Source organism: Larus michahellis, chromosome 2 (assembly GCF_964199755.1).
Source record: "Larus michahellis chromosome 2, bLarMic1.1, whole genome shotgun sequence".
In the NCBI taxonomy this organism is placed as follows: domain Eukaryota; kingdom Metazoa; phylum Chordata; class Aves; order Charadriiformes; family Laridae; genus Larus; species Larus michahellis.
Window position 1 is genome coordinate 63818699 of NC_133897.1, and position 68790 is coordinate 63887488.

The 68790-nt window shown below is 47.8% G+C and overlaps 5 protein-coding genes across 19 annotated transcripts in view; 1 reads left to right on the forward strand and 4 right to left on the reverse strand.

Annotated features, from left to right (window-relative positions):
- The window catches only part of LOC141738293 (putative 2-ketogluconate reductase), a 5029-nt gene extending 1929 nt beyond the window's left edge, over positions 1 to 3100 (reverse strand). Inside the window, exons 1-3 of the mRNA XM_074573502.1 lie at positions 3066 to 3100; positions 1126 to 1510; positions 1 to 165 (exon numbers count right to left, since the gene is read on the reverse strand). The exon at positions 1 to 165 is cut by the window's left edge and continues 7 nt beyond it. Of these exons, the coding sequence (XP_074429603.1) occupies positions 1 to 165; positions 1126 to 1507 (547 nt within the window). The 5' untranslated portion in view covers positions 1508 to 1510; positions 3066 to 3100. The remainder of the gene's footprint in view (positions 166 to 1125; positions 1511 to 3065) is intronic.
- Positions 3101 to 7164: 4064 nt separating this feature from the next.
- LOC141739108 (putative 2-ketogluconate reductase) lies at positions 7165 to 15460 on the reverse strand. The gene is made up of 6 exons (XM_074575753.1): positions 14343 to 15460; positions 13645 to 14029; positions 11723 to 11894; positions 9509 to 9687; positions 9193 to 9328; positions 7165 to 8362 (listed from the first exon to the last, which is right to left on the reverse strand). Exons 1-6 carry the CDS (start codon positions 14343 to 14345, stop codon positions 8206 to 8208), a joined length of 1032 nt encoding a protein of 343 aa, XP_074431854.1. The 5' UTR covers positions 14346 to 15460; the 3' UTR covers positions 7165 to 8205.
- LOC141739107 (putative 2-ketogluconate reductase) lies at positions 14108 to 23880 on the reverse strand. 12 transcript variants are annotated; one of them, XM_074575745.1, is made up of 8 exons: positions 22972 to 23827; positions 22187 to 22434; positions 21157 to 21336; positions 19578 to 19962; positions 18160 to 18331; positions 17165 to 17343; positions 16319 to 16415; positions 14108 to 14529 (listed from the first exon to the last, which is right to left on the reverse strand). In XM_074575745.1, exons 2-8 carry the CDS (start codon positions 22385 to 22387, stop codon positions 14448 to 14450), a joined length of 1296 nt encoding a protein of 431 aa, XP_074431846.1. In that variant the 5' UTR covers positions 22388 to 22434; positions 22972 to 23827; the 3' UTR covers positions 14108 to 14447. The 12 variants fall into 12 exon arrangements, with proteins under 12 accessions (XP_074431846.1, XP_074431845.1, XP_074431843.1 ...); XM_074575744.1 differs by lacking the exons at positions 14108 to 14529; positions 22972 to 23827 and adding exons at positions 15557 to 15935; positions 23837 to 23878; XM_074575742.1 differs by lacking the exon at positions 14108 to 14529 and adding an exon at positions 15557 to 15935 and having other exon boundaries at positions 23263 to 23827.
- A 65-nt stretch (positions 23881 to 23945) lies between these two features.
- On the forward strand, positions 23946 to 35110 carry TXNL4A (thioredoxin like 4A). 3 transcript variants are annotated; one of them, XM_074575754.1, is made up of 4 exons: positions 23946 to 24080; positions 24348 to 24521; positions 31312 to 31415; positions 32096 to 35110. In XM_074575754.1, the coding sequence occupies exons 2-4, from the start codon at positions 24369 to 24371 to the stop codon at positions 32265 to 32267; spliced, it is 429 nt and encodes a 142-aa protein (XP_074431855.1). In that variant the 5' UTR covers positions 23946 to 24080; positions 24348 to 24368; the 3' UTR covers positions 32268 to 35110. The 3 variants fall into 3 exon arrangements, with proteins under 3 accessions (XP_074431855.1, XP_074431856.1, XP_074431857.1); XM_074575755.1 differs by lacking the exon at positions 23946 to 24080 and adding an exon at positions 29518 to 29596 and having other exon boundaries at positions 24398 to 24521; XM_074575756.1 differs by lacking the exons at positions 23946 to 24080; positions 24348 to 24521 and adding an exon at positions 25661 to 25740.
- Positions 34859 to 37711, reverse strand: HSBP1L1 (heat shock factor binding protein 1 like 1). 2 transcript variants are annotated; one of them, XR_012585584.1, is made up of 4 exons: positions 37620 to 37711; positions 37202 to 37354; positions 36254 to 36342; positions 34859 to 35229 (listed from the first exon to the last, which is right to left on the reverse strand). XR_012585584.1 is itself a non-coding variant. In XM_074575757.1 (4 exons), the coding sequence occupies exons 1-4, from the start codon at positions 37662 to 37664 to the stop codon at positions 35224 to 35226; spliced, it is 213 nt and encodes a 70-aa protein (XP_074431858.1). In that variant the 5' UTR covers positions 37665 to 37711; the 3' UTR covers positions 34859 to 35223. The 2 variants fall into 2 exon arrangements, 1 of the variants encoding a protein (XP_074431858.1); XM_074575757.1 differs by having other exon boundaries at positions 36254 to 36348; positions 37288 to 37354.
- Positions 37712 to 68790: the final 31079 nt, after the last annotated feature.

The window sequence follows — 68790 nt, forward strand, 5'->3', positions numbered from 1 at the left end:
TCCGGTTGTGGTACAAAATCTTCATTTCAAAGGCTTTGGCTCTCTTGGCCACTTTGTAGCCAATGGTGCCCATTCCCACGATCCCCAAGGTCGCCCCAGAAAGCTCATCCCCCAGCCAGTCAGCGGGGAAATACTCCGTGTCAGGGGAGACTGCCATCTGATAGCCTTGGCGGAGGGAAAAGAAGGAAAAGTGCCATGTAAAGCATAACCCGATTCCTGGAATCATTCCTTTTTTTTTTCCGCTTACTTTTTATTATAAGATAAGGCAGAAGCAGAGGAGCTGCAACATAATGTTATTGCGTTTCTGGACAAGTGAATAATGCTGAACTCTCAATGTGGCATCTGACATTGCTTTCTTGCTTAGGATAGAAACATATCCAGCCCCTCTTTGGCAAGGTGAGGGCAAAGCAGCAACCTCCCTTCGATGCACATCAGACCCCTGCCCATCATCTCTCTCTGCCTGCAGTACAGATTATTGTGCCGTTGAAATGCACCTTGGCAACACAGCTTCTTACTCATGGTGGTTCATCAGCAGGGCTAATGAAACTGGCGGTGCCGTGGATGTCACCTACACCGTAAATACTGAATGATGCAACTGATGAATCAGTTGTAGCACCATTAAGACTTTCAGTAAGGCCAAAATACGATTCCCAGCCATCTTGATACACCAAAGTTGGCAAGAAAAAGAAACACAGAGGATGGTGGACAGGTTTTTCTGGACTGCTTGTTCGTAATGACTCAGGTACATGCCAGCTTGGCAAAGACAGGTTTCAAGCCTTCTTGAAAATACCTCCTTTTAATCCCTTTTTATTAGAACTTGAAAAGCAAGACCGCAGTGAACAAGCAGAACCAGTAACTGGCTACAGGCTGAGGGAGAAGAGGCCTGAATTTAGGGCTGTCTGAAAGAGGAACACATCTACCTTGCTGATACGCCTGTTTGGAAATGGTTTGCACTACCTGCAAGTTATTGTCAACATGACAGATTTGTCTTAACTTTTTCCTCATCCCTGTATTTTCTCATATTTCTACTCTTAAGCTTACCTTTGCGTCAGCACACACTTTCTAACCGCATGTTTTGAAAAGTCACCTTTTCTATAAAAAGACTAAAACCATTTCAATTATTACCTTCCACAAGCCTCCTGGAAGATGCCAGCATCAAAGCCATCCCCATGTCTGCAGTGTCAGTGGAAACAATAAATGGAGTGTTGGACAGTTTCACACCATAGCTGGAGAGGAGCTTCAGGTCCAAGTGATCTATTCCCACCCCAGAGTTTGCAACTATCTTCAAGTTAGGCAAGCTCTGGAGCAGCTCTTCATTAATAACTGGTTTGTGATACCACATATAAATAGCTCTGATCTTTTCAGTGAGAAATTTCTTGTTTTCAAGATATTCTTTCATGGTGATGAGATGAAAGTGTTTCTCCAGAAATTCAATGTGGTCTTCGTATACTCCATGCTTCCCTCCTATACAGTCAATTAGCACATAAGGCAGTTCCTGACCCTCCATGCCCTACAAAAGCAATGAGAAACCAAAAGGACATCAAGTGACCCATTACACCTTTTTTGAAAAACAGGAGTTGATTGGCTCCATTCCGTGCTGTTTTCCCCCTTGATGACAGAGTTGGCTAAAGATATTGACTCCCGCATGCAGAACTTTTCTTCTGTTCTTTCTGTTATTCAGAAGGATGTTCAATTTTTATATCATCTTGTTAATAAGACAAGAAAACATTGTTTCTGGCACACCAGCTATGTTAACACTTAAACAAAAGAGCTACCAGATGTTAGTCCTGTTTGATATTCAATATTTAAAGGACAAAGTCTTGATAATTTGAGAATGTGGCCATGTGAGTGGAAGGGTTATTTTTTAGCCCCGAAGTTCCATCTTTGATTGCCACCTATGCAACCATATTAAGTAATTAGAATGAATGAGATTATCCCAGGAAAAGTCTTGTTGAGTATAACAGATCTATAATTTGTCAACTATGGACTTTGGAGTTATTAATTTGCTTTCTGAACATAGGTTTACGCTTTTTTCCCTTTGGTCTCCTTCAGGGTCCTGACAGCTCTTCACTCCACCAACTCTGGAAAGAATCACAGAATCACAGAATGGCAGGGGTTGGAAGGGACCTCTGGAGATCAGCTAGTCCAACCCCCCTGCCAAAGCACGTTCAACTAGAGCAGCTTGCACAGGTCCAGGAGGGTTTTGAGGGTCTCCAGACAAGGAGGCTCCACCACCTCCCTGGGCAGCCTCTTCCAGTGCTCTGACACCCTCAAAGTAAAGAACTTCCTCCTCATGTTTACATGGAACTTCCTGTGCTCAAGCCTCTGCCCGTGACCCCTTGTCCTCTCACTGGGCACCACTCAAAAGAGCCTGGCCCCATCCTCCTGACCACCCGACCTTCAAGTATTTAGAAGCATTGATTGAAGTAGTTATAAGCATTGAATCAAGTCTCTTATCTCGGGTTAAAGACCATCACGCTGCCTCTCAGCTCCTTAGGAAGCGCAGCCCTAGTGCCAGCGCTACAGAAGAGACAAGCGTGTGCTGTGCCCGACGCCAGCTGGCGGTGCTTTTCGCCGGCCGCTCACCGGCAGGACCCCCAGCCCCGGGGCTGCCGCAACACGGCGCCGCTGCTCCCCCACCGCCAGTTTGACAGGACCACAGCTACCCCCTCTCCTCTCCCAAGCCCCCGGGCCTCCGGAGCGCTGTGCAATGGATGCTTTCCCAGGCTTAGGGCGGGCTAAGCCCTGTCTGAAGGCGTGTGCAGGTGTCCCGGCGAGCCTGCAGGTGGGACTGGAGATAGGAAGGAGCCGGACCGGCAGCCGCAGGGCTCTCTCCGGCCCTGAAGGAAGGCAGAGAACGGGCCAGATCGCCTCCCATCCCGCTGACAGCCAGGGCGGACCGTCGGGCGGGGCGCGGAGACCCCCGGGAGCCCCCCGCGCCCCGCACGCCCGGTCCCACCTCCCATTGAGCCGCGGCCACCGAGGCGCGGAGGACCCCCCGGGGGGGCCGGCACTCCCGGTGCCCCGGGCCGGGGGGATCCCGCGGCGCCGCACGCAGCACTCACCGCGCCGGCCCCGCTCGCCGCCGCCGCCGCCTCCGGTCCGTGGGAGGGCGAGGGCGGAGCGGGACCGCCCCGCGCTGGCACCGCGCCGGCTGCCCAGGCCGGGCCGCCCCCGGGGTCTGCCGCCGCCCGCAAAGGTGCTCCGGCGGGCCGGCGGCTGCGGGGAGGCGGCGGGAGTTGCCCCCCAGACCCCTCGGGGGAGCCGGGAGAGAGCAACAGGTGCTCACAAGTAGTTGTGTGCTTGTAAAAATGCGTCGTGTCTCCGCGCTGTTACTCGGGATTTTGCATTAACGTCAAGCACGCTGTTTTTTCCACGCTGTCTTTGAGTACTGGCTGTGGCCTGGGCTCTCTTTGGTCATTACACTATTTAGAATCATAGCATCATAGAATGTGCTGGGTTGGAAGGGACCTTTAAAGGTCATCTAGTCCAATCCCCCCTGCAGTAAGCAGGGACGTCTTCAACTAGATCAGGTTGCTCAGAGCCTCATCAAGCCTGGCCTTGAATGTCTCCAGCAATGGGGCCTCCACCACCTCTCTGGGCAACCTGGGCCAGTGCCTCACCACCCTCATTTTAAAGAACTTCTTCCCAATGTCTAACCTAAACCTACCCTGCTCTAGTTTAAAACAATTGCCCCTCGTCCTATTGCTTCATGCCTTTGCAAACAGCCCCTCCCCAGCTTTCTTGTGGGCCCTCTTCAGGTACTGGAAGGCTGCTATAAGGTCTCCCTGTAGTCTTCTCTCCTCCAGGCTGAACAACCCCCAACTCTCTCAGCCTGTCCTCATAGGAGAGGTGCTCCAGCCCTCTGATCATCTTTTTGTCCCTCCTCTGGACTTGCTTCAACAGGTCCACGTAATTCTTGTGCTGAGGGTTACAGAGCATATTCCAGTTTGCACGTGGTCAGTTGTCTCTGGCCAGCAGCCACCAGTGACGTATCTCATTGCACACATGAAGGTCTTTTTCAACCTCAAAGATTCTAAGAATGCCTTCAAAACCTCTCTTCAAGGGCTAAGCAACTGGGGCAGGGGCAGGTGCTCAGTCACTGCAGCTGGGTATCTCCACTGCAGGCGGTCCTGCACCTACCCCAGCTGAGAAATGTGTGAAAAATTTGCTGATAAGATTACTCGAGCTGTAAATCCCCGGTGATGGAGGCTGCCAAGTACCGCTTCAGTACTCTGTTCACAAAACCTGTGCAGGCGCGATCCCCCTTGCCATGCAGGTGGTCAGCAGGCATTTGAGAAGATGCCTGGCTCCTGTGGTGGGAACAGCTCGGGAGCTGGGAAACGCTGGTGCCGTGGGCACCGGGGACCTCTCTCCTTCACTTCACAAAATACCCAGTAATTGCGCAGTGCGGTGTCTCTCCTGACTGCTGTAGTGCTTTGCAAAAGAGTGACTAATGAAAAGATAAAGTATAATAAAATGTTGTAATAATTATACAAACCCATAAATTGTTCTTGTTATCCTGGTGATGATTTTTAGTATCATTTGCCTACATGGATTTCAAGTTCAGACAGTTAAACTTTAAAGCAAAAATTCATTAACTAGCAAGATGGAGTTACAGCATATTAACTGGATTCTTAGTTAAGCCTACTTGAATTTTCTTCTTTAAAAGAAAGCAACAAACCCTAAAATACTTGCACATTCCCTGTTCCACATCAACTGCTTCCAAATTTGCTGATAAGACATAATAGTTGATCTTTTAACTGACTGCTTACCTTACAATACCTGAGATAAAGGACCATTGTAAAGCTCCTCCCAAAGACACAAGTCATTCTTGCTGAGCATGAAAGAAGTCTAACACATTTTAGTAGTGAAGGTAAAAAAAAAAAACAACTTTGGAAGGACGACATGGTAGTTTTTCCCTTTTTATATCAAATCAATAAATTTGAATGAAAAAAATGAAGGAGCAATTAGTCGGAGGAGCCAAAAAAAATAATAGTCAAAGGACTGTTACTCTTTTTAAGCAAAAATCCAGGGCATACATATCAAATGTCAAGAAAATGAGTGTGTTGCGTGGTTAGATGTGGAGAGAATCAGATGGCTTCAAAGTTTTTTTTGTGTAACTTGAACATCTAATTTCAAGTTATGGTTCAGGAGGAGATATATCTGTACAGAAACATATTTGACAGAAAAAGTCATTCATATTTGAGTGATTGAAGAGCTGTTCGAGTTACCAGGACACAGAACGTCACAGAGGAGAGTGTGGACAGCAATCAAACAATGATTACCGTAAGCTAAGTCTAATTAAGGTAAAACAAGATGAGTGTTGCACCAGTGCGCTATGATGTTCTAAGTAGATGTAATTTGTAGATACCTCATAGACCTTCGTGTAGCGTGTTAAGCTGAATTACTTAGTGTTGCAGTGTACTGTTCATCTTCTATTACGGAAGGGGATCTACTGTGCCAGCATTGTGACAAAGTTCTCTGAAATAAATGTCTCTGGGTATGGGGAGAGAAGAATTGCGCAGTCCGTGAACTTCATTCCCATTATTAAATAATTGCCATTGGTGCCCATGTAATACTGCAGGGCAAGCTGATGTCTGCGGTGTTAATAAGGTGCTTGCATAATAATTGTTTCTTAGGATTAGACTTTTGAAGTATTGCGTTAGCCTAGAAGACTTTTGTTTAATGTAATGTAATACATTTCCCAGGTGGGATGCTTAAGTACAAAACTGGATACGAACATATATTTCCCGTGTCTACATTATTAGAAAGCAGTATTATATGTGACCAGGATTCATAGGACAAAAAAAGCGGAGGCAGGAAATGTATATTCACGAGTTTGTTGTTTCAGGCAAGGGCAACCCAAGCGATGCACTTGTTTTCACTGACTCTAAACCACCACAAAGTGTTACCACTAAACCACCTGCTTGCCCTAGGTACGGCCAGCTTTCCCAGCAGACTACTGAAGCAGCACGTTGTGCCAGATCATGTACTGTTTGCCCATCAAAAGGTTTCAAACAAATCTGAATCAATGGGGTGAACTCTAATGGATCGCCTCTTTGCTCATGTGGCTGCTGCATTTTTTGATCCATTTTTAGCAATCCTAAGATTGGATGTAGTGTGTTTTCCAGGCACAATCTAAGCAGAAATGTGAAACAGTGTCTAGTAAGCACAAGAAGGTTTCCTTAACTGTATGCCAGTTAATTTGATACTATTCAATAAACATGTATAGATTAAGGAAAGGCATGAAACAAAGGGTCACTTTTTGCAATGTAATTTGAAAAGAGAGGCAGTTGCTTCCTGGAGACATTTTGGGAAGCTGTCCTTCAAGTGATGATTTCCAGTCTGGGGAATGCCAAGTCGTTAGGCAATGTATGTGAGCCAACGCCATCACTCCAAGGACTGCCAGGTATCCTGTTGTCTGGGCCTGTGTCTTCCTGTCTAAAGCACCCCACCGGCAGGGAACGCTTCTGTAAATAATCAGCCCAGATTCTTGAAATATCTGCAAAAGCAGAGGTAAAACTCCAAGCGAATGCCAAGCATGTTCTATTGTTTTACATAGAAGTGAAATGAAGTACTGTATCTGATTTTATGTTCACTGCTTCACATCTGGAGAAAGTTTGCATGTGCAAGACCTTGTGTGTTTTCTCCAGTTTTAGGATATTGATCTAATAAAAGGTGTTTTTTTTTCTTCTCCCTGCTATTTTAGCTTCTTGTCACTTTGTTTTCAGTTATGTAATTTATCGCTTAGCCTTTTATTTTGAAAGAATAAACTTCTTTTTGTCAAGGTCATACAGGTGACAATGGAAGGCACGCTGAGCGCCCACACCTCTGAGAACAGGGAGGTACCTGGGACAGCCTTGAAATCGTTCCTGGCTAACTTGCTGCTCCTGAAAAGCTGCAACATCTTGTTTCCCTCAGCTGCAAGAATTGGTAACATCATCCTATGATCAACTGGTGGAAGGGAAGTGTCTTTTGGCAAGCATCTGCTGCAAGAAAAAGGGAGTGGAAATGGCTCTGTAAAGATGCTTGAGACTACAGGCAAAATCCTAGCTGCACTTAATGGCAGCTAACTTTGCTATAAATTTTACTGATAAATAATCATACTATCCATAAAGTCATAGTACATAACAAAATGCATAGCACTGCCACTTTGAGTTGCGTATTGGTTTATTTGTCTTTTGGACTTGTATTAAGGCAATAGAGTAAATAAAGACAACTGAGAGGACAGCAAACTGTTTCCTGCAAAGCTTTAGTGAGGTGGATTAGCATTCTTCTATTTAAAGAGACCCTTTCCTGTGGAATTTGCATGATTAATTGTAATACAGGTGCTATTTCTAGTGGAGGAAAGCCATGGCATTCTGATTTTTCCTATAATGATAATTGCAGTAACAAAAGCAATTTGTCAAAGTATTTTTTCCTCTTTACGTCAGTGAAGCTCCCTGTTTCAAGTGTAATTATTCTTGCAAATGTCCAGAAGCAGTGATACAAAGGAAAACATTGATTTGGATTTTAATGCTGCATGTGTTTTTGCAGACTTCTGTTCCCACTAATTTACAGAATGGGGCTGGAGGCTTAGAGGGCTCCAAGTGCTCTTCCAAATATTCACACAAAGTTGAAAATCTGGAGGCAGACTGCACATAGTAGCATGTTCGTCTTGAAGACTAATTTTCCTTAGTGTTAGTGCTTTAAATTGTCTTCTAAAATCCAGTCTGCTTTGAATAAATGATTCTTGGTACATTTCTGAAAACTGACTTTTGTCTCAGCATTTTGCGTCTCAGGAGCTCAGGAGACTTCCATGTGGAAAATCAATAATATTTCTAGCCAGGTAGCTTACTTTGTTGTTTTTGACAGCTAATAGAATGGGAACAAAGTGAATTATGCAACCTAAAATAACATATTCTTTAGCACTAGGGAGCCTGGCAAGAAGCGCATAGGCAATCAGAAGTTGGGTTTCCCAGAGCCACTTTAAAGCCTGCGTGCATCTATACGGTTGAAAGTTAAAAGTCATGTATTCCTCCAATTTGCAAGGAAATTAAAATGTACAAGCTGTTTTTTAACGACATGCGAGACCAAGCCAGAGCTTTCTGTGCCCACTTGGAATAGGTTTCTCTTAATAGAGAAGACATAAGAATAAAAACCTTTAGAGCTGATGGGGGGAAAGAGAAGAATAAAGAGAGAGCTGTTACATCGTTTTGCACATCAGCTAGGGAGTACTTCACTGGGTATGGGGAGATCATTAAGAGCTGCTAGTATGTTTTCAACAGCTTCCTCTGTTATCATGTAGGTGGCCTTGTGTGTTTTAATGCCGAGGTGAGGCGTTATAATGACGTTCTTTAATTTTAACAATGCATGATCCCTGGAAGAAAGGTAAAAAGAGATGCTTAAGTTACCTACTGCTGTTCGTACAAATAAAGAGGAGTCTCACTTTGGCTTTTGCACCGTATTTAAATATGAAGTTATTTTAATATAACTTCACAAGTCCCGCTTACATCCATAGAACCTGATTATGCGTGTTCAAGTGATTTTGGACATTAAATGGACATGTTAGGAGTTTATACTGTGCTCTTTTGTCCAGAAACAGGCTTTTGCTATTAGGCAGGAATTTGAACTATGTCAGAAGAGGATTAAGCCCTCCTGACACATTAACTTTACACAATGGCCTGAGCGACCGTTTCGATTCACATAATGGACAGTGATGTCCTGGCACACAAGACATAACAAGACCAAACTCCCCACAGCCCAAAATGCAGCCAGCGCAGTTAACTCCGTGAGGCACCATTGTGGTAGAGGTGCCTTTTTGCAGCTCGGTAGCAGCGCTTCAGCCTTGGATGGGGGAAACAAGCCCGCGGGGAGGGAAATCTCGGGGCAATGCGGTGCAGCAGGTCTAAGACGACTCAAGCGGCAAATGACCCATTCACGGCAAGTTGCACCTTCAGATAAAGCCATTTGTAAGTGAAGCGCTGCTGCAGCTTCATATGGTGATTCTAGGGAGGGGGTTTAATGCTCCCCTCGGCACACCAGCCCCCTCCTGCTGCTTCCTGGCTTCCCTTTGACCTGTTATCAGACCCAACGTCGGGGCTGCCTCCCATTCGTATGCGCGGCACTTCACAGAGACCTCCGCCCCAGGGGATGCCAGACCCCTGCCCTGCTGCTGCGGGGCTGTCTCCTGCCTCCGGCAGGGCTCACCCCTCGCATCCTTGCTGAGAAATAGGCAGAGATGGCAACCTGGGCAGCGGTTCCGGGTAGGTGACATCCAAAGCTGCGGCCCTGATCACACCGCTCTGCAGCGCCGTCACCAGCGCCTCTTGGTCAATTACACCACCTGGCGTGGAATAAAAGTGTCTCTGAGTGTCATTTGCAGGTAACGATCTGAGAGCAAAAACAGACTAGAAGGGGAGAAAGAGGCATTTTCGCCATGCCTGATCTGTCCTGCGCTGCCTGTAACACAACAGGAGCTGGCTCACACTTTCTCCTCAGGCCCCTTTGGGGTTCTGGATGGTACCTCGGCTGATGTTAATGAGAGTAGCTGTGGGTTTCATCAGCTCCAGCTCTCTCTTCCCAATCAGCTTGTGTGTCTGAGGTGTCAGGCTCACCACTACCATCACAAAATCTGCCTGCTGGAGCAAACCGTCCATCTTTTTGCAGTAAGCAGCGCCGACAGCTTGCTCCTCTTGCTCTTTCCTGGTGGGGAAAAAAAAGGATCACAGTGTATTTCAGGGCATCAGGCATGCAAATATGTTCTTCAGTGGTGTCCCTGGTATACAAACTAAAGGATTATTACATTCTTATAGCAAACAGGTGGCAAAAAAGAAAAGGTGAATTTAGTTTCAGATGGCTGTTTAGGCCCTTCTGGAAGGCTTCAAGCTCTACAGCAGGTGATAAGATTGCATGCCTGCCTCTCAGCCACTGCAGTGCAGGGTCCAGGGGCTTCTTTCAAAGCCTGCAAGGGAACTAAGACTAAGCACTGGAACAGATGGCAGCATTCTCCAGGATCCCCTGTGGGGTAGGTGCACCTCACAGGACACGGTAATCACTCAAACCAGAGTAGTGGGATCCACCGGAACTCATCTGTGTGAACTCTGAGCATGCTGGCGGTCCCCATACTGTTGGCATCCTCCAGTGAGCCCGTCGTTTTCTGATGAGTGGAATCAGAAAGGCAGCTCTTGGGCAGGCTCCTTGGCTGCTCCAGGACTTCAACAAAATAAAGTATTCCACAAAAAACGTTACCAAAGCAGAGGAAGAGTTTTAGTTTGAACTTTTCACAATAGAAAAGGATACTTGCCATTTCTCCTGTTCTTTGTAAATTTAGCTGCCTGAACTTTGGGAACTAAAGAAGCAATGACAGGAGATTGTGTGTACAATCTTCTGCTCCCGATTGCAAGAGAATGGCTTTGAATTATCTCCTCCCTAATCTAGAAATAAAGAAATAAGTCCACTAAGAAAATAACTTCAGTGTAACTTTGGACCATGTGTCTCCTAACACATGCACTTCATTGTTTTCTTTCAGTGTCCAGGTCAACAAACAGTGATTAAGTGGGTAAAGATTGGAACTACAGCCAGTTCTGGCAGACTGCATGTCGCTTCAGCACATAAGCTTGAAGTGTAAATGTACTTTAAAATAAGCAGGTTTTTAATTTCTGTTGCACTGTGCATTGATTTTTCATCACGGCACTCTTACATTAAAGATGGAAAAATGTTAAACACAGGGAGTTAGTGATGATCTGCAGCAAAAAAAACAGATTTGTGCCTTATTTTCACTTTTTTGTGGTTTATGAAGAAATTCCAAAAGGTTTTAAGGAGGGTGTTCACTAGCACTTTTTTTAATGTGAAAAGCTGAGCTGTTTTTATCATTTCTGAAGTAATAGGAATGCCGAGCAAGGCTAGAGATTTCCGGCCTCATCTGCCCTTGTGATTTGGTTAGGGATAGCTAGAGCCTCCTGCTGCAGCCTGCATATGGAGAACATCACTGAAAGCCACGGGAGGTAGCACTGCAGCTTCTCCCTTCCCCCAGGGAGAAGTAAAGTTGTCTCAGGGTAGATCACGGTTTATAGAAGTAAACATTTGTTCTGCTTGTTGGCTGCACCTTGCCTGATTGCAGCAGCCTTGAGCAGTACATGGGGATCTCCCACACCTTTACATTGAAGGGCCCCTATGTGCTGAACCTCTAACTCGGATCAGATTCCCAGATATGAAAGTTAGGAGGGGAGAGAAATAAAAGGTGAAATCCAGTTAAATGCTTGGCAAAACTCCTACTGGTTTGAAGAGAAACAAGGCTTTCTCCAGAACAGCTCTCAAGTTAATCAGTTTTCATATTGCACCAAGTATACGTTTCCTAGTACCCCAGCCATTCAGAGTTTCAACAAGATCACTCCTGAAATATGGGGAAAAAATAAACAAAAGGTAGAGTTATGCATCACTATAGTAAGGTATCGTAAGAATAAAAAAGGTATAAGCTTGATTTTCCCTTTCCTGTTCACATCTCCAGGAAATGCTGGAATTTCTAATATAAAACCTAAACTAAGTTTCCAAGTGTTTAATCGCCAAGTAATTCCTTACATGACTGATTTGAGGCAACAGTTCTGTTTATATCTTTTGCTTTAATCTCGGCCCTATTCCCTCATTTCTTGCTATATTCCTGACATAATTCCTTGAAAAGGAAATAATGACTATCTAAAAGGGAGTTTCTGCTGTAATTAAGATCAAGACATATCTTTACCTCCGTGTCCTGTTGTGGTACAAAATGTTCATTTCAAATGCTTTTGCCCTCAGAGCAATCTTATACCCAATTCTGCCCATGCCAATAATCCCCAGAGTAGCTCCAGTAACTTCAACACCCAAAAAATCAGCTTCACAGTACTCCATACGCGAAGAAATTGCAATGTGATAGCCTGCAAGAAAAACACTCCAACATGAGAAATGAATGGGTTCTAACACAGAGGAACGCGGCAAAAGAGTCTGGGCTTGTTGTGCTACTATAGTACACCTTTAAAGGTTACAAACACACAATTTTAAATAGCAATGGTTTTTGTAACATCCTAGGTGACTCCCTAATAGATCTTCTTTCCCCTCCCCATGTACGTGACGTTCCCATTTATTCTCACCCTACTACAAAAAAGCTTTTTAATGTAATCTCCCCTAAAAATCCCTTTAGATCCATAAAAATATCGCCCTGTTCTGCATCAGCAATCAAAATAATTATTGCCAGTAACACTGCAGACTTTGGAAATGTCACGTGGAGAATAACACGAGATGTTGCTTTTGCTACTTAGAATAAGAACAAGTTTCCTGTTCACCTCTGCCACTCTCCATGGAAAGCAAAATATGACTTCTTTAAAAATCATTACTCGGTAATTTCCATAATTATCTGTTAAACCTGCAAAATTTTGCATAGTTCTATAACACCAAAAATAAACTTATATGCACAGAGACAGCACTTATTAGTCTGCTAGCAAGGTGACAGGCTTCTGATATTTCAGCCTTCTGATAGTGCTAGCTCTTCTAAAACATGAGCAGAATATTGTGAAAGTATCAAAACATGCCTCAGGATAAACTCAGTCACGCCAGGGCAGAGCTACCGGAAAGGTCACCACGGATAGTTTATGCAGATGGGAACAAAAAATTAATCTCCCTTTTAATCTGTCTCCTCTTTGTGAGGTAGAAACAGATTTAGGGGGAGACAAGTCTCCTTTGAGTTTCTATGAATCCTGCGGTACAGCTAGCAAATCAAAGGTTGGTAAATGTGATGGGATAAATCTGGAGGATCTCTTCCTGAAGCAGGAGGCATTCTAACCAAGCCAAGGGCGGGTTTACTCGGGGAAATGGCAAGAAAAGATTGTGGAAGAAACTAGAAAGGATACTACTAGCAGAAAGTGGAGCAGGCTGCCTTGTTGCTCTCTAATGCTCCTTAAATTCCCAGTTCTGCACCAATCCAGTTCAGTCCCTGAGAATAGGCCCGTGCCTCTGTCAGACCCAGCTTACAGCATATACCCTTATTCTGCTCCATTGTTGCCTCCCACATTCTTCTTCTGCCAGCCTGTGATTGCTGCGATCGTCTGATCTTTGGCATCCCCCATTTTTGGTCAATAGCGCTGTAACACTATCACACCAAGAAGCATGTCTTATGTCAGCCAAATGTCAAAATCACTGAAACTTCACTGCTGAAGAAGGTAATGAAATTTAAAGATTTCATATGTAGAAAGCACACTTCAGTTCATCTGAAACGGTTAAATTAAGTCTACAGCCGTATCATTTCAGTGGCCAGTCCAGCCCAAACCATGACACAGCTTCTAAGACCAAGCCCTGTCCATAAAGCAAAAATTTGAATCAAATGTGGTAAGATTCTGCTCAAGTATTTTCAACCCAGGCTGGTGACCTGTGAAAAAGGAACTCTTATGATTTTATTTATAACTGGTTGAAATATATGTTATGTATGTTTGTGTATAATGTAATAACTTAGGTATATTTATAATACATAAAATACATGAAAATACTGATTATTCTATTTGCCAACCCAACATATTTAGATTTTCACATTTTATGTGAAACTATGTGCACTACAGATAACTCCAGGAAAAGTTAAGTTAATGGTAGGTAAATCTTGTATGATTTTTAGAAGCCACAAAAGAAGTGAGATGTTACCTTCCACTAGACTTCTAGCAGATGCCAGCAGCAAAGCCATCCCGGTATCTGCTGTGCTGCTGGAAACAGCACGTGGTGCATTAGCCATCTTCACACCAAAGCTAGCTACAAGTTTCAGATCCAGGTGATCCATCCCTACTCCTGAATTCGCAATCACTTTCAAGTTTGGCAGGCTCTGGAGGAGCTCTTGGTCAATGACTGGTTTGTGCCACCACAAATAGACTGCTTGGACCTTTTTGCTCATATGCTTTTTGTTTTCAAGAAATTCCTTCATGGTTATGAGGCAGAAATGTTTCTTCAGGAACACCACATGGCCATGCAGTATACCATGTATGCCACTGATTTCATTTACTAAAAGCCCCGGGAGCTCTCCTCCTCCCATGATCTGCACAAAGAAGAAAGACACAAAGTGTCACAAGACAGACATATAATTATTTACAGACATTTTAAAGAAAAATCACTTTCACGTCCTGTTTCGTGACATCTATGACAAGAGATCTCATAAACCACGTATTTAGATAGGAAGGTAAACAAACCAAGACAAGAAAGCTGCTCTTTTAAGTATACTACCAATTACACACACACACACTGCCACCAAGCTCATAACACACACAATTATTTCTCATTCATCACTTAGTTTCAGAGCACCAATAGTCTGGTGCGATAAATCCCCTTCCCTACCCCAAATCACAAATTACCATGTCTAAGTAGCTTAGAAAAATGTTGGACCAAATCTCGTTTGTGAAAATAAATTGCACAGGTTCACCATGAACTTTGAGTTACCAGATTAATTTTTAAATGCTTCAGTCCAGAGATTTTTGCAGCCTCCTGTCCTGAAGAGACACCAGTGACTTCTTAATTGCAGTACCTTCTCCTGAGGCTACCCTAAGTTAACAAAATAATAGATGCTTAGGCAAGTGTTTTGCAAGAAGGATTTATGCACTTAAATTAAAACTTTTCTTTTTTTTTTTTTTCAGGAATCACAGAACCACAATCTGTTTGTGGTTCCCAGAGGGTCTGTGAATGGACAGCTTTTTTTTTTTTTTTAAAAATAGATTATTTAGAGCTATCATTGATCATTGATTTTCCATAGGAATTTTGGGGAGAGTTGCAGGGAGAGCTGTGGAAGGGCTGGAGATCTTGGAATCCCCTATAGCAATACTTGCTGTTGTCTCGATAGTAGTATTTCACTATTTGCATCTGAATGTCTAACTCTTGGCCTGTCTATACTTCCTGGGCTAAAACTTCATTTTACCATCCCTTCAAGAAGCTTGACCATACTGCAAATTAATGGAAAGGCCTTCTGATTTTATGGAGGTGACAAACATTTTACTGAATTTTTTGACTTTGTAGCTTGCTCATAGCAAAGAGAATGTGAGAAAAAGCTTGGCTCTGGGCTGGAATTTAGGACTGATCACTAATTTTGCTTTAGTCTGTGCCCTCACCCATGCGATTTCAGTGGTAGACCTACTATTGTTTCATGGCCAGTCAAGATAAAAGCATCATTTTTGTCTGCCCGAAGGAACAAAATCTCTTGGGATTTATTTTGGTTTTCACAGGATACGCTCAGGAAAACCAAAGATATTTTTTCAATGATTGGCTTTGCTTTCACTTAACTTCTAGATGAAGTAGAGCTCTTCTTACATTAGAAAACTTTAGGCCTACGATCATTTCAAAGGAGTCTGCTTTCTTCAATGTTTTGATATAAAAATAAAATATTTCAATATTGGCTGAAAAATGTTTCAGGATACCGTCAAATTTCTGCAGGGAATTAATGCTCAATTCAGCTTTAATATATTCAAGAGTGTTAGACAAACTGCCTGGTGTACTGGCTTATCATTGTCTAGCAGCAAGTACTGGGGAGAGAACACAAGTATTCTTTGAAATAATAGACTGAAGATACCAAAGTGCATAACTACTAAATTCAAAATTTTTAAACAAATCCCTTTTATTAATTCCACTTTATTTTTCAGAATTGTAAATAACAGTACAGATCAAGCCTAATGAGAGGACAGCTTTGCAGTATCACGACGGCAAGAGCAGTGCAAGAACAGGTTGCTTTCCTTTAATGTGGTACTGTAAGAAATAGTGCCTTCCCATAGACATGAGATTTAGTGATATCATTTGGCACACGTCATTTGGGAAACACTTCACTTGGAATGGGTTGGCCGTTGAGAACAGCCAGCATATTTGCTATTGCTTCTTCTGCCATCATACGGATAGCTTGGACTGTTGCGGTTCCAATGTGAGGGGTTATGATGATGTTATTTAATTTTAATAAAGGATGATCTCTGTAAGAAACAGAAAGAACAGAATGTATTACACAGGGAATTTACTCTGCGGTTATCCCATGCTAGCTGTTAAGAACTGAACCTCTGGTAACCGCAATGGCATGTTGAGATAGAACCAGCAGAAAGTTGTGTGACGCTTGTTAACCCATCTCTTCTTCCTCTCGATTGGTCTCACTGCCCGCCTAACTGACGGGTAAGGCAAAGAACTGACAGACGTGGGCAAGGAGAACAGTTTGTCATTTATTTATGACTGTGCGAAACAGGCTGTGGTTTTGCTCTTAAACAGTGAGAGAGACTCCTTATGGAGATCAAGATTATGAGCACACTTTTGCACACCATTTAAAACATTTCAGACTAACAGAATGGTAAACAGGTCTCTCTACCTTGGCAGAGGCTCAGGGTATGTCACATCCAGAGCAGCAGCTCTAATAACCTTATTCTGGAGAGCTTCTACCAATGCATCTTGATCAATAACTGCACCTGCATTGAAATTAAATCTTGCTATCATGACAAGTTAATGAACACGTTTTTACCTGGGAATGGGGAACGGTCTCAGGGGTCTAGTCAGAAAAATTACAGGATCTTCATCTTATTAGAAAGTAGAATGTCTTTTTAGTAACCATTAACCAAACAAAACAGAGATTTTATTTATTAATCTTTAACTAGGGGAGGATTATGGTCCACTGCATAAGGTCTTTCCTGGGATATGACTGCTTTCAGTCTTTTCCTCATTTTGACACTGACTTCCTGTATTATTATACACAAATCATTTAACCTCTTCAAGCTTTCCACTTTTACCTCTGCATTGCTTACTGAAACTATAATCTCTCTCTTATATGCCTGTTCAGTGCCAACAGATCTGTAATCTCATGTGAGATTTCTTCTCTACAAAGCTGTTCCAAATGAAACTTGTTTGGAATGAAATGTTTTTCCTTGTACCCCATTCATCATTGGTGATAATAAACCTTTCAGTTATTTCCACTAAAAAAGCTGTCTTTAGGATAAGGCCAAAGAGAACAGAACATCTGCTGAGCACCCCTAAATTCCACGGGACCTTTGAACACATAGCATCTGATCTATGATAAATCATTCGTTTGTAGACTGCTGGCTACTTTTTGACTCAAACAACACAGGGATATCACAGGCTGAGGTTGGAGGGGAGAATGTAAACATAATCAGACAAAACACAACCTTAACGCAACACAAACAGCGCTTTTAGGCCATCCTACCTCGGCTGATGTTTATAAGAGTAGCTGTAGGTTTCATCAGCCCCAGCTCCTTTTTCCCAATCAGTTTTTGAGTCTCAGGAGTCAAGTTCACAACCAGCATAACGAAGTCGGATTGCTGCAGCAAGTCTTCCATCTTCTCGCAGTAGTGGGCACAAACTGCCTCTTCCTCCTCCTTCCTTCTAATGAAAAAATCGGCATAACTCTTTTTAACTGGCTTTAACAATCAATCAACCCTAGGAGAGATCTGGAACAGCATGGAGATCAAGAGGTTTGAGGCCAAGGTAAAGGAAAACACATTGACAGGTAGAGATGGTGGAAGGGAGGAGGGAAGGATGTGGGCTAGAGGGAGCAAGAGGCTAGAGGAGTGATGGGACACTGAAGGAGTGATGTATGTGTGAAAGCAAAGCACGTAGGTGATATTAAGTATAGGAGGCTGGGGACAGAGTCAGACCCCACTCTTGTCTCCTGGGTCTATGCCAACCTCTGTTATAGAGTCTCTCCTTGCCTGACATGTGAGTTAGGACTTGAGGTGGAAAAAAGAATGAAGGGGAAGTGAAGTCTGAAAGAAAGGGAACTATAAAACTGAGAGAAGATAAGACCCTTGCAATTGGTGCTGATGTGATGAGTGATCTGGCTGGGCTGAGGAGAGGGGTGACTGGCTGGGTGGGCCAGGGATGCTGCCAGAAGCCTGAAGAAGAGTCTGGCAGGACAGGGGACACAGTGAGGGCACAAGCCCTTGTTTGCTTGGACAACACCTTTATAAAGGTTACACAGCTCTTGTTCCAAACTGCTGACCAGGGCAGAGCGAGCGCAGGAGGCGAGGGGGAGCTGTTTCCCCAGGGGAGCAGTAGGGAGCCAAAGCAAGGAAGCGGCGGCATGCTGGTGCTCCTCATGCTGCTGCCAGAAGTGCCTAGGATGACCAGGGAGACAGAGCAGAGCTGTGTTTTTTGTCACTGCCTCTGACTAATTACATGCAGAAACCAGACGTTTTTTACCTCCGGTTCCTGTTATGGTACAGGATCCTCATGTTGAAGGCTCTGGCTCTCTGAGCCACTTTGTACCCAATGCTGCCCATCCCGATGATCCCAAGCGTTGCTCTGGTTACTTCCACTCCCAGCCAGTCCACAGCAAAATACTTAGTGTCTGGAGAAACCGTAATCTGGCAGCCTGAATGTAAATACATGCTAAATGGGTACAAACCGACTATAACGTAGGTTTGGGGGAAAGCAAGCTTCTCACCATCACAGCAGCAAGGCTCTGGAGGATCCCTCACAAAACATCCTTGCTAATTTTGATCAGTTTATAGAAGGGCCTGGATGGTGCCATTCCCTGTAACAGACAGGGCTGGAGCCAGTAACAAAGGGTGGCTCCCAGGTGGGTACTGTGCTGGGAGGAATGGCTCCTTAGGGAATTAACCCTTCTGTGGCCGCAGTATTTTCTTGGAAGTTCAAAAATAGCTTCTTTGACACTTACCATCCTGCGAGCATTGACTTCACTTTTTTTTACCTAGGGTAAATCTCACCATTTCTCTCCTGGATCACAAGACAAAGCAGCTCCACTGCCTGAGTGGGGGTGAAGGCTGCAAATTCCAGCTCAGCCAGGGATCTCTATGAGTTTTTATGCAAACAACTCAAGGTCCATCAATAATGGGAAAACATCACCGGGACAGAGGTGCTATTTCCTGCTCAGGGGCGGAGCAGTGGTGACAGAAAGACTGAGTCCCTGAAGACAAAGGCAACTTCTTGTGGTAGTCTCTACTGACACCTTCCTTCCCCTGAAAGGCATTGCATGGCAAGGGCATGTGGGGAAAGGACCTACCTTTAAGGACACAAACTAATGTTGTTGGTACAGTTTGGAATAACTTTGTCAAAAGAATTATCAGCTATTTCAATAAAAATGCTGATGCTTTTCTGGAAATACAACCCATTGGTTGTATTGTTTACAACTCACTGGCAGAAGCAGGAAAAAAATGACGAGTTATATTAATTACTGCTCTAGAGATGGGGATATGGCCATTAATGCTTTGTACCTTCCCATAGTTCCTAACACTTGCTCCAAGGGGAAATGGAGAAGTGGTGACATCTGATTTGGATGCATTTTGTATTCAGTTTTTACAGGTACAAACAACCTACCCAGTGAACGCCAGAGGAAAACTAAGCGCCAGAAATTATTCCAAATAGGATATCAAAAGTGACTTTAAAGTGCACAGTTTAGACAAAGGCCTTACTCTTGTCACTACTGCCCTAAAGAGAAGAGGGACATGAAAAGCAGAGGCCTCTGAAAATGGAGTCCTCAGAAACTTTTTTCCCTGTAAAAGCATCCCAAATATTGATTCAGACAGATCATCTGTATCATAGTAAAAGTGAGATATGCCAAAGAAGTAGCGAAGATCCAGGAAAATTTAAAACATTACCTTCCACTAGTCTTCTGGCAGAGGCCAGCATCAAAGCCACTCCTATGTCTGCTGTTGGGTCTGCCACAGCATGTGGCGTGTTGGTCACTTTTACGCCAAAGTTAGAAATCATTTTCAAGTCTAAGTGATCGACTCCAACCCCGGAGTTTCCAATTACCTTTAAATTAGGCAGGCTTTCTAGAAGCTCCTGGTCAATAGTTGGCCTGCATTCAAACACGAAAACAGATTGGATTTTTTTGCTCATTTCTTTTTTGTTTTCAAGAAATTCTTTCATGGTGATAAGGCGAAAGTGTTTTTTCAAAAGTGCTGCAAGGTCTTCTAGCACACCATGAGTTCCTCCTACATCCAGAATCAAAACACCTGGCAACTCCTCTTCTGCCATGATCTGCAACAGAGCAAGAGAAGAAAATACTCCTTTGTTTTGGAGAACACCCTTAAACGAGTGATGCTGTAGTGATCATTTAAATTCACATCTGTAAAACAGGAAACGGATGAAACTCAACACTGCTTTTAATGATACAGAATAAATCCAGTCATTTGGTACTAGTGTGGCACATTAGACAACTTCCCAATATTTTCACTAAGTGCTGATTTAGACTATAACACCAAGTAATATCCATCCCCTTAGATCTAAATCCAGTCCTACAAAGTGTTCTTCTCAAATAGTTTCATTGTAGTCCTGAATCAATATTGATTTCATACAAATCTGGTAGCTTCTCAACCTTACTCACAGATTTATTTCTATAAACAATGGTATGAAACAGAGGCTACTAGTCAAGAAACTAGTCAAAGTTTCTTGCCTAGATTACGGTCAGTGAAGCCACAGGTGGTGTAGGGAGGCACTGAGGCTCAGAGGGGTCTGACAAACATCTCTCAGAAATGGTTTAGGTCTAACATATTTGCACAATGAAGGGCCATCCTTGGACTGCTGCTGCACTGCTTGTCTTCAGTGTTTTAAACATCCAGATCTGTACCTGAACTTACCTCCTGCAAAATTTAGCACGCCCATGCCTGTATGCTGAACCAGTGGGGAAGAGCACTAGAGGTGACACTGTAAGTCTTACTGGCTGCACAATCCTTCATACTAGAACTTCTCCCCTGCCCAGACAGTTCTGAGCCCAGTCCTCTCTGCAACACCCGTGCAAATGTATTGTATCCTGCAATAAGACAGGGGCACCACAGATAGCCACATGCATAATTAGAGGGGAGAACTGCAGCCCTTATTGACAAAAATGGTAGCTGAAGATTCACCATGTGCCTTAACATCATTCATGTCTAACTTCTTACAATTCTGTTTGCTGTGCTCCACTTGCTTTAGGTCTCTATCCCACACTGTGTCCTAGACTTGGGTCCAGGAAACCTGACATTGTGCAAACTGAATCAGAACAGTTTTCCAAAGCAGTATGCTGGTTTATTCTGGGCACACAGTGCTGGGCAGGAATCTCCTGCTGCTTCAGTCCTCTCACACAAGCCTTCAGCAAGTAACCAGAATTCAAACCTGTGACAAAAAGGCGTCATTGCAGATTGGAAGTTTCCATCAAACCGTATTTACCCTTGTCCTGAGCAAACTCAGACTTACCCCAACTGCATCTATTAAATGCTTCCAATCTTGACACCAGTAATACTGCTTTATCCTGGCCTTGACCTGCATTTCTGTTTCAGCTCCAGTCTGCTGCTGTACATGGCCTAGAAGGGGCCTCCACGTTAGGACAGGTCTGCACTTCACCAGGAGCAGTTCCTCTGATAACACTAACCAGTTCTGCACAGCAGCAAATAAAGCAATGAGATGAATATTGCAACCATATTACAAAGGAATACCACGTTCTCAAATATATCTAATCTATTTCTTGCCAACTGAAGTATTTTGAACCCTGCCAGCCCCACATGGCTGTGAAAATTGTGCAGATCTCCCTAGCTGCCATCTGTATATTTCTTAGAGTATTACACATCATGACCCTAGAAGAATAAGCTAGATTCACCCTCTAGAATGAATGACGCATAGAATAAAAGGCAAGATTTCATGTCACATTGTGACAGCCTTGCCCAGCTTCTTGGTGAGCAGAACCTGATGCTCCTGCAGCAACTTACTCAGACTGGACAGCAACTAAACCTTATGCTATTAAGTGATGGAAAACTGGGTGCCAGATATGACCAACTAACCGGCAGATGCCAGTAAGGCAGCACTGTACTACATCAGTTGTTTTCATCACCACTTCCCCTCCACTACAGTACACCACTCACGAAGGCCAGAGTTCAGACCCGCGTTCATTTTAGAAGCACTTCCTAAATTCCACACGCAGAAAGGTGATTCATGGGGAAGCCACAGTTCAGCACAGAAAGAGCTGATTCAGCTTTAAACAAACCAGCTGGTGCACTAGAAACAGGCTAGTTGCATGTAATTAGTCTTCTCATTGGTGTGGACACACTGAGTCCACCACAATTTCAGCCATGTTTGTTGTGCACGTGAACCATTAATAGACTGCAGCTTTGGTTCAAGAACTGGGGTTCTGTTAGTAGCAGGTACAATCTTAAAAAATTATATCGATAGTAGAAAACTAAAACTACTTAAAGGAACCTTGCAGAGGGAAGGGGGCTCTCCAGATACCAACCTTGGTCTGAGGAGCACTTAGTGTTCGTCCTCCAGCACTACCTGGGCATGTCTTGTACCTCTGTCTGTAATCCACACTTCTCCTGTGACAGCGATGTCCATGAGAAGCAATAGCTGGATGAATAAATTTATAAGCCAAATTTGGCTGGCCAGACATCAAGGGAATCAGTTTTAGTAGACCAAATCCTTTGCTCCTGAACATAATTATTCAGATACCAGATGTCTTGTCCAGTGTGCTCAATGTAACACCTGTTAAGGATATGACAGTTTTGGTTTTGGACTAGTATCATGTGCAGTATTGCTAACTCTCTGGGGTTTTTTTGTTTGTTTTTTTTTTTTTCTAAAGCTGTCTGTCCTCACATGTTCTAATTATGTAAGATTATCTGATTCCATGTATGCATCGAATCAAATATAACACTGATAATAATGTAGGTGTACTGATAAGTTCTGGCGCTCAGAATGCAGAGAAAACTTTGAAAATATTAATTAGATTGAGACAAGTGGGCAAATAAAAAGAACCACGTGTAAGTATTAACTTCAGTGTCACTGTTTTTCTAACCTGGCCTAATTTCTTTGGTGGACGCTTGACTTACTACTTACTTGCAGATCTTTCGACCGGGGCTGCCGTATCATTTTGGACTTTGCCAAAATCACACCAAAGTAAGTTACACAGTTTTTCCTAGCTCTGTTTTAAAAGTTAACAGCACGCGTTATCCAGAGTAAACCCTTCACACTAATTTCTCTGTAGAAGAAAAGGAATTACCTGAACAACCACCACAGGCTTACCCAGGGCTGGTGCCTTCCCGACGATGCCTCTCCTCCAGCTGCGACCCTACCAAGGCCGCAGGAGCCGCCAGCTCCAGCTCCCGCCCCGCCACTGCGGGGGGGCCGCCCGGCTGCGCCGCAGCCCGATTAACCCCTGCCCGGCACGCCGCTGGAGCGGGGCGGGGGGATTCGGAGCTTCCCGGGGGGGTATCCCCGTTCCCTGCCACGGGTACACATTCACCCCACCGTGTCCCTTCAGAAAGGAACACTGAACGTGGGTACGCAGTTGTGATCCAGCTGGGTCAGACATACCTCTATTATCACAGAGCGCTCAGGCCACTGCTAGCACTAACCCATTGCTGCGGGTTCCTATAGTGGCAAAATCCTCCGTAACCAGGAGATGCACGGAGCTGCTCTCTCTCTTGCGCCATCTCCTCAACCGAATCTAATGGAGGCACATGGGAGTTTTTTCACGTCCACAGAGCGGGCAGAGATTCGGGCCATGGTGACCTCCATTTCATCCTCCCCGTGCCACCCAGCAGCGCCCACGGGCCGGCCAGCCACACCACGCCACCCGCCCCAGCACAGCTCCATGCCCCACTGGCAAGGGGAGATGCCCGCGGCCCCAGGCCATCAGGCAGGCGGCACAACCTGCCCACCCCCACAGGGCCACCCGCCACTTTGGCTGCCCTCTTGGGGCAACCTCTCGGCCATCGCCCAGGAGCCAGGCCCCAGCCCAGGCCCCCTCGCTTGGGGTTGTCTCCGCAGCGGGTGGGGTGGTGGCACTGAGACCCCTGAGAGGACAACCCCTCTGCCTGGCCCCAGCCCCGACGCAGGGGGCCTCTCGCAGGCCCCGCCATGTCACACCCGATCCCGCCTCCGCTACCTCGGCACCCCTCCCTCGCTTAGTACGGTCCAAGCTGTTCTCCCGCCCCTCCCCGCCCGCCTTCACGCTTGGTACGGTCCAGAGGCCTCCGCCCCGCCCACTGAGGGAAGCCCCGCCCCTCCGCTGGTCGGAAGCGCGTTCCCCAGGGGCGTGCCCCCGTCGGGTCAACGTATTGCCTCACTTCCGCTTCCGATTGCGCCTTGGCTTCGTTGCCCCGTTTCTCCGAGGGAAGGAGGCCTAGGGGGTATGGGGGGGGAACGGGCCGGGCCGGGGGGGGGGTGGGGGCGGGGGCTCGGGCTCGGCCCTAGCTCCCGGTGGCCGTCAGCGCCCCGCAAGGGTCTGGCGGGGTGGGGGCAGCGCTGCGCCATGGCAGGCCGCGGCCTCTAAAGGCTGGCCTGGGCCTGCGCGGGGAGGGGTGTGTGGGGTTGGGGGTGCCGCTGAGGGGGGCTGGCGGCGCCGTGCGGAGGCAGGCCGGGCTGTCAGCTCCCGGGTGGTGTGTGTCGTCCCGCAGGCCCGCCACCCGCCCTTCAGGATGTCGTACATGTTGCCGCACTTGCACAACGGCTGGCAGGTGGACCAGGCCATCCTTTCGGAAGAGGACCGAGTCGTGGTCATCCGCTTTGGGCACGACTGGGACCCCACCTGCATGAAAATGGATGAAGTCTTATACAGCATTGCTGAGAAGGTGAGCTGGAGCTGTGACGCGAGACGGTTGCTTTCTGCACTCGGTGTTTCAAGTGGCATCTGTGAAGCCTGAGGCAGGTTACAGCTCAGTTCTGGAGGGGTGTTCCAGCTTTAGGAGGCAGCAAGAAAGCTGTTTGGTTTGCTTTCGTTAATGTTTCTTAAAGTCACCTACTACACTGATCTTTGTAGCATTTAATGGGGTGAAGAGAGTGTTGCAAGTTCTGAAATCAGAGTTGCTGCCTGCTAATAATCCATCATGTAATGAACCTCAGCATTCAAGCAGAAACAAGTGCTTGGTAGTAGGACTGCTGTGGCTTTGGGTAATGTAGCACTGTCACTTTACAATAAGAATGTTCAGTAGCTTCAGGTTTCCATTTGAATAACTTGAAAAGTTACTTTCATTTTGACTCTTAACAATGGCGAGATCCTAAAATGTACAGGATGTTGTTGGTTAATGTGTCAGTTATATTACTTGTGGAGGCAGAAGGCATTCCATTGAGTTGCATGGGCTGAATTAAATTTTAGGAGCCAAACTCTGAAACTGTTTTCAGATGGAAACTGAATGGCTGCCAACACCTGGTCACTCACTTAAGAAAGATAAATATTGAAGAAAAAATTATACTGTTAATGTAACCAACCAGCTATAATTTACCTTTTAATGTATTTGGTAAAGGTTTTGTGTAGTGATAGATGTAGAAAACTGACAGCTCTTCTTTAACTGAACCACATAGAAAATGAAGCAAAAAACCCTGAACCAGAAATAGTAACATGGGTAGGAAAAGCTATCTTCATGCACAACTGTATATGTGCTGTATGACTTGATACAGAGTTCTTTTTGTGGTGTATTTCTTTCTCTTTTAATGTTATTTTTAAATAAATGAACTCAAGTCTCAAAAGTCCCTACAATGAAAGATCTATATCTATAGCCAAATGTTAAGACATAGTAGAATACAGTAAGGAGTTGTGACATGCTTTAATGTAGTCATTTTGTGTTTAACATGGTGGGAGTGTCTTATGCTCAGATACTGTTAGTATCGACTTTTGGTAGGATGCTTGGCAATTTGGCAGACATACTGTCAGTTAGGGGTGACTGGGGGAAGAAAGAACAATATAACTTCTTATTTAAAAATCTCCCTCTGCAGAAATGGCAAATTAAAGGGGGAGATCCTTCCTCATCCTCTTGCTTACAAGCCATGTTTGGATCTCTGCTGTTTTAAAGAGTGAGTAAAAGTTCCAATTGTACAGGTGTTTATACTACAGAACAATACAGAATGTTAACGTGCTGTAGTTGCATGTTACATTTGAACAAAATGTAGCCATATTTTACATTTGTTACCATGGTGCAATATTCTTTCAGCCTGCAGCATATTTTTGGGTAGCAGTAATGTTTATCTGTACTTTATAACGGGAAAACAGGACTCTCTCAGTTTGAATCCTTTTGGGGGAAAAGAAACTAGGACACTGTATGAAAATACAGAGCGGATTATTTTCACTGAAATGTACTCCACTTACAATTGACCGTTCTTTTACCCCCAGTGTTATATGAAAAAGAAGCAAGGTTTCACTGAGTTTCAAAACAAATGGTAATTGTAAGATGTTAGATTTTTGCTTTGTCAGGGTTTCAACCAAACATCTAAGAACTGAGTTTCATAAAATTTCTCTGGAACACCTTTTTTAAAAATACACTTTTTTTTTAAAAGGAAGCTCGCAGTTATAAAAACCCATCCCCTGAAATACAGGGCTTTGGCTGCTGAATTACTTTAATACCCCTTTTTTAAGAAATACTTTAAAGCCATGATTTATTTAGGACTGAATACTGTAAATAAGATAATCTTTTGTGAAGCTGGGTCACATTAGCCAATACGTTGTATTGGGTCAATGTAGGTTTAGGTAGGATTGTCCAAATGTTTTGCATTTATTTAGTTGTGCGTCTGCATTTCCGTAAAGGTTACACGAAAAGTGAGGAAGGAAAAGAAAGGGGAGGCAGGGAAAGAGGGAGCTATAAAAAAACATACTGGTAATATAGTTACTGGTGTTTGTAGTTAAAGTTGAGCAAAGGTAATCCATTTATTCGTGTGTCATTTTCAAAACTGTTAGTTTTAACCATTGTTTTTAGCAGCGTAATGTCTTTCTCTTTCCCCCTAGAAATTTATCAGCTAAACTTACAGCATAATTAGCAAGAAAAAAAATTCAAATAAATATTGACAGTACTACAGACTTTCAAGTTTGTACTTATGTGTTTGCAGCGTCTTTGAGTTCAGTAATGGAAGTCTGCTAGCTGCCTTCACCCTAAATGAATTGTTGCAAAAGGTAGTCTTAGTGCCTCTGGTTTTTTTCCCTGTGATTTCATTGTCCATAAAGACATCTAAAAATAAAAAACATTGTCTAGAAACTGGTGACGAAGATGAGAAGATGGAATCTTAAATCTTATCTCAGATTTCCTTAGGTATTTGCTGTATGCACTTTGAGCTATAAGTTAACATGGGGCTGTGAGATTTGCTTCTTAAAGGGAACTGGAATCTTAACAAAAAAAAAAAAAATAGTATTACTTAGCCCTAACAGAAATCTAAAGAAATGTCACGATTGTTGCCATTCTTCCTAGTCATTGATCATCTTGCTGTGGCAATCTCATGTTGTAGGAATGCATTAATTTTTTTTTTTGAATGACATTGTTAATGAAGTTAAGTCAGGAGGGAGAACTTTGGATGAGATTTAAGTAAATCTGGCATATGATTTTTCCTATATCTGTGTTTCCTGTTTACCAGCAACATGTGTGGTCCTGATCAAGATAGGATACAGAATCTGTATCTGATGTTAAGGGTCCTGTAGATTCCTCTGCATTATAGTCGAGCTGTTCTGTTTAAAGATTTAATAGTAGTCCACCCAATCAGATAAAGCCTATTTTAATACTTCACAGAACTGTAGCTGTGGCTAGGCAATAAGGTACTTCTGTTTTTTGTATATGCGAGTTGAGTAATGTAGACTAATCTGTGAAGCTACAGTAAGGAAAAAAACCAAACAACAAAAGCCCAACTGATGAAAGTAAGCCTGATAAAATTTTGAATCCATGCTGCTGTTTGGCTTTTAGTCTCCTCCTGTCCTCCGTCCTGTTCCCGTGGACAGCAGCTACAATGTCCTGGTAAGACAGAGAAAGTTTTGAATTGAAAGACGGATAAAGAAAGTTAGAGGGTCAGAAATAAATACATTCAAAAGTTAATGTCTGTCTTCTTTTTCTGCAGAAAATGTTTTTATCTTCAGGTGTTGAACAAGTGTGGAGTTGTCCAAAAGGAGGTCTATCGCTAGAGGGTTGTTCTGTTTTGCGTTGTTTTTTTTTCCAGAAATCAGCTGACTTACTGCAACAAATTTACTAAATATTACTGTATGTCATGAGGTTAAGTACTTTCAGAATAAACTTGTGTTATTATGTCTTCAATTTCTAAAATACCACAAGTTTTTTTGCATATTGTCTGGAGAGTAAAATTTTGGTTTACATTAACAGCCTCAGTGTAGTCTCAATTGTTACAGCTGCAGCTGCTTTTATTTAGCATGGTTTGCTTGCTGAGAGTTGTATGTAATCCTTGTTTTGAGGTCTGCATACTGTATCCCCAGTTATAACACAGAAGTCAGAAAGCAAACTTGTTGGCAACGACTGCCTTCTATATAGGACTGTGGTTTTTGAACTGACAACTCTGTCTGGGGGATGCATTCATGTCCCAGTCGATGGGGAGTGGTTAAGCTGTGGTTTGTCTCCAAAGACTTGCTCACTCAAGTATAGATTGACTCCTGAATCCAGAAATACTTCAACTGCTTTTGCTTAAAATGGATCCTAAGCTAAAGCCTTGTGAATTAGAGCCGGCTGTGTCTTGGGTCTGATACCGTGTCTGTGACAGTAGGTGCCTCTTCACACTGTAAAACTGGTCAATGCTGTGCAGAGATATTTGAGTAGTTCTACAGGGTTTGTCTTGTGTTGAAATAAAATGCCTCTTGGTGACAAGCCTGCCCAGTCTGCCATGGCCACTAAATGGTAGATATTATGGCCACTGCAGTGCTTCTGCATCACTCTTTCCATATTTAGCCTCTTAACTGTTTTTACCTAGTTCATTCTTAGGCCTAAATCCCAACCTCCTGCTGCTACATATATTGCAGTGTTACATGGCAAGGCCCATGTCACAGGCAACCTTGGCAGCCAGTGTCCAAACTTAACAAAACACATCCTTATTCAATGCACTTGCAAGCTAAGCGGTTTTGAAGTGGTAATCTTGTCAGATTTGTAATTAAGAAAGCAAGGGGGAAAGAATAGAGCCCCTTTTAAAGCGTAGAATTCAAATTTGGGAGTCTGTATCTAGCTTCAAGGTCTGCTTCAGACCTCATACTAGCGTTTGAGCAGGTGACTGTTGTCAGTTTCACTTCTATAAAAGTAGGTAGCTGCGCTTCCCATGTAGGAGAGAAGGAAGATTCAGTTAATGTCTGAGATGCATTGATTATGGTGATAACTTGCATATATGCTGTGCAAAGGTGATTTGAATGCTCCAGTCCTTTTGAGTAAGATATATGTAATAACTTATTTAAGACTTAAATAGCACCTGAGTTTCAGAAGATAAGCTAATGCATTCGTTATCTCTGGTTCTCTTTTCTAAAATCTTAGGCTGTTGATGTTCGTTGCTTGTGACAAGCATTTCTGGTTCTGCAACAGCTCAACTGAATTAAATGTATATAGTGTAAAAGTAACTTTAAAAGCTTTGTTGTTCCAGTATTATGTGGAATACGCAGTTCACGGAAGTAGAATTTTGGTTTAGCAGTGCTTTTGTAGTGGTTGTCTGGTGGAACATATAATCTCCTTGGACTAATCTTGCAGTGAACAAAGCAGGTCCTAAGAATGTTGTATTAATGCTTGGTTTAACTTAAAATCATTTTCTAATCTCCAAATTAAATAATTTTTCAAAGATTATGTTTAGTTTATCAGAATTGCTGAATGTGTTGTTGCAATTTCCCCACAGTGAAGCTATGCTGCTGCTGCTAAAAATGTCAGCAGGATGGCAGAAGAAATGATAGGAGAAAATTAAAATGGCTGTTCAGGTTTGTTTTTTGTTTTTTTTTTAAATAACAAACAACTGTCTCTTGCCTCCTAAGGCTAACCAGGGAGTAACTTCAGTCACTTCTCAGCTAAATTGTTGACTATGCACATCCCGTTAAGTAACTTAGAAATCTTTCATCTAAAATTGAAATGGACATGAATGATCACTTCAGAGGGTGTTAGAATTTGATATTATGACTAACTCAGGTTTTCAAGGCTTTACCTCTTGCCAGTTTTGGAACATGGCTTAAATGAGATATTTTTATTAGATCATTGACAGAGTCTAGGATTGTAACTGGCTTCATAAAAGCCCAGTAAAAACTATTTCAATGCTGTTTCACTCCAGAAGAGGTTGTACTTTCTTCGCTACTAATACTTATTTACATCTTTGAAGTGCGATTGTTTTTTCATAATTTAGAAACTGTCTTGAAGCAGGAGTCTGTCAAAATTTATTTACTGTGTGTTTCTGGTTTTTGTAAACAAATGTCTCCATACTTCTCAATTAAAGTACCTGCTAGGATGTCAAGTACGGGGTGCACAGTATATAATATTTTTCTGATACAGTCTAATCCTGTTTTGTGGACTAAAATAAAACATCTTTACATCAAGCAGAAATTATACTACTCATAGCATTTTTAGGTGTTTGATAGCAAAAATAACATGTGGGAAATACTGTGATAAACAGTAAATTTGTCATAAAACTTAGACCACACGTGTTACCTCAGGCAGGTAATTTTGCGTAGTCAAATGGGAAGGACCGAAATTATATTTGTATGTAAGTAAGGATGGGGCAGGCAAGGTTGTGTGTTCATGGTATAATGCATGAGTATGTGATAATATACCTTACAGTTAAAGGTTTGTATAATTTAGATGCCTACTGACTTATATTTTAATGTGTGTGTGTTAATTTCTACTGTACATGTATGAGCTAAGTTTAGAAACTAAACCTTCCCCTAATTCCACTTAAGGATAAATATGCTACATCTAGGAAATAAAAATGTGACATGGTTTTCTTTCAGGAATGAAGACATTATGACATTAAAGGGGAGGGATTCTTGTGCATTTAACTCGGTAACTGCAAAATGAAAGCCTATTTTACCATAATTGCCCAGAGAATAGCTTCTTATCAAGGTCTTTTTTTTCATTATCAATTAAATTTTAAGCTCCTGTTTTACCTTTACACCTCTCCAAAAGCGTTCAGTTTTTATTATTAAATTATCAGTTTTGTTTTCATTTAACTAGCCTCGTTAAACAAATTAGATGGTTTAGCAGGGAAAAAAATGCTTGGAGGCAAGCACCAGGGCATTTTAGATCATTAATTGTCTGAAGTCTGTAAGCAGCTGACGACGGAGGCAAAACGTGAGCTTGGCTTGCACAAAGCAGTTACTCCACTTGTATAGGACTGTGCATGTCACTGCGAGCTCTCAGTTGTACGTAAAGGGCATTCGTTTCTCTGGATGTTGGTTTAGCGTAGTATCTTTCCAGTTGATACTGGATGTCAAATTAGCATCTTGGCTATACTTAAAAATACTTCTCATGGTAATTGGTCGTTGTGGTTAAAAATAATGGCAAGGCTGTTTACTGTGATTCTATGTCTTAATATTTTGGAAAATAAATTTTGCAATAATGAAAGCTTATGTCTTTTGATCTGTAATACAAACAATTAAAGTTTTGGTAATGTGTATTGCTTTTATATTTCCTGTTTTCTTCTGTTTAGGTAAAAAACTTTGCTGTCATTTATCTTGTGGATATCACAGAAGTACCAGACTTCAACAAGATGTACGAGTTGTACGATCCCTGTACTGTCATGTTTTTCTTCAGGTACATGATGGTTCTGGAATGTAACTCAGTTAAATTTATTGTGCGTCAAATACAGTGTCTCAGCAGATCATTTCTAGGTGCATATCAGCATACTGATGCTTTTATTTTCATTGCTCTACAAAAGAATGAGGTGATTAAATAGGAAAATTACTTGTTTTCCAGTTAGCGTAGTAACAGTGTTTTGATAATGGAATACAAATTAGCAATAGTGAAAACTGTTTTTATTATCCGTTGTTCTTAGTTTTAAATCTGAAACTCCCTGTAGAGGTCAAGCTTGTCAAACTTGCTTTAAAGATATACCCAAAGTATTAAGGGTTTTTTTGGAGCCAAGGTGTCTACATTGATGAGATAAAACGTGCTACTGGCAAGCATGGAACTCTCTCTGGTGTTAGTAGTGGGAAAGAATATAAACAATGGGGAATATGCTGAAGGATAATTGCACTGAGTAGCAGTCTTGGGGCCATGTCTGCAGTCTTTGTTCTAGCTTTAGAAATAGGCAGTAAAATGTCAACTTGAGTGACAGGAGTGGATACTCTTTCTTGGAGGCTTATTTTGCAAGCCTTTTTACATTGTAAGGGCTTCTTTTGAATCCTACAAAGCATTCTTGTGGGAGTATAAAGTTTCTTTCTGAATTATAATACCATATTAACTTGTCTGTTTCTTTTTCTCTCCCTTTAAAGGAACAAACACATCATGATTGACTTAGGTACAGGTAATAACAACAAGATCAACTGGGCAATGGAAGATAAGCAAGAGATGATTGACATTACAGAAACTGTTTATAGAGGAGCCCGCAAAGGTCGAGGTTTGGTGGTATCGCCAAAAGATTATTCCACTAAATACAGATACTGACATTTCTTTGGGGCTGCCTTTTTTTTAACCCTACATCCACTTAAATTTATTCTTGTGTATGTGTGTACATATATATATATTAAAAGAAAAAAACCAACCCAAATCCTTCAACTTTGAGCATATTTTGAATTATTTCAAAGGTTAGAATTCCATTTGGAAAAGTAAAAGACATGAAGCCTGGAACTCTCTGACTGCAGTAATACTGTAGATGAATTTTGGAAGGTATTTTTATTTTTTAAAGACTTTACTCTGTGTTGTCCTTTTGGTATGATGTATTTTTGTACACAAAAAGCCTGTTTGCAGAAAAACATTTCAACTGGTTTTGTTTGCTTTTGTTACAGAAATACGTGGGAAAACTATACTATAGCTTTTTTTTTTTTTTAGAGAATAAAATGAGTTTCACTTATTTACCTTAATTTTCTTTAGCTAATTAAATTTGAGAATGAAAACAAGTGTAAGTGGATGCAAAGTCATAATGTTGCAGATGAAGGCTTACCACTTCTGTCAGATTTTCCGTGTGTAGTATCTCGGTCTTCTGTATCCACTAAAACCAGGAAGAAAGCACTAAGGTGCATTGAGTAGTGTTCAGCAGAACTCAGAGGAGGTATCTTCCATGATTTCCCTTCCCCCCAGCTTAACCGACTTGTGGTGATGGACTTCTCTTTCGTGTTGATTATGCATACAGTAGTGAGTTTGAAGTACTTAGTAGATTCTGCAGTGCCAAAGAGTAATTGCAGTTCTGGAGCTGGCGGCATAGTCAACAGTTGAAGAAAGGATGAGCTGTGCTTTCTCTCATTTCACCTCCCATTTGTCTAATGATATACTAAAATGCATATATACTCATGAGACTTGGATTGGATTCCACCGTGGCACGGCTTTTGAAGTTTCCATTCGAATTTCTGACAACTCTTGTTCTGCAGTAATGGAGACAGTGTTGTGGGGGCTTTTTGTGAGTTATTTGTTTTGGTGTGTTTGTTTTTGTTTTTTTTTTTAAACTGATACATGCATATTTACAGGATTACGAAAAAACGAGCCAGACTATGCAGAAAGGGGATACCTGTACTTCTGATCCAGTTTGTCACAAGACTAAGGGGAATACACTTTTTTACTATTTGTATATTTTAGAAGATTTAGAATGAGTCAAGAAAGTAAAATTAAATTAATCTGGTTCGCAGTGGTTATTAATTATGGAATCATTTATATTGGAAGGGACTACCGGAGGTCTAGTCCGACCTCCCAAAGTAGGTCCGACTTGATCAGGTTGCCCAGGACTGTCCAGTGTTAAGTATCTCTAAGGAATGTGATTCCTTAGCCTTTCTCGAAAGCCTGTTCTGCTGCTTGAGTTGAAAAAAGTGTTCCTTCCATCTGACTGGAATTTCCTGTGTTCCAGCTAGTGTCTGTTAACTCTCTCGTGTAAAACACCTCCAAGAAGAGTCTAACTGTTCCTCATGCTCAACCATGAGGTACTTGCAGCCAGAAAGCAAGCCGTAGCCTTTTCTTAAGGCTTAACTAACAGAATTCTCTCAAACCCTCATCTATTTTGTTCTCCACCATATCTTGTTGGCTGTCTAACTGCCTCATAACAATATATTTCTTGAGCCGGGGAGCCCCCAGATTGACACAGTTTTCTGGGTGTGGTCTCCTAGGAGTTGAATAGAGGAGAATGACCTACTTGTGCTGACACTGACCAGCATGTGGCTGCAGCCTGTGTTGGCAGGGCGCCCTACCGACTCGCTTTCAACTTGTCCACCAGACCCCAGACCTTTCCTGCAAAGCTACACGCCAGCCAGCCCCTCGCAACTGCACTGCAGCATGAGCTTACTCAAAGGCACTTGCCTTTGAACATCATGAGGTTCCTGTTGGCTCATTTCTCCACCCTGCCCTCTCGCATAGCAACCTCTCCCCCCAGTTTGGCACTGCTTGCGAATCTACGCGCATTACAGCATTGATGAGAATAATTTGTTGATACTAATGAAGAATCTGTAAGACATCATAAGGATTCACACCTGCCAAGGTTTTAAAAGGCATATTTATCCTTCATTAGCTGAGGTACTCTATTTAGAATCATAGAATCCTAGAATGGTTCGGGGTGGAAGGGACCTTAAAGATCATCTAGTTCCAACCCCCCTGCCACGGGCAGGGACATCTTCCACTAGACCAAGTTGCTCAAAGCTATGCTGTGTCATGTTCAGGACATGTTTGGTAACTAGAATTCCGATCTATCTCAAAGTCTTCAGGCTCTTCCATCAAAACGGCTAATGTTAAAGAACTGAAATTGGCACAATGTGCATACCTGGATGATGTTATTTGCCCAGGTGAGCACAGCTGTGCGTGGGCTTGCGGCAAGAGTAACAACTGAACAGCTGTGATCTTTGCAAACGCTGCTGTTTCTCTTAGCGCAGAACAGTCTGTGTTCATTGTACATCTGATGTTTTGGAAAGGCACCTTTGTAATAACATCAAGTAAGATAAGGTGCATTTTGTAATCTCAAACGTTTAAAGGAGCAGCAAAATGGCATACACAAATTGAAAAGTTTTGTCATAGAAGGCTGTTGTTATTCTGAGAATGTTTAAGTTAAGGCAACAAAGAAATATGATGAAAATTTTAATATTTAAATGAAACATATTTTCATACATTGAAAAAGTTTGTGGCTGGATAAGTTCACTATGTAGGCTATAGTTTTCCATCCAAAATAGTGATTTTTGTCTCCCCTGTGAAACTGTTTCCCAGTTACAGGAAGTACAGTGTCCCATTTAGATGAATAAACCCAGCTTTCTACTTCTTTTTTCCCCCTGGGGCAATAGTTTAAAAAAAAATAAATTTGAGATTCTATTGTGACGTGATGTAAGCGTGTTTGTTTTCGCTGATGCTTTTTGTGACTAGTGACAGTGATTGTAATCTCCCAGATTCAGTGCGGTGCTGTTCTCCCTTTATCTTTCTTGATCGCATCCTCATTTCAGTGCTGCGAACAAACAGTGAATAAGCAGGTTAGTGGTTTAATTATTCATGGATGTGATTCAGCATAAAAATAGGAAGATCTCTGTACAGCTAAATACATCTTCATGGATTGTCTTTCTATATTTTTGAAAATTATTACATTACATAGCTTATCATGCAAAAGGCATCAGAAGAAATAAATGCCTGAAGTACTTAAAGGTATTTACAGACCTTCCTGTCTTTCACTGGGTAAGTGGTCCCTAAATGACAATAATCATCGATGTGTCTCAGTTTGAATCCGGAAAGCGTGTAGCAACAGCAAGAAGACACCACCCACACCCACAGAACACGGAAGCGATGTTCTCTTGTAAATACTTAGAACACCGACTAAGGCATGTGTGGGGGCAGAGGGGGCAGCATTTGCAACAGACAGCGATATGAAATCTAGCATGCAATCCTGAACCGTAGCGTGATTTTATATAGCGGAGTGTTTGACAACAATACTGAAGTTAACCTTGCCCCTTCCACCCCACCATCTTACTGCTGCAAGAACAAACAACTGCTGCTGCGTTGGGGGTGAACGCATTCAAGAGGTGTGCTCTGAGCCACGGTGGGAAGCTGAAGCGGGTTTACAAGCAGGTGTACGTAAATTTATACCAGCGGAAATCCTCAGTCAGCTAGGTTAGCATACTTGAGGGACAGGAATGGTGGGCAGGAGGGCTTTAAGCCACGCACATTTTATTAACTGTGCCGCCTCAGTTTACATATTCAGGATTAGTTTGCACTGCCCTTTCTATATGGCACTCAGCTGAAACAGGTCTGTCAAGCTACGGGTTTGTTTTTTTTTAAAAAAAGTGGTACCATTCTTGGGCTCTTGGCAAAAAATCCAAGGTAATTTTAAGTACTTTTAAAAAAAATCTCAGTGTACTTTAAAATCCAAGTAAATGCACGTACGATAAATATGTAAACAGGATTTTCATGCTGGGTGCTGCCCATAGTTCAAAACTAAGTGGAAATACATAAAATAGAGTAAAACTTAGTGTCTTTACTTTCAACTCTTCGTCGGTGTTTTCTATCCCAGCCTCTGTCATCAGGTCAGCAACATGCTTCTCGAGGTCATCAATGCGCTCGCCCATTTCTTCCAGTAAAAAGTTAAAGAGAGCTTTATACATAAGAATTCTATAATTTTATATTTTTTTCTTCTGTGAGAAAAAACGAGGTGGTTTCTTCCAGATGTGTCGGCCTCTTATTCACATTCAACACTAACGCAAGGTGAAGCATGCACAAAGCATTACAAGATGATCCTACTTTCTTTTGCAACAGAGAAGCAAGTTTTTCTTGCTTGAATTTCTTTCAAAATCTAAATATTTTCAAATACCTTCCTGGAGTATTTTCTGTGTAAGAGATTGTTTTATTTTCAAGGAACTATTTTAAGTGATACCATACAGTCAACCTACACAATCAGAATAAGAGTTCTTCTCTTACACTAAAGCAGCCGTTTCCTGAAAGGTCGAGTTTCAGAAAAAATTGAAAATGTAATGAATCCAGTTTCAGAAAGCAGAGGTAGTTTCTGTAAGTACATCTAACGCAAAAGCTCAGAGCCCCTTTAAGTCTTAATTTCTATTTCTGAGGGCTCACCTTCCCACACTCCGGGGCTAACAGTTGTTTTTAAAGCAACTTGCAGCAATATGCTGATTTAGGTGGCATTTTTGAAGATGGTTGCTTTTTTACTGCACCTTCAGAATCTTTATGTGTAATTTGTTGCTTCTTTTACTTGAAAGCAAGAATTGCCGCACAGAGACTAGCTCACAGGGGGTTGATACGACTTTTACTACAGCCCTTTTTAAGTTTGCCTTCTCAGTAAAGGCAAAAATAAATGGGCTTGTGTTTAGCGACGTCAATCATTCTATCTTAATTTGATGTTTAGGGGGGAAAAAAAGCACATTCCAATGTTAAAAAGCAAAGCCCCTCTTTACATGGGGGGGGGAGGAACACACCGAGCTCGGTCCGGCAGAGGAACCGCAGCCCTGGGAACACGAAGCCTCTCCCGCGGAGCCAGCCACCCGCCTTCAAAAGAGGATATTTCTCAGCGTTATCTTTTCAGCCAGAGCTTGAAAATTCTCCTGTAGCTGATGCAGCAGATTTTCCGCCTGGAGGGGAGGGGGGGGAAATAGAGAGAGAAAAAGCCGAAAGCAGGAGCCCCGGTCGGCGGCGGCCCCGGAAGGCAGCTCCAGCCTAGCGAGCCGCGGCGGCCGGGCCCTACGCCCGGCTCCGACCCGCTCCTCTCCGCCCGGCCTTACGCGGGGGCGACCCGCCGGTGCCAGGCAGGTGCCCCACAGGCGGCGGAGCCCTGCAGGCAAGGGGGTCCCCGCTCCCCGCCGCCGCTCTCCCCGCCGGAGCAAGCCCTGCGCTCACCAACTGCGAGAGGTCCCCGGAGCCCGGCGAGTCGGCGGCCGCCATCGCCTCCCCTTCCCGGCTGCGGCCGCCCGGCCGCCCGCCTCCCCCGCCGCGGCGGGGCGGGCAGGTGAGCGCCGCGCTCCGCCCGCTCGGCCGGGGCCGGGCTCCTCTGCTCGGCGCCGCGCTCGGGAGGGAGCGGGTGAATCGTTAAACACCAGGCAGTCGGCGGTATTCCTGGCTTTTTCCAAAGAAATCGCAACTCTGCAGGGCAACGGCTACCGAAGGATGCTGAAGTTTAATCCTCATAGGTCTTGCGATTTCACAGGACAGGAGTGACACGTTAAATGAAGAAAAATGCTTGTTTACCAACAAGGGCCAACTTTTGTTTTTTTTTTTTTTTAAAGGTTGGCTTCCTTTTCCCATGTAATTAGCTTTGTAACGTGGAGTGATAAAAATACCGTGCTTGTTGAAGTTCCTTGCATCAGAATGTATAAAGAGATGAGACTGAAGGCATCAGCAAGAATTGGGTGGTATCTCTTACAGTCATGGTAGTATGTAGGTCATCCCTGCAGTTTTCAGCTTTGCAGCATAAAAAGCTCCGGGTGTTGGAGAGGTGTCTTGTTGTGTATGCAGATGTCCTGGGTGCTGTAACTGTTGCCTGATGTAAATTAAGAGGTTTTCAATTTACTGTGCCTAGGGTTAGGAGAACATCAGTGTTGGGCAATAGCTTTCCTCAGTCTATTACTTTACAGAAATGACAAGCACCTGTAATAAGTAACTAAAGGTGATTTGCTGATCAAACAAGTTAAGCAAGAGGAACGAACCCATTGTGGCAGTCTTGAGAACTCCCTGTTTAACCAGAAGAGACATGTCCACAGTGTTATCTTGCTACACCAACATGGGAACTCCTGTTTGACAAAAAGCTTAACCACAATGTTATCAGAATGTATTGTTTTAAGCTGATTCTGTGACCAACATTTTATCTAAACTACCTCAAGCAAGAAGCTACAGAGGGGTGTACTGAAGATGTCGAAACCGACCTCCGTGAAGATAAAAAGAGCTGCTCAGCTTGCTTGAATTTGCGAGCCTTTGGTGGAGCTGCGACTCCCCGGCCGCCCAGCGCTGCTTTTGCCTTCCTACCTCAATAAATATTTATTGAATCTATTTCAGACTTGATTTATTTTAAATTCAACTATAACATATTTGGTGCCGTGACTCGGATCCAGACAGCTGACTTGGAATTCAACTCTGGGAGGGCGCCCCATCTTCGGATGGTCCCGGAGGAGATTCCGACTTAGCTCACCTGGATTTTCCGAACTGAGATAGGAAAGCAAAAAGAAAAGAGAAAGGAGATACTGCAGTTCCCCGTAATTTTTGTGCACGAAGATCCGGACGAAGACTCGGGAGTGAGTAAGTATATTGCGGTTCTGTTCGGTCGGGGATTGGGTACCCGGGTGCGAGTGACTGAGACGTCCACTGGGCTTAGTAGCCCACCGGACGAAGTGAGTGTGGACCTCCTAATAGTGCGGTTCCCATTGTCCGCGAGGGCGTGGGCCACGAATGGAGGGAAGTGAGTGAATTTTGAGTGAAAGAAGGCACTTTCGGAAGATGGGACAGAAGAAAAATAGGACTTCTGGTTCCATGCAGGAGATACGGGGTGGGGGTGGGCTCCCCGATATACCCCAAGATAGCCCGTTAGGCCTAATGATTAGATATTGGGATAGTTCCCCTTCTCGAAAAGGGAAGTCCAAGGAGAAATTGGTCTATTATTGTATGGAGGTATGGGGAAGAAAACAGATAAGAAAAGATTTATATTGGCCAATTCATGGATCCTTAGAGGATTGGATATGCCAACAATTAAACATATATGTTAACAACAAACGACCATTTAATAAGGAGGAGAGTGAATACGCCTTTTTATGGATCCTGGGCACGGCTCAGGCCGCTAATTTGTTTCCATTAAAAGAAAAGAAAAAAGATAAAAAGAAAAGGTGGGATGTAGATGAACCTCCAGCGTCTCCCCCACCCTATGTCCCCCCTCCGCAAGGTCCTGAGCAAGATCTCCCTCCAACAGCCCCCACAGAACCTGGGGAAGAGGCTCCTCCTTCTAATCAAAGAATAACTAGAAGTCAAACTAGAGAAAGGAGGGAGGAAAACTTGTTGTATCCCTTAAGGGAGACTGCTATGGGGGGACCACAACCCGGAGTTGGATTTGTATCTGTACCCCTCAGCTCCGGGGATGTGAGGGAATTTAAGAAAGAAATGGGACACTTGTTAGAGGACCCATTAGGGGTAGCAGAACGTTTTGATCAATTCCTCGGGCCTAACATTTATACTTGGGACGAGATGGAGTCTATTTTAAAGATCTTGTTCACAAACAAAGAACGAGGAATGATCAGAATGGCAGGCATGAGGCATTGGGATCAGAGGCATCAGCATGGTCCCGCCGGAGATGTAAAATGGCCCTTACAGTGGCCCAATTGGGACAATCAAGACCCCGCACATAGAAATAACATGATTGATCTCCGGGATATGATAATTCAGGGGATTAGAGATTCTGTACCCAGAGGGCAAAATATTAATAAGGCCTTTAATGAACAACAAAAGAAAGATGAAACCCCCACCGAATGGCTGGAAAGATTGAGAAAAAGTTTACAGCTATATTCTGGGTTAGACCCCGATAGCCAAGTGGGTCAAGCCCTGCTGAAAACTCAATTTGTAGCTAAATCTTGGACAGATATAAGGAAAAAGTTAGAGAAAATAGAAGACTGGCAGGAAAGGGGGTTAGATGAATTATTACGAGAAGCTCAGAAGGTGTATGTGAGAAGGGAAGAAGAAAATCATAAGAAACAAGCCAGGATCCTGATGGCAGCTGTAAGGGAAGGACAAAATCAGGGCAGGACAAAATCAGGGCAGGAGAGGAGAAAGTCCCCGGAAGGGCCCAGTAGAACCGAGAAGAAGAAGATTTAGTTCGCAGGACATAGAATGTTTTTATTGTCGCAAGAAGGGACATCTACAGAGAAATTGTCGGAAAAGAATGCAGGATGAGGAGATTTTTAAGGAAGATTAGGGGGGTCAGGGGCTCTATTTGCTGGGGACCCCTAAGGTTACCGAGCCCTTGATAAAATTGAAATTGGGTCCTCAGCACGAAGTGTTCGAGTTCCTTGTGGACTCGGGTGCCGAAAGATCAACAGTCCAAAAGTTACCATCTGGATGTGTTGAATCAAAAGATAAACTCCAAGTAATTGGTGCAAAGGGGGAACCTTTTAAGGTGCCCCTGATAAGGAATGTAACAATAGAAGCCCCAAATAAATATGGAGTGGGAACATTTTTATTGGTCCCAGAAGCTGAGTATAACCTTGGGACGAGACCTGATGGTGGAATTAGGAATCAATTTGGAAGTAGAGCAAGAGAAATTAAAAATAAGATTATGCTTATTAACTGCAGAAGATGAAGCCAAGATTAATCCAGAAACTTGGTATAGCCCAGGGTCGGTGGGAAAATTAAATATCAAACCAATAACAGTCTCCATAAAAGACCCAGACCAGCCAATTAGGATAAAACAGTACCCCATCTCTAGAGAGGGGAGAGAAGGGTTGCAGCCCGTAATTGAGAGACTTTTGGCCCAAGGGCTTTTGGAACCCTGTATGTCTCCCCACAATACTCCCATATTGCCCGTAAAGAAGCCGGATGGGTCCTATCGTTTAGTACAAGATCTGAGAGCCGTAAATGAACGAACCATTACCCGGTTCCCTGTGGTGGCTAACCCGCACACTATACTTAATCAGTTAAGTCCAGATTATAAATGGTATAGTGTTATAGATTTAAAAGATGCTTTTTGGGCTTGTCCCTTAGAAGGAAAATGTAGGGACTATTTTCCTTTCGAGTGGGAGAACCCCAAGACCCATAGAAAACAACAATTACGGTGGACTGTTTTGCCCCAGGGATTTACAGAGTCTCCGAACTTGTTTGGACAAGCTCTGGAACAGTTACTGGAATCTTATGAATTAAGTCAGGGACTAATTCTAATACAATACGTGGATGATTTATTGATCGCTGGAAGAACTCAAGAAGGAGTCAGAAATGAGAGCATCAAATTATTGAACATTTTAGGCCTCAAGGGATTAAAGGTTTCTAAGTCCAAATTACAGTTTACTGAAGAAGAGGTAAAATATTTGGGGCATTGGCTCATAAAGGGACACAAGAAATTAGATCCCGAAAGAGTAAAAGGAATTTTGTCTCTAACAGCGCCCACTAATAAAAGACAGATAAGACAGTTATTGGGATTATTAGGGTATTGTCGACAGTGGATAGAAAATTACAGCAGTAAAGTAAAATTCTTGTACGAAAAATTAACTAAAAACGGGTTGGTAAAATGGTCCCCTGAAGATGAGAATCGTTGGGAAAATATAAAAAGAGATCTGGTAGAAGCACCTGTCCTCAGTTTACCCGATATCCGTAAACCCTTTCAACTCTTTATCAATGTAGATAACGGGACAGCTTATGGGGTTCTGACCCAAGGATGGGCAGGGCAGAGAAAGCCTGTAGGATATTATTCTAAAATACTGGATCCTGTAAGCCGCGGGTGGCCCACCTGCTTGCAAGCGATAGTGGCCACTGCATTAGTAGTAGAAGTTGGAAAAGTCACCTTAGGAGGTGAACTAAAAGTATACACCCCCCATAACATTCGAGGAGTATTGCAACAACAGGCTGATAAGTGGCTTACAGATAGTCGACTGCTAAAATATGAGGGAATTTTAATTAACTCCCCTTGACTAGAAATGGAAACCACTTCTATTCAGAATCCTGCCCAATTTTTATACGGAGAACCTAAAGAAGATTTGACACATGACTGCCTCCAATTAATAAATTTGCAGACTAAAATAAGGGAGGACTTAGAAGACGATGAATTAGACGAAGGAGAAAAATTATTTGTGGACGGCTCCTCACGAGTGGTTGAAGGACAACGGAAATCAGGTTATGCTATTGTGGATGGGTATACTTTTAAGATAAAAGAATCAGGACCATTAAGTAAAGCCTGGTCCGCACAAGCGTGTGAGTTATATGCTATGCTAAGGGCATTAAAGCTCTTAGAAAATAAAGTTGGAACTATTTATACAGATTCAAAGTATACCTTTGGGGTGGTACATACTTTTGGAAAAATTTGGGAAGAGAGAGGCTTACTTAACACCCAGGGAAAAGGATTAGTCCATGAAAAGCTAATCTTAGAAGTTTTAAAGGCATTAAGAGGTCCACTAAAGATAGCCATAGTCCATGTAAAAGGACATCAGAAGGGACTAACCCATACTGTAAGAGGAAACAATCTAGCCGACGCAGAGGCAAAACGGGCTGCATTATTAATGGTTCAGACCTTGAGAGAGGAACCTGAAAGGCTAAAATTAGATAAAACTTTCACTCTCCAAGAATTGGATAAGCTAAAACAAATTGGAGCAAAAAGAGATGGTGATAAATGGCTGCTACCAGACGGCAGGGAAATTCTTCGAAAAGGATTAGCTCGGGGAATACTGAATAAATTACACCATAAAACTCATTGGGGAATTCAAGCTTTAGTGGATCAGTTTGAGACAAACTATGCCTGTGTCGGAATATACGGTCTAGCTAAAAGGATTTTAGAGGGATGTTTAACCTGTCACAAAGTGAATAAACAACAACTTAGGGAAAAGGTTCAAGGAGGTCGTGAATTGGCTAAAGGACCCTTTGAGAAAATACAGGTGGATTTTACCGAATTGCCAAAGGTGGGGAGATATCAGTATTTATTGGTCTTGGTTGATCACCTTACGCACTTTGTAGAAGCCTTTCCAGTGGTAAGAGCTACTGCAAAGACAGTTATTAAGATTCTCTTGGAAGAAATTATTCCAAGATATGGGACTGTTGTGGTAATTGACTCAGACCGAGGTCCACATTTCACATCCAAAGTAATTAAAGAGACAACTGAATTGTTCGGTACAAAATGGGAATACCATACTCCCTGGCACCCACAGAGTTCTGGGAAAGTAGAAAGAATGAATGGGGAGATAAAGAAACACCTAACCAAACTTATGGTGGAAACAAAAATGAATTGGGTTAAATGTTTACCATTGGCTTTGCTTTACATTAGAACTCAGCCAAGAACAGATACTGGTATATCCCCCTTTGAAATGTTGTATGGAATGCCTTATGACTTTGGGTTATTAGTGGAACACCCAAAAGTCGAGGATAAACTTTTAACAGAATATATTTCAGAACTTACAAAAAGAAGACAGGAACTAAGAAAGAAGGGCTTGGTAGTACAAAGACCTCCCTTGGACATTTCCATACACCGAATCCAGCCCGGAGACCAGGTACTAATCAAAACCTGGAAAGAAACCTCCCTAACACCCCGTTGGGAAGGACCCTTTGTTGTTTTACTTACCACAGATACGGCTGTACGGACAGCAGAAAAAGGATGGACTCACGCTAGTAGAATTAAGGGACCTATCTTCCCAGAGAAGTGGACTGTGACATCGGAACCAGGAGATCTTCGAATAAAGATAAGGAAAAGCGAGACCGGTAAATGAACCACTCCAGAAGGGAAGTAAGAGATAGTTTATATCGATGGTTCCAAATACCACCAGGAAATACTCTACGAAAGGTATATTTTGCACCTTGGAGTGAAGAAAGGATACCGGACCAAACAGGGGGGGTGGATTATACAAACTAACAGGAACTCCCCAGGTTTTTCCATTTTGTTGCGAAACAGAGACGGAGATACCCGAATCACCCAGAATAGGAGATCTCTGGGGAATACCCTGCTTAGAACACCCTACTTCCGGACATTTATGTTGGGTTGTTTGCCGATGTCTAAATTGTAATAGAGATTGGTCCTGTGTTTCATTTAAGAGACAACCCTACTGTATGAAATGTCGCAATGATTTGATATGTGCCAGGGGACCAAAGGATCCAGTGGAAATTCGTAAATTATTTTGTGGGTGGGAACTGTCAGTACCTGAACTTTGGGAAGTACATGAAACAGACTGGTATAGAGTTTTAAGACAGTGTGCTATAAGATTCGCCTGGAAACGGGCACAACAACCACATAGGTGGAAATATATTTGAGAGATAACTAACTCTTTAGACCTTGGAAATTATTGACAGGATAACAGCATAATTCCCCTGAAGACTATCTGCTGCTGCCGAGAAGATCTTGATATCCCGTTGCTCTCTGCAAAGGAGTAGACGAGGAAGGCAGAGAGGTACTAAACAGTGGGGAAATGAAAGCTGGCATCCTATTAATGGTATTGATTACCATAACTTTAGAAAATGAACCTTGGTTTAATCAGTCACCATGGCTGACTACCGTAATTTCTACTTTGGCGGGACCCCTCATGATGTTGCTATTGGCTCTGACTTTTGGACCCTGTGTCATTAATAAATTTGTAACCTTTGTTGAAAGCACGTTAGAAAAAGTGCAGCTAATGGTGATGAAGCAATCAGAACTGGAAATGAAAATTATACCGAACGAAAATCCTGAATTAGATGCAGCTTGTGAGGTATTGTCTAGGTTTGATCAGCAAATCACTTATAAATAAAAAAAGGGGGGGATTGTAATAAGTAACTAAAGGTGATTTGCTGATCGAACAAGTTAAGCAAGAGGAACGAACCCATTGTGGCAGTCTTGAGAACTCCCTGTTTAACCAGAAGAGACATGTCCACAATGTTATCTTGCTACACCAACATGGGAACTCCTGTTTGACAAAAAGCTTAACCACAATGTTATCAGAATGTATTGTTTTAAGCTGATTCTGTGACCAACATTTTATCTAAACTACCTCAAGCAAGAAGCTACAGAGGGGCGTACTGAAGATGTCGAAACCGACCTCCGTGAAGATAAAAAGAGCTGCTCAGCTTGCTTGAATTTGCGAGCCTTTGGTGGAGCTGCGACTCCCCGGCCGCCCAGCGCTGCTTTTGCCTTCCTACCTCAATAAATATTTATTGAATCTATTTCGGACTTGATTTATTTTAAATTCAACTATAACACACCTAACAGTGTCTTCCTCCCCAACGAGTTTCTCTCCTGAGTTAGTAGTGACGTCAAATGCTGAAAAGATTATCGCTTGTAAGCCTACCATTTAAAAACTTTCTTAATAAACTTAATTGTTTTCCTTCTCGACCTTCCCCACCTCCTTTTGGAAGGCATGTCAATCTCTGCCGCTTTGCCTCCAACCACCACCCTAGAGACCATGGGAGGCTCCCCAGCATGCGCACATGCGCAAGAAGGTAAAAGGAGTCAGCTTGCCTTCCATGAAGGCCTCAGGAATCCAGTTGACCCTGCCTTTACCTATCTAACCCCACTGCGGGATGGAAAGCTTTGCAGGCTCCCTCCAGGAAACCCAAACCCCAAGAACAAGGAAGAGAGAAGAGGCCTGGCACGAGGAGAGGCAACGCCGCCAAGAAGAGAACAGAAGGAAGAGCGCAAAAGACGGGGACGGAAAAAGAGGAGGGAGAAGCCCAGGTGAGACCCAGGCTCTGCTGCCCATCTTGCCCAGCTGGGCAAACTGCTCTGCTCAGCCTTTGCAAAGAACTCCACAGCAGCTCCCCAGGGGCTCCCCACGGAGCTCTGCTGTGTGCCACAGGGGCCCTGCGCATCTCGGCACACGCACAGTCTCCAAGGGCATTTCCCAGGGGGATACGGTGCCAGAGCCATCCCCTCGACAATGCCCGCAAGAGCTCTCTCTTCTGGGCTACAAACAACTCCTTGTCGACTCTCTTTCCCAAAGAAAGGGCAACCAAGTCCTGCCCCTTTCTGCCTTTGTGGCTTCATCAGTGCTTTCTGACTGTCGTTGCACTTGCCGCTTTCCTGGCAGGAGCTGAAGCCCTGCCGTTCCTGGGCTCCCACACCTCATGTCTGTCCACAATAAAAGCCTGTTTTCTTCCATCTGACTGTGTCTGTCGTCGGCTGTTCTGGAGTGAGAGCTCTGTTATTTTGATGATGCTTGTGAGAAAAAGAGAATAAAATCCTCTTCCCCCTTGTAACCCTTGTGCTGCGTGTCCTTGCAAGTGGTTTTGGGAGGGAGGTGGAAGGAAAAGGGGTACGGAAGGGGAAGAGAAGGGGAGAGATACGGAAGGGAAGGGTATTGGCAGGCTTATTTTAGCCATCCTGGTGTTACCAAAGTGGATTTCCTTGTGCACAAGTACACACTAGCTAAAGCCCCTTTTCACTGCCAGCAAGAAAGGTGCCCCGTGACTGGGAGCATGAGAAGGAACCCCTGTTACAGCTCTTGATAACTTTGAAGCAATCCTAAGACTCTTCACGTATTTGTTTTACAATTGACAGAACCCTCTTGGCTTTGGCCATGTTATCACCTGGTACCATTCACTTCTGAGTATTTGCACACGCCAAGCCCACCGCAAGCGCTGTTAATGTGTAAAAAATTGTCTGTTTCCATGATTTTTTGTCACTTTCTTCTGTAACTCTTTTCAAAAGTTTTTTTTCTACAAGGAAAGGGAAAAGGAACAAGAAATAGAAGGGGAAGGGAAGGGGCTCGATGAAGAAGAGGTGACCAAGAAACAACTCAAAACCAAGGAAAACCAATCAAAAACAACCAAAGCCACTTAAAAAGCCAATAACAAACCCAAGAAAAAGCAAGAGCCCTTGCCATCGCACAACTTCCTCCAAAGCATCCCCGCCAAGCTCCTCGTCAGCCACCGCTACCAGGACGGGATGCCAGCATCTACCCATGCAGAACCCTCTCCAGCAGTTCCCTGTCCTTCTGCAACCGGCGAGCCCAGAACTGGACACACCACCCCAGATGCGGCCTCACCAGGGCAGAGTAGAGGGGGAGCATGACCTCCCGCCATCTGCTTGCCACGCTCTTCTGCATGCACCCCAGCATGCCATCCGCCTTCTTGGACACAAGGGCACATTGCTGCCTCACGCTCATCCTGTTGTCCACCAGGACTCCCACGTCTCTTTCCACACAGCTGCTCTCCACCAGCTCGGCCCCTAACCTCTACTCGTACGGGGGCTTAGCCCTCCCCAGGGCCAGCACCCTACACTTGCCCTTCTTCAATTTCAGAACGTTTCTCTCCGCCCAGCTCTCCAGCCTGTCCAGGGCTCGCTGGATGGCGCCACAGCCTTCTGCTCTGTCACACACCCCTCCCACTTTTGGATCATCACCAAACTTGCTGAGGCTGCACTCTAGCCCTTCCTCCAGGTCATTGAGGAAGAGATTGAACAGGACTGCGCCCACTACTGACCCCTGGGGAACACCACTTCTCACTGACCTCCAACTAGACTCTGGGCCCCTAATCGCGACCCTCCGAGCTCTAGCTTTCAACCAGTTTTCAAGCCACCCCACTGTCCGTTCATCTAACCCACACTTCCTAAGTTTCCTTAGGAGGATGCCGTGGGAGAACGTGGCAAAAGGACCCCCTATTACAACTCTTGATTCCATCAAAGCGATCCTAAGACTCTTCACAGATTTGTTTTACAGTTGACAGAAACCTCTTGCCTTTGGCCACGTTATCACCTGCTACCATTCACTTCTGAGTATTTGCACATGCCAAGCCTGTAAGTGGGCCATCCACACCGCCACGCGGCAGGCTCAGCAGCAAGATCAGAAGGCTCTCAAGCCGCTGAGGAGCCCTGCTTTCCCTTTCCCCTAGACCCTGCCCCTCACCAAGGGGGGACATCTCCTCTGCCCTCACACCTTGGCAAGAGGAAAGGAGAGGGAGAGGGGCTGGCCTCTTCTGCCCGGCAGCCCCACAGCACCAGCAGGAGACCTTGCTGCTCCCTACAACTGCCCGAGAGGAGCTTGGAGCCAGCTGGCTCTCGCTTCTCTTCTCCCAAGTCACCAGGGATAGGACAACAGAGAAAACGGCCTCCAGTTGCACCAGGGGAGCTTTAGGTGGGCTAGTAGCAAAGATTTCCTCACCAAAAGGCTTGACAAGCACTGGAACAGCCTGCCCAGGGAAAGCCTTGCATCACCATCCCGGCAGGCATTTCAAAGACCTGGAGATGTGCTGCTCAGGGACACGCTTTAGTTGTGGCCTCGGCAGTGCCAGGCTAACCGCTGGCCTCCATCAGCTTCCATTGCTTTTTCAACCTCAACCGTTCTATGCTTTCTGTTTCACAGCTGTGGGGAAGAGGCGAGGAGAGGGGCTGCCATCTTCAGGCCAGCAGCCCCATAGTACCAGCAGCAGTCCCTTGGAGATGGCTGGAGATGGATAGAGAGTGCCTCACACCGTCGCAGACCACCGGAGATGAGCCGACACTGGTGCTGTCCGGTGGTCTGCGGTGGTCTCGCACTGGAGACCACTGGAGTCCGCTGGAAACCGCCAGAGTCCATCGGACACCACCAGAGACCACCAGACATCGCTGGAGACCGCCAGAGACCTCCAGACACTCTTGGAGACCACTGGAGACCCTCACAGACCACTGCAGACCACCACAGCCTCTTGGACTCCCCTGCAGCGCCACCCAGGTTATTGGGGCCTGGACTTGGCATTGTTTCACCCTGAGGATGAGAAAGCCAGTGGCGGGTGGCTGTCCTCAGCTAGCCCTCGCCTCAGCTAACCAATGGGTGGCTGAAGAAGAAGCCAGACCCACCCTGGCTGTGCCCACACAATAGCAACAGGGCACCAAAGATGCCCCAGCCCTGGAAACATTCAAGATGCACACACAGCTCTTCCTTTGCGCAAGCACAAGAGTTCCGCACTGACACAGAGAAGTTTGGGCAAGGCTGGCCAAGAAACCACTCAAAAAACAACGAAAACCAAACAAAACCAATCAAAGCCAGTTAAAAAGCCAATAACAAACCCAAGAAAAAGCAGGAGCCCTTGCCATCGCACAACTTCCTCCAAAGCATCCCCGCCAAGCTCCTCGTCAGCCACCTCTACCAGGACGGGATGCCAGCATCTACCCATGCAGAAGAGGTGGCACCACTTCCTGAGGGCTGGGAAAGAAGGGCCCATGCAACCCTGGACTATCAACAAAGGAAGGGTTTATTGGTGGGAGATGTTGCAGGCGACCCTGCAGGATGGCCATAGAGTTTTTCTTCTCCCACCTAAGTTTGGTGCAGAGGCTTGGCTGCCCGTAGGGAGCTGGCCCGGCGGCTCCCGCGAGGCCGTTGGTGCCATCTCATGGAAGGAGCCAGGGTGTGCTGCTGTCGTGCCACATCATCCCTGTGCAGCTCCATCCACTTCCATGGGTTCCTCCATGTCTCCAGGTTAGTCCACCTCCATGGGTTCTTCTAGATCTTGAGGTCGAGCCACTGCCACGGGCACCACGCTGCTCCCTGCTGTATTGGCAGACGTTAGCCACACGCCACGCCTTGGTGGATTGACACGCGTGGCCTGGGCATTGTTCTTCAATGCTGCCAGGTGATGCCCATGCCTGGCTCTCACACCATTCCCCGGCAAGCAGACGCGCTCGGGCTGCACCCCGTTACCTGCTGGGCCTAAAGCCAGGCACTGCATGCCGTGGATGGCAGAAGCCAGGAGGATGGGGCTCATGCCATCAGGCCTGATCTTGTTGTTCCTCCTCCTCCTCCTCCTGCGCTGACTGCGCTTCCTGCTCCTGGCAGGTGCCTTCCTCCTCCACACTTGCAGGACGCAGCTCTGGGGCGTCCCACGCCAAGGTGGGCAGCCAGCCGCCTTGCTCCTCTTCCTTCCAGCCATGGAAGGAAGCATGGGAGGGCCAGGAAGCTCAGCAAACTGGGGGCCACCTGCATAGGCCCCTGCTTTTATAGCTCGCCAGCAACAGGCAGTGAGGTGGCTGGTGACATCAGGAGGCCACTGTGATGTCGATTGTGACTCATGCCTGTGGCCAAATACGGCAGGTTTGGGCATGGGGGGCCTGTGGCCTGAAACGTGCCCAAATGTTGGCAGAGGGATGAGGGTCCATGGCGCTGAGGGCCCCTTCCCTGGGCCTGGGGCTTGCTCCGCTCTCCCATCATGCTTGCCCAGGAGAAAGGCTGTCCCTTGGAGACGGGGACCACCCTCCAGCTCCCCTCATCACCCGTGGCCTCCAGCCCCCTCCTCGTCCCACACATTCACAGAAGGATAAAGCTTGGAAGGGACCTCTGGAGATCAGCTAGTCCAACCTCCCTGCCAAAGCACGTTCAACTAGAGCAGCTTGCACAGGAACACGTCCAGGCGGGTTTTGAGGGTCTCCAGACAGGGAGGCTCCACCACCTCCCTGGGCAGCCTCTTCCAGTGCTCTGACACCCTCAAAGTAAAGAACTTCCTCCTCATGTTTACATGGAACTTCCTGTGCTCAAGCCTCTGCCCGTGACCCCTTGTCCTCTCACTGGGCACCACTCAAAAGAGCCAGGCCCCATCCTCCTGACCACCCACACCCTTCAAGTATTTAGAAGCATTGAAAAGATGCCCCCTCAGTCGTCTTTTTTCCAGACTAAAAAGACACAAATCCCTCAGCCTTTCTTCTAAGAGACACGGTCCAGTCTCCTCATCAACTTTGTAGCCCTTTGCTGTACCCTCTCCAGCGGTTCCCTGTCCTTCTGCAACCGGCGAGCCCAGAACTGGACACACCACCCCAGATGCGGCCTCACCAGGGCAGAGTAGAGGGGGAGCATGACCTCCCGCCATCTGCTTGCCACGCTCTTCTGCATGCACCCCAGCATGCCATCCGCCTTCTTGGACACAAGGGCACATTGCTGCCTCACGCTCATCCTGTTGTCCACCAGGACTCCCACGTCTCTTTCCACACAGCTGCTCTCCACCAGCTCGGCCCCTAACCTCTACTCGTACGGGGGCTTAGCCCTCCCCAGGGCCAGCACCCTACACTTGCCCTTCTTCAATTTCAGAACGTTTCTCTCCGCCCAGCTCTCCAGCCTGTCCAGGGCTCGCTGGATGGCGCCACAGCCTTCTGCTCTGTCACACACCCCTCCCACTTTTGGATCATCACCAAACTTGCTGAGGCTGCACTCTAGCCCTTCCTCCAGGTCATTGAGGAAGAGATTGAACAGGACTGCGCCCACTACTGACCCCTGGGGAACACCACTTCTCACTGACCTCCAACTAGACTCTGGGCCCCTAATCGCGACCCTCCGAGCTCTAGCTTTCAACCAGTTTTCAAGCCACCCCACTGTCCGTTCATCTAACCCACACTTCCTAAGTTTCCTTAGGAGGATGCCGTGGGAGAACGTGGCAAAAGGACCCCCTATTACAACTCTTGATTCCATCAAAGCGATCCTAAGACTCTTCACAGATTTGTTTTACAGTTGACAGAAACCTCTTGCCTTTGGCCACGTTATCACCTGCTACCATTCACTTCTGAGTATTTGCACATGCCAAGCCTGTAAGTGGGCCATCCACACCGCCACGCGGCAGGCTCAGCAGCAAGATCAGAAGGCTCTCAAGCCGCTGAGGAGCCCTGCTTTCCCTTTCCCCTAGACCCTGCCCCTCACCAAGGGGGGACAACTCCTCTGCCCTCACACCTTGGCAAGAGGAAAGGAGAGGGAGAGGGGCTGGCCTCTTCTGCCCGGCAGCCCCACAGCACCAGCAGGAGACCTTGCTGCTCCCTACAACTGCCCGAGAGGAGCTTGGAGCCAGCTGGCTCTCGCTTCTCTTCTCCCAAGTCACCAGGGATAGGACAACAGAGAAAACGGCCTCCAGTTGCACCAGGGGAGCTTTAGGTGGGCTAGTAGCAAAGATTTCCTCACCAAAAGGCTTGACAAGCACTGGAACAGCCTGCCCAGGGAAAGCCTTGCATCACCATCCCGGCAGGCATTTCAAAGACCTGGAGATGTGCTGCTCAGGGACACGCTTTAGTTGTGGCCTCGGCAGTGCCAGGCTAACCGCTGGCCTCCATCAGCTTCCATTGCTTTTTCAACCTCAACCGTTCTATGCTTTCTGTTTCACAGCTGTGGGGAAGAGGCGAGGAGAGGGGCTGCCATCTTCAGGCCAGCAGCCCCATAGTACCAGCAGCAGTCCCTTGGAGATGGCTGGAGATGGATAGAGAGTGCCTCACACCGTCGCAGACCACCGGAGATGAGCCGACACTGGTGCTGTCCGGTGGTCTGCGGTGGTCTCGCACTGGAGACCACTGGAGTCCGCTGGAAACCGCCAGAGTCCATCGGACACCACCAGAGACCACCAGACATCGCTGGAGACCGCCAGAGACCTCCAGACACTCTTGGAGACCACTGGAGACCCTCACAGACCACTGCAGACCACCACAGCCTCTTGGACTCCCCTGCAGCGCCACCCAGGTTATTGGGGCCTGGACTTGGCATTGTTTCACCCTGAGGATGAGAAAGCCAGTGGCGGGTGGCTGTCCTCAGCTAGCCCTCGCCTCAGCTAACCAATGGGTGGCTGAAGAAGAAACCAGACCCACCCTGGCTGTGCCCACACAATAGCAACAGGGCACCAAAGATGCCCCAGCCCTGGAAACATTCAAGATGCACACACAGCTCTTCCTTTGCGCAAGCACAAGAGTTCCGCACTGACACAGAGAAGTTTGGGCAAGGCTGGCCAAGAAACCACTCAAAAAACAACGAAAACCAAACAAAACCAATCAAAGCCAGTTAAAAAGCCAATAACAAACCCAAGAAAAAGCAGGAGCCCTTGCCATCGCACAACTTCCTCCAAAGCATCCCCGCCAAGCTCCTCGTCAGCCACCTCTACCAGGACGGGATGCCAGCATCTACCCATGCAGAAGAGGTGGCACCACTTCCTGAGGGCTGGGAAAGAAGGGCCCATGCAACCCTGGACTATCAACAAAGGAAGGGTTTATTGGTGGGAGATGTTGCAGGCGACCCTGCAGGATGGCCATAGAGTTTTTCTTCTCCCACCTAAGTTTGGTGCAGAGGCTTGGCTGCCCGTAGGGAGCTGGCCCGGCGGCTCCCGCGAGGCCGTTGGTGCCATCTCATGGAAGGAGCCAGGGTGTGCTGCTGTCGTGCCACATCATCCCTGTGCAGCTCCATCCACTTCCATGGGTTCCTCCATGTCTCCAGGTTAGTCCACCTCCATGGGTTCTTCTAGATCTTGAGGTCGAGCCACTGCCACGGGCACCACGCTGCTCCCTGCTGTATTGGCAGACGTTAGCCACACGCCACGCCTTGGTGGATTGACACGCGTGGCCTGGGCATTGTTCTTCAATGCTGCCAGGTGATGCCCATGCCTGGCTCTCACACCATTCCCCGGCAAGCAGACGCGCTCGGGCTGCACCCCGTTACCTGCTGGGCCTAAAGCCAGGCACTGCATGCCGTGGATGGCAGAAGCCAGGAGGATGGGGCTCATGCCATCAGGCCTGATCTTGTTGTTCCTCCTCCTCCTCCTCCTGCGCTGATTGCGCTTCCTGCTCCTGGCAGGTGCCTTCCTCCTCCACACTTGCAGGACGCAGCTCTGGGGCGTCCCACGCCAAGGTGGGCAGCCAGCCGCCTTGCTCCTCTTCCTTCCAGCCATGGAAGGAAGCATGGGAGGGCCAGGAAGCTCAGCAAACTGGGGGCCACCTGCATAGGCCCCTGCTTTTATAGCTCGCCAGCAACAGGCAGTGAGGTGGCTGGTGACATCAGGAGGCCACTGTGATGTCGATTGTGACTCATGCCTGTGGCCAAATACGGCAGGTTTGGGCATGGGGGGCCTGTGGCCTGAAACGTGCCCAAATGTTGGCAGAGGGATGAGGGTCCATGGCGCTGAGGGCCCCTTCCCTGGGCCTGGGGCTTGCTCCGCTCTCCCATCATGCTTGCCCAGGAGAAAGGCTGTCCCTTGGAGACGGGGACCACCCTCCAGCTCCCCTCATCACCCGTGGCCTCCAGCCCCCTCCTCGTCCCACACATTCACAGAAGGATAAAGCTTGGAAGGGACCTCTGGAGATCAGCTAGTCCAACCTCCCTGCCAAAGCACGTTCAACTAGAGCAGCTTGCACAGGAACACGTCCAGGCGGGTTTTGAGGGTCTCCAGACAGGGAGGCTCCACCACCTCCCTGGGCAGCCTCTTCCAGTGCTCTGACACCCTCAAAGTAAAGAACTTCCTCCTCATGTTTACATGGAACTTCCTGTGCTCAAGCCTCTGCCCGTGACCCCTTGTCCTCTCACTGGGCACCACTCAAAAGAGCCAGGCCCCATCCTCCTGACCACCCACACCCTTCAAGTATTTAGAAGCATTGAAAAGATGCCCCCTCAGTCGTCTTTTTTCCAGACTAAAAAGACACAAATCCCTCAGCCTTTCTTCTAAGAGACACGGTCCAGTCTCCTCATCAACTTTGTAGCCCTTTGCTGTACCCTCTCCAGCGGTTCCCTGTCCTTCTGCAACCGGCGAGCCCAGAACTGGACACACCACCCCAGATGCGGCCTCACCAGGGCAGAGTAGAGGGGGAGCATGACCTCCCGCCATCTGCTTGCCACGCTCTTCTGCATGCACCCCAGCATGCCATCCGCCTTCTTGGACACAAGGGCACATTGCTGCCTCACGCTCATCCTGTTGTCCACCAGGACTCCCACGTCTCTTTCCACACAGCTGCTCTCCACCAGCTCGGCCCCTAACCTCTACTCGTACGGGGGCTTAGCCCTCCCCAGGGCCAGCACCCTACACTTGCCCTTCTTCAATTTCAGAACGTTTCTCTCCGCCCAGCTCTCCAGCCTGTCCAGGGCTCGCTGGATGGCGCCACAGCCTTCTGCTCTGTCACACACCCCTCCCACTTTTGGATCATCACCAAACTTGCTGAGGCTGCACTCTAGCCCTTCCTCCAGGTCATTGAGGAAGAGATTGAACAGGACTGCGCCCACTACTGACCCCTGGGGAACACCACTTCTCACTGACCTCCAACTAGACTCTGGGCCCCTAATCGCGACCCTCCGAGCTCTAGCTTTCAACCAGTTTTCAAGCCACCCCACTGTCCGTTCATCTAACCCACACTTCCTAAGTTTCCTTAGGAGGATGCCGTGGGAGAACGTGGCAAAAGGACCCCCTATTACAACTCTTGATTCCATCAAAGCGATCCTAAGACTCTTCACAGATTTGTTTTACAGTTGACAGAAACCTCTTGCCTTTGGCCACGTTATCACCTGCTACCATTCACTTCTGAGTATTTGCACATGCCAAGCCTGTAAGTGGGCCATCCACACCGCCACGCGGCAGGCTCAGCAGCAAGATCAGAAGGCTCTCAAGCCGCTGAGGAGCCCTGCTTTCCCTTTCCCCTAGACCCTGCCCCTCACCAAGGGGGGACAACTCCTCTGCCCTCACACCTTGGCAAGAGGAAAGGAGAGGGAGAGGGGCTGGCCTCTTCTGCCCGGCAGCCCCACAGCACCAGCAGGAGACCTTGCTGCTCCCTACAACTGCCCGAGAGGAGCTTGGAGCCAGCTGGCTCTCGCTTCTCTTCTCCCAAGTCACCAGGGATAGGACAACAGAGAAAACGGCCTCCAGTTGCACCAGGGGAGCTTTAGGTGGGCTAGTAGCAAAGATTTCCTCACCAAAAGGCTTGACAAGCACTGGAACAGCCTGCCCAGGGAAAGCCTTGCATCACCATCCCGGCAGGCATTTCAAAGACCTGGAGATGTGCTGCTCAGGGACACGCTTTAGTTGTGGCCTCGGCAGTGCCAGGCTAACCGCTGGCCTCCATCAGCTTCCATTGCTTTTTCAACCTCAACCGTTCTATGCTTTCTGTTTCACAGCTGTGGGGAAGAGGCGAGGAGAGGGGCTGCCATCTTCAGGCCAGCAGCCCCATAGTACCAGCAGCAGTCCCTTGGAGATGGCTGGAGATGGATAGAGAGTGCCTCACACCGTCGCAGACCACCGGAGATGAGCCGACACTGGTGCTGTCCGGTGGTCTGCGGTGGTCTCGCACTGGAGACCACTGGAGTCCGCTGGAAACCGCCAGAGTCCATCGGACACCACCAGAGACCACCAGACATCGCTGGAGACCGCCAGAGACCTCCAGACACTCTTGGAGACCACTGGAGACCCTCACAGACCACTGCAGACCACCACAGCCTCTTGGACTCCCCTGCAGCGCCACCCAGGTTATTGGGGCCTGGACTTGGCATTGTTTCACCCTGAGGATGAGAAAGCCAGTGGCGGGTGGCTGTCCTCAGCTAGCCCTCGCCTCAGCTAACCAATGGGTGGCTGAAGAAGAAGCCAGACCCACCCTGGCTGTGCCCACACAATAACAACAGGGCACCAAAGATGCCCCAGCCCTGGAAACATTCAAGATGCACACACAGCTCTTCCTTTGCGCAAGCACAAGAGTTCCGCACTGACACAGAGAAGTTTGGGCAAGGCTGGCCAAGAAACCACTCAAAAACCAACGAAAACCAAACAAAACCAATCAAAGCCAGTTAAAAAGCCAATAACAAACCCAAGAAAAAGCAGGAGCCCTTGCCATCGCACAACTTCCTCCAAAGCATCCCCGCCAAGCTCCTCGTCAGCCACCTCTACCAGGACGGGATGCCAGCATCTACCCATGCAGAAGAGGTGGCACCACTTCCTGAGGGCTGGGAAAGAAGGGCCCATGCAACCCTGGACTATCAACAAAGGAAGGGTTTATTGGTGGGAGATGTTGCAGGCGACCCTGCAGGATGGCCATAGAGTTTTTCTTCTCCCACCTAAGTTTGGTGCAGAGGCTTGGCTGCCCGTAGGGAGCTGGCCCGGCGGCTCCCGCGAGGCCGTTGGTGCCATCTCATGGAAGGAGCCAGGGTGTGCTGCTGTCGTGCCACATCATCCCTGTGCAGCTCCATCCACTTCCATGGGTTCCTCCATGTCTCCAGGTTAGTCCACCTCCATGGGTTCTTCTAGATCTTGAGGTCGAGCCACTGCCACGGGCACCACGCTGCTCCCTGCTGTATTGGCAGACGTTAGCCACACGCCACGCCTTGGTGGATTGACACGCGTGGCCTGGGCATTGTTCTTCAATGCTGCCAGGTGATGCCCATGCCTGGCTCTCACACCATTCCCCGGCAAGCAGACGCGCTCGGGCTGCACCCCGTTACCTGCTGGGCCTAAAGCCAGGCACTGCATGCCGTGGATGGCAGAAGCCAGGAGGATGGGGCTCATGCCATCAGGCCTGATCTTGTTGTTCCTCCTCCTCCTCCTCCTGCGCTGATTGCGCTTCCTGCTCCTGGCAGGTGCCTTCCTCCTCCACACTTGCAGGACGCAGCTCTGGGGCGTCCCACGCCAAGGTGGGCAGCCAGCCGCCTTGCTCCTCTTCCTTCCAGCCATGGAAGGAAGCATGGGAGGGCCAGGAAGCTCAGCAAACTGGGGGCCACCTGCATAGGCCCCTGCTTTTATAGCTCGCCAGCAACAGGCAGTGAGGTGGCTGGTGACATCAGGAGGCCACTGTGATGTCGATTGTGACTCATGCCTGTGGCCAAATACGGCAGGTTTGGGCATGGGGGGCCTGTGGCCTGAAACGTGCCCAAATGTTGGCAGAGGGATGAGGGTCCATGGCGCTGAGGGCCCCTTCCCTGGGCCTGGGGCTTGCTCCGCTCTCCCATCATGCTTGCCCAGGAGAAAGGCTGTCCCTTGGAGACGGGGACCACCCTCCAGCTCCCCTCATCACCCGTGGCCTCCAGCCCCCTCCTCGTCCCACACATTCACAGAAGGATAAAGCTTGGAAGGGACCTCTGGAGATCAGCTAGTCCAACCTCCCTGCCAAAGCACGTTCAACTAGAGCAGCTTGCACAGGAACACGTCCAGGCGGGTTTTGAGGGTCTCCAGACAAGGAGGCTCCACCACCTCCCTGGGCAGCCTCTTCCAGTGCTCTGACACCCTCAAAGTAAAGAACTTCCTCCTCATGTTTACATGGAACTTCCTGTGCTCAAGCCTCTGCCCGTGACCCCTTGTCCTCTCACTGGGCACCACTCAAAAGAGCCAGGCCCCATCCTCCTGACCACCCACACCCTTCAAGTATTTAGAAGCATTGAAAAGATGCCCCCTCAGTCGTCTTTTTTCCAGACTAAAAAGACACAAATCCCTCAGCCTTTCTTCTAAGAGACACGGTCCAGTCTCCTCATCAACTTTGTAGCCCTTTGCTGTACCCTCTCCAGCGGTTCCCTGTCCTTCTGCAACCGGCGAGCCCAGAACTGGACACACCACCCCAGATGCGGCCTCACCAGGGCAGAGTAGAGGGGGAGCATGACCTCCCGCCATCTGCTTGCCACGCTCTTCTGCATGCACCCCAGCATGCCATCCGCCTTCTTGGACACAAGGGCACATTGCTGCCTCACGCTCATCCTGTTGTCCACCAGGACTCCCACGTCTCTTTCCACACAGCTGCTCTCCACCAGCTCGGCCCCTAACCTCTACTCGTACGGGGGCTTAGCCCTCCCCAGGGCCAGCACCCTACACTTGCCCTTCTTCAATTTCAGAACGTTTCTCTCCGCCCAGCTCTCCAGCCTGTCCAGGGCTCGCTGGATGGCGCCACAGCCTTCTGCTCTGTCACACACCCCTCCCACTTTTGGATCATCACCAAACTTGCTGAGGCTGCACTCTAGCCCTTCCTCCAGGTCATTGAGGAAGAGATTGAACAGGACTGCGCCCACTACTGACCCCTGGGGAACACCACTTCTCACTGACCTCCAACTAGACTCTGGGCCCCTAATCGCGACCCTCCGAGCTCTAGCTTTCAACCAGTTTTCAAGCCACCCCACTGTCCGTTCATCTAACCCACACTTCCTAAGTTTCCTTAGGAGGATGCCGTGGGAGAACGTGGCAAAAGGACCCCCTATTACAACTCTTGATTCCATCAAAGCGATCCTAAGACTCTTCACAGATTTGTTTTACAGTTGACAGAAACCTCTTGCCTTTGGCCACGTTATCACCTGCTACCATTCACTTCTGAGTATTTGCACATGCCAAGCCTGTAAGTGGGCCATCCACACCGCCACGCGGCAGGCTCAGCAGCAAGATCAGAAGGCTCTCAAGCCGCTGAGGAGCCCTGCTTTCCCTTTCCCCTAGACCCTGCCCCTCACCAAGGGGGGACAACTCCTCTGCCCTCACACCTTGGCAAGAGGAAAGGAGAGGGAGAGGGGCTGGCCTCTTCTGCCCGGCAGCCCCACAGCACCAGCAGGAGACCTTGCTGCTCCCTACAACTGCCCGAGAGGAGCTTGGAGCCAGCTGGCTCTCGCTTCTCTTCTCCCAAGTCACCAGGGATAGGACAACAGAGAAAACGGCCTCCAGTTGCACCAGGGGAGCTTTAGGTGGGCTAGTAGCAAAGATTTCCTCACCAAAAGGCTTGACAAGCACTGGAACAGCCTGCCCAGGGAAAGCCTTGCATCACCATCCCGGCAGGCATTTCAAAGACCTGGAGATGTGCTGCTCAGGGACACGCTTTAGTTGTGGCCTCGGCAGTGCCAGGCTAACCGCTGGCCTCCATCAGCTTCCATTGCTTTTTCAACCTCAACCGTTCTATGCTTTCTGTTTCACAGCTGTGGGGAAGAGGCGAGGAGAGGGGCTGCCATCTTCAGGCCAGCAGCCCCATAGTACCAGCAGCAGTCCCTTGGAGATGGCTGGAGATGGATAGAGAGTGCCTCACACCGTCGCAGACCACCGGAGATGAGCCGACACTGGTGCTGTCCGGTGGTCTGCGGTGGTCTCGCACTGGAGACCACTGGAGTCCGCTGGAAACCGCCAGAGTCCATCGGACACCACCAGAGACCACCAGACATCGCTGGAGACCGCCAGAGACCTCCAGACACTCTTGGAGACCACTGGAGACCCTCACAGACCACTGCAGACCACCACAGCCTCTTGGACTCCCCTGCAGCGCCACCCAGGTTATTGGGGCCTGGACTTGGCATTGTTTCACCCTGAGGATGAGAAAGCCAGTGGCGGGTGGCTGTCCTCAGCTATCCCTCGCCTCAGCTAACCAATGGGTGGCTGAAGAAGAAGCCAGACCCACCCTGGCTGTGCCCACACAATAGCAACAGGGCACCAAAGATGCCCCAGCCCTGGAAACATTCAAGATGCACACACAGCTCTTCCTTTGCGCAAGCACAAGAGTTCCGCACTGACACAGAGAAGTTTGGGCAAGGCTGGCCAAGAAACCACTCAAAAAACAACGAAAACCAAACAAAACCAATCAAAGCCAGTTAAAAAGCCAATAACAAACCCAAGAAAAAGCAGGAGCCCTTGCCATCGCACAACTTCCTCCAAAGCATCCCCGCCAAGCTCCTCGTCAGCCACCTCTACCAGGACGGGATGCCAGCATCTACCCATGCAGAAGAGGTGGCACCACTTCCTGAGGGCTGGGAAAGAAGGGCCCATGCAACCCTGGACTATCAACAAAGGAAGGGTTTATTGGTGGGAGATGTTGCAGGCGACCCTGCAGGATGGCCATAGAGTTTTTCTTCTCCCACCTAAGTTTGGTGCAGAGGCTTGGCTGCCCGTAGGGAGCTGGCCCGGCGGCTCCCGCGAGGCCGTTGGTGCCATCTCATGGAAGGAGCCAGGGTGTGCTGCTGTCGTGCCACATCATCCCTGTGCAGCTCCATCCACTTCCATGGGTTCCTCCATGTCTCCAGGTTAGTCCACCTCCATGGGTTCTTCTAGATCTTGAGGTCGAGCCACTGCCACGGGCACCACGCTGCTCCCTGCTGTATTGGCAGACGTTAGCCACACGCCACGCCTTGGTGGATTGACACGCGTGGCCTGGGCATTGTTCTTCAATGCTGCCAGGTGATGCCCATGCCTGGCTCTCACACCATTCCCCGGCAAGCAGACGCGCTCGGGCTGCACCCCGTTACCTGCTGGGCCTAAAGCCAGGCACTGCATGCCGTGGATGGCAGAAGCCAGGAGGATGGGGCTCATGCCATCAGGCCTGATCTTGTTGTTCCTCCTCCTCCTCCTCCTGCGCTGATTGCGCTTCCTGCTCCTGGCAGGTGCCTTCCTCCTCCACACTTGCAGGACGCAGCTCTGGGGCGTCCCACGCCAAGGTGGGCAGCCAGCCGCCTTGCTCCTCTTCCTTCCAGCCATGGAAGGAAGCATGGGAGGGCCAGGAAGCTCAGCAAACTGGGGGCCACCTGCATAGGCCCCTGCTTTTATAGCTCGCCAGCAACAGGCAGTGAGGTGGCTGGTGACATCAGGAGGCCACTGTGATGTCGATTGTGACTCATGCCTGTGGCCAAATACGGCAGGTTTGGGCATGGGGGGCCTGTGGCCTGAAACGTGCCCAAATGTTGGCAGAGGGATGAGGGTCCATGGCGCTGAGGGCCCCTTCCCTGGGCCTGGGGCTTGCTCCGCTCTCCCATCATGCTTGCCCAGGAGAAAGGCTGTCCCTTGGAGACGGGGACCACCCTCCAGCTCCCCTCATCACCCGTGGCCTCCAGCCCCCTCCTCGTCCCACACATTCACAGAAGGATAAAGCTTGGAAGGGACCTCTGGAGATCAGCTAGTCCAACCTCCCTGCCAAAGCACGTTCAACTAGAGCAGCTTGCACAGGAACACGTCCAGGCGGGTTTTGAGGGTCTCCAGACAAGGAGGCTCCACCACCTCCCTGGGCAGCCTCTTCCAGTGCTCTGACACCCTCAAAGTAAAGAACTTCCTCCTCATGTTTACATGGAACTTCCTGTGCTCAAGCCTCTGCCCGTGACCCCTTGTCCTCTCACTGGGCACCACTCAAAAGAGCCAGGCCCCATCCTCCTGACCACCCACACCCTTCAAGTATTTAGAAGCATTGAAAAGATGCCCCCTCAGTCGTCTTTTTTCCAGACTAAAAAGACACAAATCCCTCAGCCTTTCTTCTAAGAGACACGGTCCAGTCTCCTCATCAACTTTGTAGCCCTTTGCTGTACCCTCTCCAGCGGTTCCCTGTCCTTCTGCAACCGGCGAGCCCAGAACTGGACACACCACCCCAGATGCGGCCTCACCAGGGCAGAGTAGAGGGGGAGCATGACCTCCCGCCATCTGCTTGCCACGCTCTTCTGCATGCACCCCAGCATGCCATCCGCCTTCTTGGACACAAGGGCACATTGCTGCCTCACGCTCATCCTGTTGTCCACCAGGACTCCCACGTCTCTTTCCACACAGCTGCTCTCCACCAGCTCGGCCCCTAACCTCTACTCGTACGGGGGCTTAGCCCTCCCCAGGGCCAGCACCCTACACTTGCCCTTCTTCAATTTCAGAACGTTTCTCTCCGCCCAGCTCTCCAGCCTGTCCAGGGCTCGCTGGATGGCGCCACAGCCTTCTGCTCTGTCACACACCCCTCCCACTTTTGGATCATCACCAAACTTGCTGAGGCTGCACTCTAGCCCTTCCTCCAGGTCATTGAGGAAGAGATTGAACAGGACTGCGCCCACTACTGACCCCTGGGGAACACCACTTCTCACTGACCTCCAACTAGACTCTGGGCCCCTAATCGCGACCCTCCGAGCTCTAGCTTTCAACCAGTTTTCAAGCCACCCCACTGTCCGTTCATCTAACCCACACTTCCTAAGTTTCCTTAGGAGGATGCCGTGGGAGAACGTGGCAAAAGGACCCCCTATTACAACTCTTGATTCCATCAAAGCGATCCTAAGACTCTTCACAGATTTGTTTTACAGTTGACAGAAACCTCTTGCCTTTGGCCACGTTATCACCTGCTACCATTCACTTCTGAGTATTTGCACATGCCAAGCCTGTAAGTGGGCCATCCACACCGCCACGCGGCAGGCTCAGCAGCAAGATCAGAAGGCTCTCAAGCCGCTGAGGAGCCCTGCTTTCCCTTTCCCCTAGACCCTGCCCCTCACCAAGGGGGGACATCTCCTCTGCCCTCACACCTTGGCAAGAGGAAAGGAGAGGGAGAGGGGCTGGCCTCTTCTGCCCGGCAGCCCCACAGCACCAGCAGGAGACCTTGCTGCTCCCTACAACTGCCCGAGAGGAGCTTGGAGCCAGCTGGCTCTCGCTTCTCTTCTCCCAAGTCACCAGGGATAGGACAACAGAGAAAACGGCCTCCAGTTGCACCAGGGGAGCTTTAGGTGGGCTAGTAGCAAAGATTTCCTCACCAAAAGGCTTGACAAGCACTGGAACAGCCTGCCCAGGGAAAGCCTTGCATCACCATCCCGGCAGGCATTTCAAAGACCTGGAGATGTGCTGCTCAGGGACACGCTTTAGTTGTGGCCTCGGCAGTGCCAGGCTAACCGCTGGCCTCCATCAGCTTCCATTGCTTTTTCAACCTCAACCGTTCTATGCTTTCTGTTTCACAGCTGTGGGGAAGAGGCGAGGAGAGGGGCTGCCATCTTCAGGCCAGCAGCCCCATAGTACCAGCAGCAGTCCCTTGGAGATGGCTGGAGATGGATAGAGAGTGCCTCACACCGTCGCAGACCACCGGAGATGAGCCGACACTGGTGCTGTCCGGTGGTCTGCGGTGGTCTCGCACTGGAGACCACTGGAGTCCGCTGGAAACCGCCAGAGTCCATCGGACACCACCAGAGACCACCAGACATCGCTGGAGACCGCCAGAGACCTCCAGACACTCTTGGAGACCACTGGAGACCCTCACAGACCACTGCAGACCACCACAGCCTCTTGGACTCCCCTGCAGCGCCACCCAGGTTATTGGGGCCTGGACTTGGCATTGTTTCACCCTGAGGATGAGAAAGCCAGTGGCGGGTGGCTGTCCTCAGCTATCCCTCGCCTCAGCTAACCAATGGGTGGCTGAAGAAGAAGCCAGACCCACCCTGGCTGTGCCCACACAATAGCAACAGGGCACCAAAGATGCCCCAGCCCTGGAAACATTCAAGATGCACACACAGCTCTTCCTTTGCGCAAGCACAAGAGTTCCGCACTGACACAGAGAAGTTTGGGCAAGGCTGGCCAAGAAACCACTCAAAAAACAACGAAAACCAAACAAAACCAATCAAAGCCAGTTAAAAAGCCAATAACAAACCCAAGAAAAAGCAGGAGCCCTTGCCATCGCACAACTTCCTCCAAAGCATCCCCGCCAAGCTCCTCGTCAGCCACCTCTACCAGGACGGGATGCCAGCATCTACCCATGCAGAAGAGGTGGCACCACTTCCTGAGGGCTGGGAAAGAAGGGCCCATGCAACCCTGGACTATCAACAAAGGAAGGGTTTATTGGTGGGAGATGTTGCAGGCGACCCTGCAGGATGGCCATAGAGTTTTTCTTCTCCCACCTAAGTTTGGTGCAGAGGCTTGGCTGCCCGTAGGGAGCTGGCCCGGCGGCTCCCGCGAGGCCGTTGGTGCCATCTCATGGAAGGAGCCAGGGTGTGCTGCTGTCGTGCCACATCATCCCTGTGCAGCTCCATCCACTTCCATGGGTTCCTCCATGTCTCCAGGTTAGTCCACCTCCATGGGTTCTTCTAGATCTTGAGGTCGAGCCACTGCCACGGGCACCACGCTGCTCCCTGCTGTATTGGCAGACGTTAGCCACACGCCACGCCTTGGTGGATTGACACGCGTGGCCTGGGCATTGTTCTTCAATGCTGCCAGGTGATGCCCATGCCTGGCTCTCACACCATTCCCCGGCAAGCAGACGCGCTCGGGCTGCACCCCGTTACCTGCTGGGCCTAAAGCCAGGCACTGCATGCCGTGGATGGCAGAAGCCAGGAGGATGGGGCTCATGCCATCAGGCCTGATCTTGTTGTTCCTCCTCCTCCTCCTCCTGCGCTGATTGCGCTTCCTGCTCCTGGCAGGTGCCTTCCTCCTCCACACTTGCAGGACGCAGCTCTGGGGCGTCCCACGCCAAGGTGGGCAGCCAGCCGCCTTGCTCCTCTTCCTTCCAGCCATGGAAGGAAGCATGGGAGGGCCAGGAAGCTCAGCAAACTGGGGGCCACCTGCATAGGCCCCTGCTTTTATAGCTCGCCAGCAACAGGCAGTGAGGTGGCTGGTGACATCAGGAGGCCACTGTGATGTCGATTGTGACTCATGCCTGTGGCCAAATACGGCAGGTTTGGGCATGGGGGGCCTGTGGCCTGAAACGTGCCCAAATGTTGGCAGAGGGATGAGGGTCCATGGCGCTGAGGGCCCCTTCCCTGGGCCTGGGGCTTGCTCCGCTCTCCCATCATGCTTGCCCAGGAGAAAGGCTGTCCCTTGGAGACGGGGACCACCCTCCAGCTCCCCTCATCACCCGTGGCCTCCAGCCCCCTCCTCGTCCCACACATTCACAGAAGGATAAAGCTTGGAAGGGACCTCTGGAGATCAGCTAGTCCAACCTCCCTGCCAAAGCACGTTCAACTAGAGCAGCTTGCACAGGAACACGTCCAGGCGGGTTTTGAGGGTCTCCAGACAAGGAGGCTCCACCACCTCCCTGGGCAGCCTCTTCCAGTGCTCTGACACCCTCAAAGTAAAGAACTTCCTCCTCATGTTTACATGGAACTTCCTGTGCTCAAGCCTCTGCCCGTGACCCCTTGTCCTCTCACTGGGCACCACTCAAAAGAGCCAGGCCCCATCCTCCTGACCACCCACACCCTTCAAGTATTTAGAAGCATTGAAAAGATGCCCCCTCAGTCGTCTTTTTTCCAGACTAAAAAGACACAAATCCCTCAGCCTTTCTTCTAAGAGACACGGTCCAGTCTCCTCATCAACTTTGTAGCCCTTTGCTGTACCCTCTCCAGCGGTTCCCTGTCCTTCTGCAACCGGCGAGCCCAGAACTGGACACACCACCCCAGATGCGGCCTCACCAGGGCAGAGTAGAGGGGGAGCATGACCTCCCGCCATCTGCTTGCCACGCTCTTCTGCATGCACCCCAGCATGCCATCCGCCTTCTTGGACACAAGGGCACATTGCTGCCTCACGCTCATCCTGTTGTCCACCAGGACTCCCACGTCTCTTTCCACACAGCTGCTCTCCACCAGCTCGGCCCCTAACCTCTACTCGTACGGGGGCTTAGCCCTCCCCAGGGCCAGCACCCTACACTTGCCCTTCTTCAATTTCAGAACGTTTCTCTCCGCCCAGCTCTCCAGCCTGTCCAGGGCTCGCTGGATGGCGCCACAGCCTTCTGCTCTGTCACACACCCCTCCCACTTTTGGATCATCACCAAACTTGCTGAGGCTGCACTCTAGCCCTTCCTCCAGGTCATTGAGGAAGAGATTGAACAGGACTGCGCCCACTACTGACCCCTGGGGAACACCACTTCTCACTGACCTCCAACTAGACTCTGGGCCCCTAATCGCGACCCTCCGAGCTCTAGCTTTCAACCAGTTTTCAAGCCACCCCACTGTCCGTTCATCTAACCCACACTTCCTAAGTTTCCTTAGGAGGATGCCGTGGGAGAACGTGGCAAAAGGACCCCCTATTACAACTCTTGATTCCATCAAAGCGATCCTAAGACTCTTCACAGATTTGTTTTACAGTTGACAGAAACCTCTTGCCTTTGGCCACGTTATCACCTGCTACCATTCACTTCTGAGTATTTGCACATGCCAAGCCTGTAAGTGGGCCATCCACACCGCCACGCGGCAGGCTCAGCAGCAAGATCAGAAGGCTCTCAAGCCGCTGAGGAGCCCTGCTTTCCCTTTCCCCTAGACCCTGCCCCTCACCAAGGGGGGACAACTCCTCTGCCCTCACACCTTGGCAAGAGGAAAGGAGAGGGAGAGGGGCTGGCCTCTTCTGCCCGGCAGCCCCACAGCACCAGCAGGAGACCTTGCTGCTCCCTACAACTGCCCGAGAGGAGCTTGGAGCCAGCTGGCTCTCGCTTCTCTTCTCCCAAGTCACCAGGGATAGGACAACAGAGAAAACGGCCTCCAGTTGCACCAGGGGAGCTTTAGGTGGGCTAGTAGCAAAGATTTCCTCACCAAAAGGCTTGACAAGCACTGGAACAGCCTGCCCAGGGAAAGCCTTGCATCACCATCCCGGCAGGCATTTCAAAGACCTGGAGATGTGCTGCTCAGGGACACGCTTTAGTTGTGGCCTCGGCAGTGCCAGGCTAACCGCTGGCCTCCATCAGCTTCCATTGCTTTTTCAACCTCAACCGTTCTATGCTTTCTGTTTCACAGCTGTGGGGAAGAGGCGAGGAGAGGGGCTGCCATCTTCAGGCCAGCAGCCCCATAGTACCAGCAGCAGTCCCTTGGAGATGGCTGGAGATGGATAGAGAGTGCCTCACACCGTCGCAGACCACCGGAGATGAGCCGACACTGGTGCTGTCCGGTGGTCTGCGGTGGTCTCGCACTGGAGACCACTGGAGTCCGCTGGAAACCGCCAGAGTCCATCGGACACCACCAGAGACCACCAGACATCGCTGGAGACCGCCAGAGACCTCCAGACACTCTTGGAGACCACTGGAGACCCTCACAGACCACTGCAGACCACCACAGCCTCTTGGACTCCCCTGCAGCGCCACCCAGGTTATTGGGGCCTGGACTTGGCATTGTTTCACCCTGAGGATGAGAAAGCCAGTGGCGGGTGGCTGTCCTCAGCTATCCCTCGCCTCAGCTAACCAATGGGTGGCTGAAGAAGAAGCCAGACCCACCCTGGCTGTGCCCACACAATAGCAACAGGGCACCAAAGATGCCCCAGCCCTGGAAACATTCAAGATGCACACACAGCTCTTCCTTTGCGCAAGCACAAGAGTTCCGCACTGACACAGAGAAGTTTGGGCAAGGCTGGCCAAGAAACCACTCAAAAAACAACGAAAACCAAACAAAACCAATCAAAGCCAGTTAAAAAGCCAATAACAAACCCAAGAAAAAGCAGGAGCCCTTGCCATCGCACAACTTCCTCCAAAGCATCCCCGCCAAGCTCCTCGTCAGCCACCTCTACCAGGACGGGATGCCAGCATCTACCCATGCAGAAGAGGTGGCACCACTTCCTGAGGGCTGGGAAAGAAGGGCCCATGCAACCCTGGACTATCAACAAAGGAAGGGTTTATTGGTGGGAGATGTTGCAGGCGACCCTGCAGGATGGCCATAGAGTTTTTCTTCTCCCACCTAAGTTTGGTGCAGAGGCTTGGCTGCCCGTAGGGAGCTGGCCCGGCGGCTCCCGCGAGGCCGTTGGTGCCATCTCATGGAAGGAGCCAGGGTGTGCTGCTGTCGTGCCACATCATCCCTGTGCAGCTCCATCCACTTCCATGGGTTCCTCCATGTCTCCAGGTTAGTCCACCTCCATGGGTTCTTCTAGATCTTGAGGTCGAGCCACTGCCACGGGCACCACGCTGCTCCCTGCTGTATTGGCAGACGTTAGCCACACGCCACGCCTTGGTGGATTGACACGTGTGGCCTGGGCATTGTTCTTCAATGCTGCCAGGTGATGCCCATGCCTGGCTCTCACACCATTCCCCGGCAAGCAGACGCGCTCGGGCTGCACCCCGTTACCTGCTGGGCCT

What these genes read in the sequence shown, in the direction of transcription:
- LOC141739108 (XM_074575753.1), bottom strand. An exon ending in TGCTAGAAGTCTAGTGGAAG is followed by an intron (nt 11,895 to 13,644) that starts GTAACATCTCAC and finishes TTTTTCTTGCAG; the next exon opens with GCTATCACATTGCAATTTCT. An exon ending in TCTCATTAACATCAGCCGAG is followed by an intron (nt 9,329 to 9,508) that starts GTACCATCCAGA and finishes ATTCCACGCCAG; the next exon opens with GTGGTGTAATTGACCAAGAG.
- HSBP1L1 (XM_074575757.1), bottom strand. Translation starts at nt 37,664, where the DNA reads ATGGCGGCCGCCGACTCGCCGGGCTCCGGGGACCTCTCGCAGTTG. An exon ending in CCGGGGACCTCTCGCAGTTG is followed by an intron (nt 37,355 to 37,619) that starts GTGAGCGCAGGG and finishes CCTCCCCTCCAG; the next exon opens with GCGGAAAATCTGCTGCATCA. An exon ending in TGAAAAGATAACGCTGAGAA is followed by an intron (nt 36,349 to 37,287) that starts ATATCCTCTTTT and finishes TTAACTTTTTAC; the next exon opens with TGGAAGAAATGGGCGAGCGC.
- TXNL4A (XM_074575754.1), top strand. Translation starts at nt 24,369, where the DNA reads ATGTCGTACATGTTGCCGCACTTGCACAACGGCTGGCAGGTGGACCAG. An exon ending in TATACAGCATTGCTGAGAAG is followed by an intron (nt 24,522 to 31,311) that starts GTGAGCTGGAGC and finishes TCTTCTGTTTAG; the next exon opens with GTAAAAAACTTTGCTGTCAT. An exon ending in ACTGTCATGTTTTTCTTCAG is followed by an intron (nt 31,416 to 32,095) that starts GTACATGATGGT and finishes CTCCCTTTAAAG; the next exon opens with GAACAAACACATCATGATTG.
- LOC141739107 (XM_074575744.1), bottom strand. Translation starts at nt 22,387, where the DNA reads ATGTTCAGGAGCAAAGGATTTGGTCTACTAAAACTGATTCCCTTGATG. An exon ending in TAAGTGCTCCTCAGACCAAG is followed by an intron (nt 21,337 to 22,186) that starts GTTGGTATCTGG and finishes GCTGCTGTGCAG; the next exon opens with AACTGGTTAGTGTTATCAGA. An exon ending in TACCATAACAGGAACCGGAG is followed by an intron (nt 17,344 to 18,159) that starts GTAAAAAACGTC and finishes TTTTTTCATTAG; the next exon opens with AAGGAAGGAGGAGGAAGAGG.